At 35.1% G+C, this 72089-nt stretch overlaps 1 long non-coding RNA gene and 1 pseudogene across 1 annotated transcript; both read right to left on the bottom strand.

Annotated features, from left to right (window-relative positions):
* Nucleotides 1-10444: 10444 nt before the first annotated feature.
* Nucleotides 10445-13546, bottom strand: LOC107611613 (uncharacterized; annotated as a pseudogene).
* Nucleotides 13547-56866: 43320 nt separating this feature from the next.
* On the bottom strand, nucleotides 56867-59524 carry LOC110265730 (uncharacterized). Its single transcript, XR_002351979.2, has 3 exons — nucleotides 59227-59524; nucleotides 58994-59151; nucleotides 56867-57047 (listed from the first exon to the last, which is right to left on the bottom strand). It is a non-coding gene; the product is annotated as an uncharacterized LOC110265730 (long non-coding RNA).
* Between the last annotated feature and the right edge of the window lie 12565 nt (nucleotides 59525-72089).

The raw sequence follows: 72089 nt of genomic DNA, 5'->3' as shown, positions 1-72089 counted from the left end.
ATAACCCTCCGCGCATAGGCGCACTTGGCGCGTGCGCGCCATTCTTCCAGGAAGCACCATCCACGCGTGCGCGTGGTGTGCGCGGGCGCGTCGATGCGCTGCGCCATATGCCCAGCTATTTTCCAGAGAGTTGTGCCAGAATTGTGCCAGTTTTGTGCCTGGGCGCAAGAGCACCCACGCATACGCGTGGCTGACGCTTGCGCGCCGTTTGGATATTTTTCAACCCGCGCGTTCGCGCGTATGACGCTTGCGCGTTGATAAGTTTTTGGCCATCCGCGCGTGCGTGTGGAGTGCGCGTACGCGTGGCCCTGTTTTCATCCCAAAGTTGATTTTTGAGTTTTAAAAGCCAAATTTCATACTTCTAAGTCTCCGATCTCACCACTTATATCTTAAATCATTATGATATGCCTAGCATGAAGAAAAGGGCTAGTGAATGTGGTAACTTGCGAGTGAAGCAAGGGAAAAATGAATGATCAGTGAGGATCAAAGATGATTATGTGAGATGCGGAGAATGGCGGTGGAAGTGCTTGTTGCGCCATGGGCCGAAGGGCCGTAATTGTTAATGAATTGGCTGGTTATGGATTTAACCGTAAGCCGGATGGCTAGATTATTGCCGTGTTACGGCGGAGCCATGATTATGGCTAAGTATAAATGCATATATGCTGTTGAATGAATTGTGAATGTTTGCACTTCCACCATCGGAGATGAGGGTTTCCCTGGGAGGAAGCAGTGGCTAGCCACCACGTGCTCCAGGTTGAGACTCGAAGCTCTTTTGACCCTATGTCGTAAGTGTGGCCGGGTACTGTGAAAGGCCCGGATGAGCTCGCCCCCGTAAATATTCACCAGTGAGGGTGATGGATATGGATCATGATTATGATCAAGTTTATGATGAGTATAACTCGAGTTGGGGATGCGCGATAGAGGAACAGTCCAATGGTTAGCTACCAGGACTTGTCGAGTTGGCTCTATAATCGACAGATGATATCATCAGCCACTAGGGACAGGCATGCATCATAAGCATACTACATGAATTATTTGAGATTGCCTATTTGACTGCATATTACTTGCTAATTGTCTAAATACCTTATCTGTTCCTATTTGTAAATTTCTTGTCTGATATAACTGTGTTTGCTATATTATACTCCTGCTGGTGGTTGGGAGGTCTGAAAGAATTGGAAAGGGAAGTATTAGTTAGACTGAAGAATCTTTAGTCAGTTGCCACTTACGGTTTAGTTTGTTTATAAGCTTTGATATTATCTGGAGGAAGTTCTAGGATTGCCTTCGGCTTTCCTCTATTATTATGTATTATATATGTGGAAGTTGTTACCGTGCTAGGGACCTCTGGTTCTCATCCATGCGGATTTTGTGGTTTTCAGATGCAGGACGCGAGGCTTCTCGTTGAGGCATGCTGGAGACTTCTAGATTAGCGAAGATCTTTGTTCTCGGGACTCTGTTTTGGGTTATATATCTTGTTTAGATACTTTTATCTCCATTACATAATACAAACTGTGATGACTCCTCTTATAGGAGGTTTTGGAGAATGGGTTTCTGTATTTGTGTCCCTTTGGGTTTTCCTTGGGGTTTTCCTTATTTTATTATATGTATATATTGCTAAGCTTGGACCGGTTATCTTCGCAGCCGGATTTTGAGTCTTGATATTCCTGTTTTTGACACTCTTTATATATATGATCTCGCGTTAGCTTATCCCTGTTCGTTACGTTATCGATCGGAGTGTTGCGCTTTCGAGTTACGGTTTTTGTTTATCCCTTTTTCTATAAAGGCTCCTAGTTATAATCAATTATTCATACTACTAAACGTACTAAATTTTGGTTTTAGAGGTCGTAATACCTTGCCATCTCTGAATTATGACTTAAGCATAAGACTCTGTATGGTAGGGTGTTACATTATGGTATCAGAGCAGTTCGTTCCTGTAGAGCCTGAGGAATGGACTGACTATGCTTCTGTGCATTCTCTGTATATGTGTCATGTGCTGTTAGTATATCTGCTTGATATAATTGGCATAAACGTACATGAGCATGCATTTGGGACTTTGAAGCACTAGACTTTCGATATTGAGACTGATCAACTTAATATCGATTGTTTGGTGTGTATAGGAACCAGATGGCGCCTCGTGGACGCGGTAGAGGCTGTGGAAGAGGTCATACAAATGCTCGTGCGCCAGGGATTAACCCTAATGACCCAGTGAATTTTATGACTGCGTTGGAGAACATGGTTGCTGCTATGCAAGCCACTGCTGAGGCTCTTGGTCAACAGATGAACAACCATGGTAATGACGGAGGTGGAGTTCAGGGCCCGATGACACTGGCGAACTTTTTGAAGGTTAATCCCCCGAAGTTCAAGGGAACTACTAGTCCGACTGAGGTCGATACATGGTTTCAGGCTATGGAACGAGCACTGCAAGCGCAGGTGGTACCTGAAGGGCAGCGTGTAGAGTTCGCTACCTATTTGCTCACTGGTGAAGCGTCGCATTGGTGGCAGGGTATCCGACGCCTCCTGCAGCAGGGTGATGATTATATCACCTGGGATGTCTTCCAAGAGGAGTTCTATAAGAAGTACTTTCTGACTTCTTCCAGGACAACCAAGGAGCTTGAATTGTTGCAGCTGAAGCAGGGTACTATGTCCGTATCTGAGTATACTGACAAGTTTGAGGAGCTGTTCAGATTCTCTCATATGTGTCAAGGGACTCCGGTGGAATATGAGGAATGAAAATGTGTTAAGTACGAGGGAGGACTCCGGAGCGATATTTTTAGTTCAGTGGGGCCAATGAAGATTAGGACTTTCTCCGAGTTGGTGAACAAGTGTAGGGTTGCTGAAGAGTGTGCGAAGAGGGCAGCCACTGAGAAAGGAAGTCACAAAGGATCATTTCCATAGAACCGAGGGAAGAGCTTTGCACCTAGAGGTCTGCCCTTCAAGAGGGGAGGTTCTTTTAGGAGGCCCAACAACAACTACTCCCAAGGGAAAAGGTTTGGAAAACAGCCTCAGAATGATCAAGCTTGTACTAGGTGTGGAAGTCACCATCCGGGAGCACCATGCAAGGCCGGATGGGGTTTGTGCTACAATTGTGGAAAGGCGGGGCATAAAGCCACAAGTTGTCTGGAGAAGCAAAAGCAAGGTGCTGGGAAAGCACAACAGACTGGTCGGGTGTTCACCACCTCAGCTGTGGGTGCAGAGGGATCCGAGACACTCATTTGAGGTAACTGTGAAATGGCTGGTCAAATTTTAAATGCTTTATTTGATTCGGGAGCATCGCATTCATTCATTGCATTTGAGAAAGCCCATGAGTTAGGATTGAAGATCGTAACCTTAGGTTATGACTTAAAAGTGTATAATGCTACCCATGAAGCCATGGTAACTAGGCTAGGATGCCCGAAAGTTTCGTTTAGGTTCAAGCAGCGTGATTTTGTCCATAATTTAATCTGCTTATCGATGATCGGTCTTGACCTTATCCTGGGATTGGAGTGGTTATCCGAGAACCATGTCCTGCTTGATTGTTCTACAAAGTCGGTGTACTTTATGCCGGAAGATACAGAAGGGCCGGTCGTGGTGAATAATTATTACTTGAATTCGATGATGGTGAACTGTTCTGGATTCAAATGTCAGGGTATCCTGTTGTTAACTGCTGGTGTTTCGGGTGATGATCAAAGGTTGGATCAGATTCCGGTAGTGTGTGAGTTTCCGGAAGTGTTTCCCGATGATATTGAGGAATTTCCACCTAACCGAGAGGTCGAGTTTGCTATTGAATTGGTGCCTGGGACGGGACCAATCTCAAGTGCTCCTTATAGGATGTCACCGTTAGAGATGGCCGAGCTAAAGTCTCAGTTAGAGGAATTGTTGGGTAAGAACTTTATCCGACCAAGTATTTCCCTATGGGGTGCTCCAGTGTTACTAGTAAAGAAGAAAGATGGAAGTATGCGACTCTGTGTGGATTACAGGCAGCTGAACAAGGTCACCATAAAGAATAAGTACCCGTTGCCGAGGATTGATGATCTCATGGATCAGTTACAAGGAGCTGGGGTTTTCTCTAAGATCGATTTGCGATCCGGTTATCACCAGATAAGGGTGAGGGGTGAGGATATCCCTAAGACCTCTTTCAGGACTCGTTATGGTCATTACGAGTATACTGTAATGTCTTTTGGGTTGACGAACGCTCCTGCAGTGTTTATGGATTACATGAATAGAGTGTTCCGTCCGTTTCTGGATAAATTCGTTGTTGTCTTCATTGATGACATACTAATTTACTCCAAGACTGAAGAAGAGCATGCGGAACACTTGAGAACCGTGTTGCAAATTCTAAAGGAGAAGAAACTCTATGCGAAACTGTCTAAGTGTGAGTTTTGGAAGAGTGAGGTGAAGTTTTTGGGTCACGTGGTGAGTAAGAAGGGAATAGCCGTAGATCCAACCAAGGTAGAAGCTGTGATGAATTGGAAGCAACCAACCACAGTAACTGAGATAAGGAGTTTTCTGGGTCTAGCTGGCTATTACCGAAGGTTCATCAAGGGCTTTTCGCAATTAGCCTTGCCGTTGACAAAGTTAACCCGCAAAGATACCCCGTTTGTTTGGACTCCTGAGTGCGAGGAGAGCTTTCAGGCATTGAAGAAAAAGTTGACCACTGCACCTGTGTTGGTGTTACCTGAGCCGAACGAACCATTTGAGGTGTACTGTAATGCCTCACTAAAGGGTCTAGGATGCGTGCTGATGCAGCATCATAATGTGGTGGCGTATGCCTCACGACAGTTGAGACCTCACGAAGTTAGTTACCCTACGCACGATTTGGAACTCGCTGCGGTTGTGTTTGCCTTGAAGGTATGGAGGCATTATCTCTATGGGGTTAAGTTCCAAGTCTTCTCCGATCACAAGAGCTTGAAATATCTCTTTGATCAGAAAGAGCTTAATATGAGGCAAAGGAGATGGATGGAATTATTGAAAGACTACGACTTTGAGTTGAATTACCATCCGGGAAAGGCAAATGTAGTGGCTGATGCGTTAAGTCGGAAGTCGTTATATGCGGCTTGGATGATGCTTCAAGAGGAGAAGTTGCTCAAGGGATTCGAGAGTCTAAAAATTGGTGTTCGAGAAGTATCCGGAACCTTGTGTTTGAGCCGATTAGAAATCTCGAGTGACTTTAAGTCCGAACTCCTAAAGGCTCATGAAAATGATGAAGCGTTATGGAAGGTGTTACCGGCTATCGAACAAGGAAAACAGTGGAGAGTGTCGGAAGAAAAAGATGGGTTATGGAGATTCAAGGGTAGGATCATTGTGCTGGATGTTGGTACTTTGAGGCAAGATATCTTAAAGGAGGCACACAAAAGCGGATTCTCCATTCACCCGGGAAGTACTAAGATGTACCATGATTTAAAGGCGATGTTTTGGTGGCCGGGTATGAAGAATGATGTGGCGGAATATGTTTCAAAGTGCTTAACTTGTCAAAAGGTAAAGATTGAACATCAAAGACCTTCCGGGATGTTGCAACCTTTAGAGGTTCCGCAATGGAAATGGGAAAGTATTGCAATGGACTTTGTGTCGGGATTGCCAAGGACTAAGACTGGTTTTGATGCTATCTGGGTGATTATGGACCGACTGACGAAGTCAGCTCACTTTTTTCCCATTCGGATGACTTACACCCTTGAGGAGCTAGCACGGTTATACATAAAGGAGATTGTGAGACTCCATGGTGTACCTGCTACTATAATCTCTGATAGAGATCCTCGTTTCACTTCGAGGTTCTGGGGTGCATTTCAGAAAGCTTTTGGAACCCGATTAAGCTTGAGTACAGCGTACCATCCTCAAACAGATGGTCAATTCGAGAGGACGATCCAAACCCTAGAGGATATGTTGAGAGCTTGTGTTTTGGACCAACCGGCGAGTTGGGATCAGTATATGCCGTTAGTGGAGTTTGCATACAATAATAGTTACCATGCGAGCATCGGAATGGCTCCGTATGAGGCATTGTATGGGAGGAAATGTCAATCTCTGCTATGTTGGTATGAAGCTGGAGATAAGGACTTGTTGGGGCCGGAAATGATAGCTGAGACCACTGAACAAGTTAAGAAAATCCGAGATAGGATGCTTACGGCGCAGAGTCGCCAGAAAAGTTACGCTGATCAAAGGCAGAAGCCCTTGGAATTTGAGGAAGGAGATCATGTTTTCCTGAAGGTTACTCCAACCACAGGAGTAGGTAGGGCGATTAAAGCAAAGAAGTTGAATCCTCGATACATTGGTCCATTTCAGATCCTGGAGAGGATTGGGCCGGTGGCGTATCGGGTGGCTCTACCACCTCATCTTTCGAACCTGCACGATGTGTTTCACATGTTGCAGCTTCGGAAGTACACTCCTGATGCTAGCCATGTGTTAGAACCTGAATCGGTTCAGTTAAGGGAAGATTTGACGCTTCCAGTGGCTCCAGTCAGAATTGATGATACTAGTATCAAACGGTTGCGTGGAAAAGAAGTTTCATTGGTCAAAGTGGCTTGGAGTCGAGGTGGTGTTGAGGATCACACTTGGGAACTTGAGTCGGAGATGCGAACGGATTATCCGCACTTATTCTCAGGTAATTGAATTTGAATTTGAATTTTGTGGGCAAAATTCCCAATTAGGTGGGTAGAATGTAAGACCCGGTTAATTAACGACTAATTAACCCATAAATGAGAATTTATTCTAGAAAGCCAAAAATGTTATTTTTATGGCTTAATATGATAGAGGAGATTGAGACGAGAATTTCGGTACCAATTTTATAGAAAACGGACCAAGATTGGACCGAATGGGCCAAACCGGGCCAACCGGACCCAAAGTGGGCCCTTGGCCCAACTAAACTAAACCAAAACCCTAGTTTTCAGCACTCTCTCTCCTCATTTGAGACACTAAACACGCTGAAATGGAGGCCATGGAGGGAAGAACACTCTCTCAAGTTCTATCTCTCACTTGATCTTCAAACCACCATAACTTTTGATCTAGAGCTCCGATTGCCGCACCGTTTGCGGCCATGCGTTCACCGCGGAGAGCTCTACAAAACCCATACAATCAATCTTGAGGTAAGCCACGTTTTGCTCTTCGAATTTCCAGCCTTGATTTCGAGTTTCATGAGCAAAAATGTTGAGATTTTGGGCTCTTTGATGTTATAGGACCCAACTCTCTTGAAGGAGAAGGTTAATCTTATCTCCTTGGACCTTGGGTGTGGTAAGATTCTCAACCCTAGTGTAAATTGTTGTTCTATGATGTTTGGGTATTGAGATGTTGTGTATGGATATGATGATTGTGGCTTAGGTTGTGTATATGTGAATATTGGAGCTTGATTTGTGATTTTTGGAAAGCTTGGAAGAGGGTTTTGTGTGATAAAATCTGTTCTTGGAGGTGTTGATACCTTGAGTGCTTGTGGACAAGTGGTTTGGAAGTGTTCCGGTTGAGCGTGGAAAATCGGCTAAGGTATGGTTTCGATTTCCCGTATCTAATATGTAATGTGGTAGGAAATACTTAGGCTAGAGGCCCTAAGTTAGGCATTGAATTGATGATGTTGTTGATTGGTTGAGATATATGATGTGATCATATATGTGATTATGAATATTGATGCCTTGATTGTGTGATATATGAGAAATGCATGTTGTGATATACGCTTGATGGATGATTGAGGTTGAATTGATGGGTGGTACCATGTTGATGGTGAGTATGATGATGATTATGTATAATGATGGTTGATTAGAAATGGAATTATTGGAAATTGGGATGAGGAAGGATGTATGACATGATATTGTGTTTGTCCTTTAGCCATTTGATTGAGAAGTGTTAAAACGGTTGGATGTGGTTTTGGAAATTTTGGTAAAGTGTCAATGTGTGAGTTGAGGATAGCTTGTTGTTGATTTTGGTACATTTTGAATGATTTAAAAGAAAATGGTTGAAATTGGCATGTTTTGATTGATTTTGAAAAGAGTTGAAAGTGGCTTGTTTTGAAAATGGCACTTTGTGGTTTTGTATGAAAATGTGGTTTTTGGGCATACTTTGACGGGACATAACCTGGACTACGGATCTCTGATTTGTGCCAAATCTATTTAGAAATGAAATTGGATCCGGGATGTCCATGCCGTTCGAAGAACGGGTGAAAAATGATTTAAAATGAGAGAGTTATGACCGTCGGAAGATTGGGGTTGAATCTGTGAATTCTGCAGCTTTTAACTTAGAAAATTTTTAGCAGAATAACCCTCCGCGCGTAGGCGCACTTGGCGCGTGTGCGCCATTCTTCCAGGAAGCACCATCCACGCGTGCGCGTGGTGTGCGCGGGCGCGTCGATACGCTGCGCCATATGCCCAGCTATTTTCCAGAGAGTTGTGCCAGTATTGTGCCAGTTTTGTGCCTGGGCGCAAGAGCACCCACGCGTACGCGTGGCTGACGCTTGCGCGCCGTTTGGATATTTTTCGACCCGCGCGTTCGCGCGTATAACGCTTGTGCGTCGATGAGTTTTTGGCCATCCGCGCGTGCGCGTGGAGTGCGCGTACGCGTGGCCCTGTTTTCATCCCAAAGTTGATTTTTGAGTTTTAAAAGCCAAATTTCATACTTCTAAGTCTCCGATCTCACCACTTATATCTTAACTCATTATGATATGCCTAGCATGAAGAAAAGGGCTAGTGAATGTGGTAACTTGCGAGTGAAGCAAGGGAAAAATGAATGATCAATGAGGATCAAAGATGATTATGTGAGATGCGGAGAATGGCGGTGGAAGTGCTTGTTGCGCCATGGGCCGAAGGGCCATAATTGTTCATGAATTGGCTGGTTATGGATTTAATCGTAAGCCGGATGGCTAGATTATTGCCGTGTTACGGCAGAGCCATGATTATGGCTAAGTATAAATGCATATATGCTGTTGAATGAATTGTGAATGTTTGCACTTCCACCATCGGAGATGAGGGTTCCCTGGGAGGAAGCAGTGGCTAGCCACCACGTGCTCCAGGTTGAGACTCGAAGCTCTTTTGACCCTATGTCGTAAGTGTGGCCGGGCACTATGAAAGGTCCGGATGAGCTCGCCCCCGTAAATATTCACCAGTGAGGGTGATAGATATGGATCATGATTATGATCAAGTTTATGATGAGTATAACTCGAGTTGGGGATGCGCGACAGAGGGACAGTCCAATGGTTAGCTACCAGGACTTGTCGGGTTGGCTCTATAACCGACAGATGATATCATCAGCCACTAGGGACAGGCATGCATCATAAGTATACTACATGAATTGTTTAAGATTGCCTATTTGACTGCATATTACTTGCTAATTGTCTAAATGCCTTATCTGTTCCTATTTGTAAATTTCTTGTCTGATATAACTGAGTTTGCTATATTATACTCCTGGTGGTGGTTGGGAGGTCTGAAAGAATTAGAAAGGGAAGTATTAGTTAGACTGAAGAATCTTTAGTCAGTTGCCACTTACGATTTAGTTTGTTTATAAGCTTTGATATTATCTGGAGGAAGTTCTAGGATTGCCTTCGGCTTTCCTCTATTATTATGTATTATATATGTGGAAGCTGTTACCGTGCTGGGGACCTCTGGTTCTCACCCATGCGGATTTTGTGGTTTTCAGATGCAGGACGCGAGGCTTCTCGTTGAGGCATGCTGGAGACTTCTGGATTAGCGAAGATCTTTGTTCTCGGGACTCTGTTTTGGGTTATATATCTTGTTTAGATACTTTTATCTCCATTAAATAATACAAACTTTGATGACTCCTCTTATAGGAGGTTTTGGAGAATGGGTTTCTGTATTTGTGTCCCTTTGGGTTTTCCTTGGGGTTTTCCTTATTTTATTATATGTATATATTGCTAAGCTCGGACCGGTTATCTTCGCAGCCAGATTTTGAGTCTTGATATTCCTGTTTTTGACACTCTTTATATATATGATCTCGCGTTAGCTTATCCCTGTTCGTTACATTATCGATCGGAGTGTTGCGCTTTCGAGTTACGGTTTTTGTTTATCCCTTTTTCTATAAAGGCTCCTAGTTATAATCAATTATTCATACTACTAAATGTACTAAATTTTGGTTTTAGAGGTCGTAATACCTTGCCATCTCTGAATTATGACTTAAGCATAAGACTCTGTATGGTAGGGTGTTACCGATCTTTTATTATATACTTGGATAATTAGATATTTAGATATGTTATATATGAATGAATATCATTCTAAATTCCTACCGCAAAAATCTCCATAAATATAAGAGTGAAGTACGATTTAGTTTTTATTATTTTGATTAAAAATTAAAATCATCTTTAAAATTTTTTCGTATTTAAAATAATTTCTAATGTCGAATTTTATTTTAAGATCATTCTTCCTTATTTTTTGGATAAAAATGTCCATTTTCTTCTTCTCATTCACTATTACAACAACGACAAACAAATAACAACAAAGTCTTGTCCTATTAGGTGGAAGCGGTTAGCTACATGGATCAAACAACGCTATTGAGCTCTATCATGTATCATGTCTATAAAGAGATCGTTTATATGTAGATCTTGTTTGACCACTTCATGGATGGTCTTCCTAGGTCTTCCTCTGGCTTTCGCCCCTTGTCCATCTTCTATCTCATCTACCCTCCTGATTGGGTACTCTGTCGGTCTTCTTTTTACATGTCCAAACCATTTGAGAGACGATTCTACCATCCTTTTCACAATAGGTGCTATTCCAACTCTCTCTCTTATATCTTCGTTCCTTATTATATCCAATCGCATATGACCACTCATCCATCTCAACATCTTCATCTCTGTCACACTTAATTTATGTTCGTGCTCCTCTTTGGCCACCCAACACTCTATACTATAAAGCATAGCCAGTCTGATAGCAGTGCGATAGAATTTACCTTTAAGTTTTAAATGCACTTTTTTGTCACTTATAAAACTAGACGCACTCTGCCATTTTGACCAACCTGCTTGGATCCTATGATTTACATTCTGTTCAATCTCTCCATTATCCTGTATGATGCACCTAAGATACTTAAAACTTTTAACTTTTCTTAAAATATTTTCTCTAATCTTCACCTTTGCATTAGGATTTTTCCTTCGACAACTGAACTTACATTCCATATATTCCGTATTGCTATGGCTTATACGCAGACCATACACTTCTAGAGTTTCTCTCTATAAATCCAACTTCTTATTTAGGTCTTGTCTTTACTCTCCCATAAGGATGATATCATTGGCAAAAAGTATGTACCATGGCACAGGCTCTTGGACATGCTCTGTAAGTACTTCTAAGACTAATGTGAAAATGTATAGACTTAAGGATGATCCCTGGTGTAATCCTATACCAATAGGAAATTTCTCTATCACACCACCTTGAGTTTTCACACTAGTTGTAGTCCCATCATACATGTCTTTAATTGCACAAATATATGCGATCCTTACTCTCTTTCTTTCCAAAACCTTCCATAAGACCTTCCTTGGCACCTTATTGTACGATTTTTCCAAATCAATAAATACCATATGTAGATCCTTTTTATTATTACGATACATCTCCATCATCCTTCTTAACATGTATATAGCTTCAATATGGATCTGTCTGGCATAAAACCAAATTGGTTCTCTGTTACTTGTGTCTCTTGTCTCAGCCTATGTTCTATTATCCTTTTCCATAACTTCATGGTATGGCTCATGAGCTTGATCCCTCTATAGTTTTCGTAACTCTGTATATATCCCCCTTTTCCTTGTAGATAGGTACTAAAGTGCTCTTTCTTCACTCATCTGGCATCTTCTTTGACGTTAAAATCTTATTAAAAAGCCTAGTTAACTAACTAACGCCTTTCTCTACAAGGCCCTTCCAAACATCAATCGGAATATTATTGGGTCCTATTGCCATGCCATTTTTCATCCGCTTTAGAGCCTCTTTTACCTCGAAATCTCGAATCCTTCGATAGTAGTCGAAATTTTGATCTTCTTCCGTCCTTCATTAAATAAATCGTAGAAGTAGCTTTTCCACTTTTCATTGATCTTCTCATCTTGAGCCAAAACCTCTCCGTCTTTATCTTTTATGCACTTAACCTGATCCAAGTCTCTCGTTTTTCCTTCATGGCTCTTTGTGATTCTATATATACATTTTTCTCCTTCTTTCGTGCCTAAAGACTGGTAGAGACTCTCATATGCTCTTGTTCTTACTTCACTTACAGCCACTTTTGTCTCTTTCTTAGCCGCCTTATATTTTTCTTAATTATTTGCATTAGGGCACAAAGACCACTCTTTAAAGCACTCTCTTTTTGCCTTTATCTTTTCTTGTACACTTGCATTCCACCACCAAGACTCCTTGTCTCTTAGTCCTATCCCTCTAGATTCACCAAAACTTTCTTTTTCTATTCTTTTAATAACTTCTACATCTTCCTTCACATCTCCCCCGCGCTTCCATCTCTTTTCCACTTTGCCTATTTTCCTACCTGTCTTAGAAAGCTTCTTTGTTTTTCACCTTTCATCTACCACAACCTCGTCCTTGCGTTCTTTGTATGTTGTCTTTTCCTCAACTTTTGCTCAACGCAAAAATCCATGACGAGCATCCTATGTTGTGTTGTTAAACTCTCTTCCAGAATAATTTTACCACTAATGCAAAATTTTCGGTCGACTTTCCTAACAAGAAGTCGATTTGAGTGCTTGTCATGCCACTTTTATAGGTTATAAGATGTTCATCTCTCTTTCTAAAATATGTATTTGCAATAAGAAGGTCAAAGGTTGAAGAAAAGTCCAAAATAGTTTTACTTTCAGTATTGACCACTCCAAAATCGTGGCCTCCGTGAATACTTCCATACTCAGTCACTTCTCTTTCAACATGGCCATTTAAATCTCCTCCAAAGAAAATCTTATCTCCCGAAGGTATATCTTGGACTAAACTTTCTACATCCTCCCAAAACCTTATTTTGTATTACTCGTTTGAACCCACTTGTGGTGCATAGGCACTGATCACATGAAAAATACCTCCTTCCACCGCAAGTTTGATAGAGATGATCCGATCATTCACCCTCTTGACATCCACTACGTCCTTCTTCCATTGCTTATCCACGATAATACCTACTCCATTCCTATTCTTCACATTTTCTGTATACCAAAGTTTCAACTCCCTAGCCTTCGTGCCGATCCATTTTGTTTCTTGTAGGCACATGATGTTAATCTTCCTCCTTGTCATGGTATCCACCACCTCCATGAATTTTCTGTTAGAGTGCCTATGTTCAATGTCCTAAATCTCAACCTTCTGTCGCTCCGACCTTTAGCTTTACCTTTTTCTTTGTGAACTAGCTTATTTATCCTCATCTGTTCACGATAATGTGGAAACTCTTGCTCATTTAACACTACACCAGGACACTAATGTGATGGTTCTTGGTCATTTGACACTATACGCGAGCTAAACAGCACGTTGCTTCCGGAAAATGACCTAGCTTTAGCACAATAACGTCTTTGATCTATGTCATGAATATTCGACCAAGTTTTTATGTTGGTTGTCGAAAGCCTAACACAACTTTTCTCCTTTATCTGGGCTTGGGATCGGCTATGTACCGCAAGTGTAGCATAGGCAGAGTTTCTTCCCATTCACTATTATCCTAAGAAAAAAGCTCCATCATTATCCCTTATGTCTTCTCTCTCTTTTCCAGCATTTTTGTCCTCATCGTCATCTCCTATTTATTCTTCTTTAACAATAATGCTTACAGTTGAAGATCTGGAGTCACGAACGCTGCCCAGAAGTCAGAAGTAAATGAACCATGTAACACCTTACCACACAGAGCTTTACGCTTAAGTTGTAAAACAAAGGTGGTGTGGTATGATGATCTCTAATATAAAACATATATACGTATAATAGTCGAAAGAAGGTGGTATACTAGGAGCCTTAAAGAATAGGGAAAACAAAATCATAAAATTAAAAGCGCAACACTCAATATTAAGGATTACTTGTGTACGAAGAAAGCTAAAGTTCACAAACATGTATATATAGAAAGTAAGAACAGAGGGCCAAGAATACAAAATAACAAGCTCCTAACTCAGCCTGTGAAGCTAAGGCTGGTCGGAGAATATTTACATACATATATACATAACCCAAGGTCCAAAATACATATATAAAATCCTAGTTCTCCATAAACCTTTAAGAGGTACAAAATAAAATAAGTTGTTCGGAGAGTTATATACATATGACCATATATAAAATATACATCAAAATAAAGTCCCAAAATAACCACTTCACTGCAGAACTACAGACGCCTAGCAAGGTGCCTCTCGACCTACATCTGAAAACACAAAATATTCATATGGAATGAAAACCGGGGGGTTCTCAGCATGATAAAGGTGCCACGTACATAAGATATAAGGTCTTAGGAATGGCAGAGGCAATCCTAGAATGCCGACACTCAAATTATAAAGCTTAAAGGGCTAAAACAAAAACCATAAATGGGTGGTCTTCTAAGGATTCCTGAACCTAACTAAAACTTAACTAGAACACTAAATCTCTCCACCTTTCTTCCGTTCTTCCATCTCCGATGAATTTGCACAAACAGACAAGTAGACAGTGGCAAACACAAGTAGAAAACAAGTAATACAGATAGCAGGTATAACAATTAGCATATTATAATCAATTAGACATTCCCAATTAATGCACAAGAAAGCAATTCAAACAATATGCACATGATGCATGCCTGTCCTATGGCTGATGAGTCTCATATGTCGGTTATCAAGCCAACCTGACAAGTCCGGCTGCTAAACCCTGGACTGTCCCTCGTCATGCATCCCCAAGAGTCTATGCATAGCTTGTTCTCATATAAAATTTTTCTCTTTGAGGTATCCTTCCCGGGAATTTATACGTGCCCGGTCACCCTTACCACCTAGGGTCAACAGAGTATCAAGTCTCAACCTGGAACATGTGGTGGCAAGCCACGATACTTTACCCAAGAAAACTCGTATCTCAGATAAATTGAATGCATAAGTCATATAAATGTTCATTTTATTGTACAATCATTCATCATAGTCATGGCAGCATATATACTTCGCTTCTTTACACTTTTCATACATAATTCATCACCTTTTAACCTTACTTCCCCTAAGTTGCCATCATTTTTCTAACTTCATCTCATTACTAGGCATACTATGAAGATCTAGGGCTAAATGAATGTAAATAGAGGTTTAGAGGTTTAGAATTAATCTTTAAAACACAAAATCCGTATTTGCTGAAATAGGAGCCACGCATATGCGTGGGCCATGCGTACGCGTGGGCGTGCAGTTTAGCCCATTTCACGTACGCATAGCCTTGTCCGTGTACACATGTACGCTGGACAAAAATGACTCTCCGCAAATGACGGGTATGCGTACGCATACACTACAGTTTTACCAGAAATGGCTAAGTCTACAGAATTTCAGTTTTACACATCGAACTTCCGACGTGCATAACTTTCTCAATTTAAAACATCTTTCATCCGTTCTTCGAACGGAATAAACTTCACGGACCCAATTTTCATATGAAATAAGTTTGAAACAATTTGAGGGTCCAGAAGCCAAGTTATGGCTCGCCGAAATTCGGCTAAAAATCAATTTTGCACAAAACCTCAAACCTTAAATTTCATTAAAAACTAGACTCAAACCCAACCTTCTATACATATATTCATCACCCCAACACCAATTACAACACCACATCTATCATATGTTACCATGTACAACCATATGCATAAATTTCCCAATAATATCAACAAAATTATCAATATACTACCATTTATTCCTATCTATTCATATCACCATCATCAACTCCTCACCTAACAACCTAACACCATCATAAACAATAATCATCCAGCAAAAACTCAATCAATAACAACAATATCATCAAAAGCACTAAGCACTCAACATGCTCATGTGTTCCAACTTATCCTATGGTCATCTAGCCTAAGTTTTCACAAGACATTATATATTAGATACGAGAAACCTAAACCATACATTGGCCGATTTCCACGTATAACCCGAGACACCACCAAGGCACCAAACACAGCCCCAAAGGTCCAAAATCTCCAAAGCAATGACACCCAAACTCCACCAAGCCTCCAATGTAGACACTCAAGCTCCAATTTACATATACACAAACCTAATTCACATATATCACACATACATACCCAAAATTCAATACCTAACATACTCAATTAAGGAATTGGCTAGGATTCTAGAATTCTCACCTTACCCAAGCACCATATAAGCAAGACTGAATATTTTCCTCAAGCTAATCGGATCCTATAATATCAAAGAACCAAAATCTCAACACCACTCTATATAATTCTCAAAAATTTGGGGAAAAGAGAGGATGAGAATGAAAATAGAAGTTCCATACCAATCTACGTACTGGGCTATGTAGAGCTTGATGCCTCGGATGCGTAGCCGCAAACGGTGTGGCGATCGGAGCTCGGAGCGAGAAACTATGTGAATTTGAATGAAAATCAAGGGTTTATGAATTTGTTATGTTCGTCCCCCCTCTTGTGTTGAGCTTCAGCATGACTTGCTGAATGGAGGAAGAAGAGTTAATTCTTCATTAAGTATATGGGCTGATTGGGTTGGGCCTTGGGCCTATTTTGGGCCCGGTTCGACCGGTTCAGCCCATTTGGCCCAATCTTGGGCTAAATTCTTTGAAATTAATGTCAAAATTCTTATTTTAATTAGCTCTATCTTAATTTACTATAAAATTTATACTTCTAATTTTCTTTATTAAATTTTAATTTATTGGTTAATTATTCGCTAATTTCACGGGGTTTACAAACTATCTTCTAATTGAAAGAACAAGTTGTATGAGTCGCAGAGCTGCCTTTGCCCTCCACCGTCGTACTCGCACCTACTCTTTCTTCCACACTGGCGATGAAGAGCCCTCCATACAAGATGGCCTTCGTATGTTACCCTTAATGCTACTACCTCCGATGGCACCTATCCCAAGACTGCGTACAGATTTGAGAAGAGATTCAATAGAGGAGCGCTCTTGGTGTGGACTTCACGAGAGTGATGACGAGGCTAGAAGGGGACATGGACCTCTGCCTCTTCTCCACCAACCTCAGTCCCACAATCCCAATCTATCACCACCTCCTCCTCCTCCTCTCTCTTTATCTTTCTCTCTCTCCCCTCCATCTATGCCTATGCTTTAGTTTTATTTTTTTTCTTCTCCTTTTTTTCAAAAAATTTGAATGTTGTTTTTGTTGTTGACTATGAAAGAGACTGTTGTTGGTGGTGGTGAAAGAAATTAGTGTCAAAATTATTATTTTAATTAGCTCTATCTTAATTTACTATAAAATTTATACTTTTAATTTCCTTTATTAAAATTTAATTTATTGGTTAATTATTCGCTAATTTCACGGGATTTACATCCTACCCACCTAATTAAGAATTTTGCCCTCAAAATTCAGATTTAGTTACCTGAAAAGAGGTGTGGGTAGACTTTCCGCATATCCGATTAGAGCTCCTAAGTATGGTCTTCAATACCAGCCCAACTCCAAGCTACTTTCACCAATGATACTTCTTTCCCATGCAAACGTTTAATGCTGGTGTCATCAATCCTAACCGGGATTACTAGAAGTGTCAAATCTTTTCGTACTTGAACCGATTCCGGCTCCAGGACGTGACTTGCATCAGGAGTATATTTATGAAGCTGTGACACGTGAAACACATCGTGCAGGTTCGAAAGGTGAGGCGGTAAAGCGATCCTATAAGCCACCGGCCCAATCCTCTTCAAAATTTCAAATGGTCCGATGTAACGGGGATTTAACTTCTTGGTCTTGATTGCTCTTCTCACTCCGGTTGTTAGAGTAGCCTTCAGAAACACATGCTCTCCTTCTTCAAATTCTGATGGCTTCCACCTTTGATCGACATAGCTCTTCTAACGGCTCTGAGTGACAAGCATTCAGCTTTGTATTTTCTTTATCTGTTTAGTGGTCTCAACTATCATCTCAGACCCTAACAAGATTTTCTCTCCAGCTTCATACCAGCATAGCTGAGATTGGCACTTCCTTCCATACAGAGCCTCATACGGAGCCATCCCGATGCTCGCATGGTAGCTATTGTTATATGCAAACTCCATAGTGGCATATATTGATCCCAGCTCGTCAGCTAGTCCAAAACACAAGCTCTCAGCATATCCTCCAAGGTTTGGATTGTTCTCTTTGACTGACCATCTGTTTGAGGGTGATATGCAGTGCTTAAAATCAACTGTGTCCCAAATGCTCACTGAAAGGCTCCCTAGAACCTTGAGGTGAAATGAGGATCTCTGTCAGATATAATGGTGGAAGGCACGCCATGCAACCTCACAATTTCCTTAATGTATAAACGTGCTAGCTCCTCCAATATACAATTCATTCGAATGGGGAGAAAGTGAGCCGACTTTGTCAGTCGATCCACAATCACCCAAATGATGTCAAAACCAGCTCGAGTCCTTGATAAACCCAACACGAAGTCCATTGCAATGCTCTCTCAGTTCCATTGCGAAATCTCTAAGGGTTGAAGGGTTCCTGATGGTTTCTAATGCTCAATCTTGACTTTCTGATAAGTTAAGCACTTGAAAACGTGCAACGCCATATCATTCTTCATCCCTGACTACCAGAACATCGTTTTCAAATTTTGATACATCTTAGTGCTTCCCGGATGGATAGAGAACCCACTTTTGTGTGCCTCCTTCAAGATATCCTGCCGTAAGTTTCCAACGTCTGGCACAATAATTCGGCTCTTAAACCTCCATAATCCATCCTTGTCCTCTAACGCTCTCCACTGCTTTTCTTGCTCAATTGCCGGCAATACTTTCTGTAATTCTTTATAGTCTTGATGAGCCTTTAAAAGTGCAGCTTTAAAATCACTTGAAATTTACAACTGACTCAAACACAGAGTCCCAAACTCCTCTATAACTCCCAATTTCAGACCTTCGAATGCTTTTAGCAACTCTTCCTCTCGCAACATCATCCAATCAGCACATAGGGACTTCCGGCTCAAAGCGTTTGCCACAACATTCGATTTTCCAGGGTTGTAATTCAACTCGAAGTCATAGTCTTTCAGAAGCTCCATTCACCTCCTCTGAAGCATATTCAATTCCTTTTGCTCAAAGGGGTACTTCAAGCTTTTGTGATCTGAGAAAACTTGAAACTTGACACTATAGAGGTAATGTCTCCAAATCTTCATAGAAAACACAACGGCAACAAGTTCTAAGTCATGAGTCGGATAATTCATCTCATGCGGCCTTAACTATCGTGAGGCGTATGCTAAGACATTACGGTGCTGCATCAGTACACACCCCAGACCCTATAGTGATGCGTCACAGTACACCTCAAACGGTTCATTCAGTTCGGGCAGCACTAACACAGGTGCAGTGGTCAACCTCTGCTTCAACACTTGAAAGCTTTCCTCGCATTCAGGAGTCCAAACAAATGGTGTATCTTTTCTAGTCAGCTTAGTTAAAGGTAAAGCGAGTTGTGAAAATCCTTTAATAAACCTCCGATAATAACCCGCCAAACCTAAAAAACTCCTAATCTCTGTCACAGAAGCTGGTCGCCCCCAATTCATTACCGCCTCAACTTTAGCAGGATCCACAGAAATCCCCTGTTGACTTACCACATGACTAAGAAACTTCACCTTACTCTTGCAAAACGCGCATTTAGATAACTTGGCGTACAATTTTCTCTCCTTCAAGATTCGTAACACAATTCGCAAGTGATCTGCATGTTCTGCTTCGGTTTTGGAATAAATGAGGATGTCATCAATAAAGATGACAATGAATTTATCTAAGAACGGACGGAAGATTCGGTTCATATATTCCATAAACACTACCAGAGAATTAGTTAATCCGAAAGACATCACCGTATATTCATAGTGACCGTATCGCGTTCTGAAAGCAGTCTTCAGAATGTCCTCGTCTCTAACCCTTATCTGATGATACCCAAATTGCAAGTCAATCTTGGAAAACACTCTGGCTCCTTGTAGTTGGTCCATTAGATCGTCGATCCTCGGTAACGGATATTTATTCTTCACGGTAACTTTATTCAAATGCCGATAATCAACACACAGACGCATACTCCCTTCCTTTTTCTTTACCAGTAGCACTGGTGCTCCCCACGGAGAAACACTCAGCCGAATGAAATGTTTACCCATTAAGTTTTCCAGCTGAGCCTTAAGATCGGCCATCTCCAAAGGTGACATCCTATATGGAGCACTCGAGATTAGACCTGCTCCAGGCACCAACTCAACTGCAAACTCGATGATGAGCAGATATTTTATACGCTTTTTGGCATCATTTTTATATAGTTTTTAGTAGTTTTTATTTAGTTTTTATTAAGTTTTTATAGTTTTTAGTGTTAAATTCACATTTTTGGATTCTAATATGAGTTTTTATGTTTTTGGGACAATTTCAGGTATTTTCTGGCTAAACTTGAGGAGCTGGAGCAGAAGTCTGATTCAGAGACAGAGAAAGCACTGCAGATGCTGTCCTGATATGACCTGCCTACATTCGGAAGAGCTTTTCTGGAGCTACAGCAGTTCAAATGGAGCGCTCTCAATGGCTATGGAAATCTGACTTCCAGAGCTTTCCAGCAATATATAATAGTCCATACTTTGCTTTGGATTATAAGGCCCAAAACTGGCATCCAACGCCAGCTTCCTGCCCCCTTCCAGGCGTCCAGCGTCCAAAGAGCAGATACTAATGTGCAAACGCCCAAAGAGGACCCCCTAGCTGGTGTTCCATGCCCAAGAGACCTCATAGCACGTGGATCTCATCAAAACTCAGCCCAAACACTCACCAAGTGGGCCCCAGAAGTGGATTTTATCACTAAATAGACAGTTTTACCCTTACTAGTCATCTGTTTAGTATTTAAACGATTAAATTTATGTAATTTGTAACACCCTAATATTCAAATCCTTATGCTCAAGTCATAAGTCAATGATATTACGGTGGTACGACTCTCTGGTGGATTTTCTTTAATACATAATTACAAATAAAATTGAAAGGAGTATTAATCGAGAAGCCTGGAAAGAATAAAAATAAAATCGCGAAGTCGTATCACTCACGCATCGACAACTAAAAGATAAAGTGTGAAGTCGAAAGAGATTTACAGATAAAGCCATAAAGGAGAATAAGAGAAGGACAATATATAGATATATAACATAAGTAAATAGCCACTAATCGCGACCCGCGAAGTTTAGGCCGGCTAGGGTACAGTATGAGAGTAGTTGACAACAGTATCTCCTAATCTCTCCCAAAAGAAACATAAGAGCCTCTATAGGCAAGTTTAAAAGAGTTCAATACATAACATAGGCTTTTCAAAAATAAAGGTGGAGAGATTCTAAGCAAAATATAAAGTAGAGAATATAAAGATCTTCGCCGTCTCTCAGATGAACCACAGTTCACTTCTGAGCACCTGGACCTGTATCTGAAAAATTCAGTGCACATTTTTATTCAGAAAACTATGTTTTCCGACTCAAAAAAATTCACTGAGTCCAAATATCATATTTAAATTATCAAATTCCGATTGCTAAATTTTCTAACCATATTCGCTCCTATTTAATTTATTATTTAATTAATTACGGTTTGACTGGGTTTTACATTCTACCCCCCTAACAGAAATTTTCGCCCTCGAAAATTCCATCCGCCACCACGAGTACGTGAGCATAGTCTGCCTTTATATCCAATGCATAGTAGTCCCAAGGTCTTTTTACTCTGTGCGCTTCCGATACCGCGCTCCGATTCCTTTATCTCCGAGGATCTCGATCATTCGTCCAATGCCGACCAACAGCCTCGTTCATTACTTTCATCATCTCATCAACTCACATCTTATTAAATATCAAATCATGTCATCAATAATATCACCATCATCATTAATCATAGTCATCAATCTCAATAGAAAATCGTTTACATCACTGGCATTTATCCATTTGTATTAATCTGTTCAACTTATCAGGTATTCAAAGCCCAAAGCATTTTTGTTTAAAGCAAACCCCTACTTGAACCATCCGGTTTGGTTTTAAGTCTAATACTATGCTCGACATTCCCAGTTTTATTGTCAAGGTGGTATTATAAAATCATGCACTGTCCTTTAAGCCTGATTATTGCAATTACCTCAATCTTACTGTCGCAATTGGCCTGCATCCTGACTCCCTCCTTGTTGGCAATTTCTTGATATATGTCGTGGTAACCCGCACTTATAACATACACCTAACCCTAATCGGCATGGCCTATTTGGGTGATGGCTTCTACATCTCTGACAGCTCGAAACATCTGAAGCAGCCACTATTTGTTTTCCCTTACCGTTTCCTTGGGACTCCTCATTTGTTGCAAAGTTATTTCGTCCTTGGGGAAAGTGTTGTGTGTATCCTCTCTCCTTAAACTCTCGACCCCTTGGTGCGAATCCTTGGTTGTGCTCCCAATGACTTCCTTTCTCTGCAGCCACCTTTTCCACACACTCTTCAGCAACTCTGCTCTTAAAACTCAATCACAACCTCTTAATAATCCTTGATCCTCATACTCACATTACCTAATCATTCAAACTTATAACATCAGTTTTCTAACAATAGTCATTATCCCATTCCTACACATTTGCTCGAATCCAAAATATATCAATGCTATTTACAAGTCTTCTTTCTTCTCAATCACCAAGATCCAATCGATTCAAGTCTAATTAAACCAATCATTTTCAACCATTCGCCTCTAAGTATTCACTCAATAATCCAAAACCAACATATATCACTCATACCACTGTCAAAATTCCTATCTCGGCATGCTCTCACCGGTTTGTTCTTGGGAATTCCTCCCCAATTACTTCATTCATGTCCATGAGACACCATTCGGGTCTTGTCCATACTAGCCAAGCGATATCGAGGTGATCATACTCAATATCTCAAGTTAAGTGCTTCAAATTACCAAAGGTACACTTATGAACTCCATGCTAGATGTATCGGTTGATTACCCTAACTAGCATAGGCACAAACTCAGAGTATGCATTGAAGCATAAGTAGTTCCATCCCTCAGGCTCACGAGGACGAACTGCTCTGATACCATAATGTAATACCCTAATATTCAAATCCTTACGCTCGAGTCATAAGTCAATGATATTACGGTAGTACGACTCTCAGGTGAATTTTTTTTAGTACATAATTTCAAATAAAATTGAAAGGAGTATTAATCGAGAAGCCTGAAAAGAATAAAAATAAAATCGCGAAGTCGTATCACTCACGCATCGACAACTAAAAGATAAAGCGTGAAGTCGAAAGCGATATACAGATAAAGGCATAAAGGAGAATAAGAGAAGGACAGTATATAGATATATAACATAAGTAAATAGCCACTAGTCGCGACCCGCAAAGTTTAGGCCGGCTAGGTACAGTATGAGAGTAGTCGACAACAGTATCTCCTAATCTCTCCCAAAAGAAACATAAGAGCCTCTATAGGCAAGTTCAAAAGAGTTCAATACATAACATGAGATTTTCAAAAATAAAGGTGGAGAGATTCTAAGCAAAATATAAAGTAGAGAATATAAAGATCTTCGCCGTCTCTCAGATGAAACACAGCTCACTTCTGAGCACCTGGACCTATATCTGAAAAACAAGAGATATATACAGAATGAGAACCCTCGACCCATGGGTTCCTAGTACGGTAAAAGTGCCAAATAAATACAATGCATTGTAATAAAAACTCACTAAGCATCCTAAGCTTTCCTTCACCCAATATTCATCCTATATTCTTGCTAATCCATAAATAGGCAACTGTCATAAGGGAATGCTAAATCTAATTCCTCTTTCTCATGCTTCCCAACTTTCTAACTCTCCAAGAAATCAGAACCAGAATCATAAGCCAAACCATCACCAGTTATTTTGTTTCAACAATTCTATATCAATACTTCATGAAATCACTTCATTGCGTCTACCCAAGGAGCTCATATGATCTCATTATCAACCTGGAGCAAGTGAAATCACTTCACTGCGTCTACTCAGGGAACTCAAATTATCTCATCCAATAATCATCATTTTAAATTAATCATATCATTACTCCATCTCAACAAGAACAACCCTCAACGTCAAATGACACCAGCATGAGGAACCTCTCAGTTGTACAAACACAAGCAATATAGGCAAGTAATACATAATAAGGTACAAGTAGAACAAGTAGCACATAATCAAGTGACATAGCATATATGATATAGCAATCTAAAACAAATAGGCAAATCCAAACAATTCAAACATATGCAAATGATGTATCCCTGCCCTATGGCTGATGATATCATCTATCGGTTATATAGCCAATCCGACACGTCCTAGTAGCTAACCACGGACAGAAACACCCATCGCAGAGCAAGTAGGTTTGAGCTACAACCCCCTTGCTACTATTTGCTCAACCCAGAGCCAGTGAAACAACCACTACTGTGGCTACTACCCAGGCGGGTGTTTAAAAGCTCAACCTGGAGCGAGTGGAATCACCACTACTGCCGCTACTACTCAGGCATCACAATCTCGGACTTGGAGCAAGTGGGACGAACCACAATCCTTGCTACTACCCAGGTATCACAATCTCTGACCTGGAGCAAGTGAAATGAACCACAACCTTTGCTACTGCCTAGGTATCACAGTCTCTGACCTGGACCAAGTGGGACGAACCATAACCCTTGCTACTGCCTAGGATCTCAAAACATACACTGACCTGGAGCAAGTGGGACGAACCACGACCCTTACTACTGCCCAGGATCTCAAAACATACATTCATTCAGTTTAGAATCAATCATCATTGTTATCAAATCTCAAACATTAACCTGGAGCAAGTGGGACAAACCACCATCCTTGCTACTACCCAGGTATCACAAATACACATTTATCCATAATCACCCTTCATTGTTATCAATTCTCAGACAATGACCCGGAGCAAGCGGGACGAACCACGACCCTTGCTACTACCTAGGTATCAAAAATATATTCATTCAAAACTCCATAATTAAACTCATTTATCATAATCCTCCTTCCCCATCTCATACCCGGAGCAAGTGGACAACGCCACTACCTACTACCCGGGGACACACGTCACATTTAACATTTTTCTTCATTATTCATCTACCACATTCATTAATTAATCATATATGCATCTCTGGCATACTCGCCACATGTTAAAGCCTCCTCAATCAACCATAATCATTTAATCATTAATCATATACATATACATACTCAGCCATAATTCAATGCTTATCACAGCCATCTGGCTCATAACATACACAGTGCCTTCACCATCATCCTCAGCAACTCATACAATCATCATTACTCATCATTCATCATTGATTCTTTCTTTACTCCATCCACAAGTTACCACATGTCCTAGCTTCTTCTCATTACTAGGCATGCTATAAAAAAATTTAGGACTTAAAGGATAAAAATGGAGGTTTAGAAGTCTGAAATTCAGCTTTAAAAACTCAAAAATCAACTTTTGCTTAAAACGAGGTCACGCGTGCGCGTCGCCCACGCGCACGCATGGAAAGCGGAAAAAGGAAGTGACACGTGAGCGTCGTCCATGCGCACGCATGGGAAGCAGAAAGGTAGCGCGACGTGTGCGCGTCAGTCACGCATACGCGTGGGTGCGTTTTATGCTCCTCACACAAAACCAGCACATTACCAGCGCAACTCTCTGGATTTCTATTGGGCACTTACATCAATACAGCGATGCGTACGCGTCGGCCAGGCGCACGCGTGAGAGAGTAAAAATCGTGAGTGACGCGTGCGCGTCGGCCATGCGTGCGCGGAGTACGTTTTACCAAAAATTTTACTAAGTCTGAAAAAGCTATAGAATTTCATTTTTAAACCTCAAACTTCCGCCACACATAACTTCTTCTACAAATTCCTTTCTCAACCATTTTAAAACCGTTGGAAAGATCGTTGAATGAAATTCCATAAAAATCCAGTTTTGAAGAATTCTTAACTCCGAGGACGGAGTTATGGACCGCCAAAGTTGGTCAAAAATTAGTTTTTACCCAAAAACAGAAATCACCAATTATTCCAATGTTCACAAGCCAAATTCATTTCCACTCATCCAAATGACCACAACCCAACTACATTCACATAATTACACTCAACCAAAACCAAACCTAGCTCATCTACACAATTTCATCCAAAACAATCAAATTCCACACCTCAATTTCTCAAACCTTATTATTCAATAATCAAACCAATTATTCACACATTCAATATCTAAAATTCATCCAATCTCTTATATGATCACACAATACACACATCAACTTACTTTTCTTACCTCTTTCCGGCCTCCGGCCCAAGATTTACGGCATCCGGCCCAAATTCACAATTTAAATACATATTCCACAAACCAACATTCATTATGCAATTCATCAAATTCTCAACACACCAAACATACAAATTCACACAATTCTCAACCCAATAATTAATTCACATTACATATCAACTATCCATATTAGTACCAATCATTTACACAATCCAAACTTATCCTAGGGGCATCTAGCCTATGAATTCTCATCACACCATACGGTACTTAAATGAAACTTAAACCATACCTCTTGTAGCCAAAATAATTGAGTTTTTTTCTTGGAAGTCTCCACCAACCCTTAACTCCAAGCCTCACCAAGGCCCCACAAGCAATATCAATCTTCCAATTGTGCACCAAAATCACCCAATACTCTAACATAATCAATTTTCACACTTATAATCAATTTAGGGTTCATGAAATTGATAAATCACAAGGATTAGAGGGTTCTTTACCTTAACCCACAAAATTGGTTGATGGAAGTCACCAATGGCTCATACTAGAGCACTCCTAAACAACCAAAATCATAAAATCACTCAACACCCATAGCCAATCACGTTTTCAGAGAGAAAAATAAAAACTTGGCAGAGAAGAACAAAATACTTACCATAAAACTTAGATAGAATTGTAGAGGATAAGAAGAGCGACGCGTGGCTGTAAACGGCTCGTCAATCGGGGTTTCGGAGAGAAAGTTATGGTGATTTGAAGTTTGGAAAGCTAGATTTTCTTTCTCTCTTCTCTCTATCCGCCCTACACCCTTTCTTTAGGGTAAATGAGCTGAAATGGTCATAAATAATGTTTATATATGTTGGGTCTTGGGCCCATTTGGGCCCGGTTCACTTGGTTTAGTCTATTGGCCCAATTTTGGGCCAAAACCTTTAAGATTAGAGTTTTAAATCGTATTTTAAATATTTCTATCCTCCTAAATTATAAATTCTTATTTCTTAAAATTATTCACTTCTAATTAATTTTCTCAGCCACAGTACCGGACAGATCGCAGCCGGTACTGCCGGTTAAATTTTCAGTGCGCATTTTTATTTAGAAAGTTATGTTTTCCGACTCCGAAAAATTCACTGAGTCCAAATATCTTATTTAAATTATCAAATTCTAATTGCTAAATTTTCTAACCATATTCGCTCCTATTGAATTTATTATTTAATTAATTATGGTTTGACCGGGTTTTACATAATTCAAACCTTTTGTTCAGCTTTTGGATCATATTTTCGATTTCATCATTGTTTTCACTTCAGCATGAGTTTCTAAACCTCCTAGGTTAAGGGGAGGAGCCCTGCTGAGTCCTATGAATTAATAAATGTATTACTATTTCTTCTCTGATCCGTGTTTGATCTGTTTCTAAGATGTATATATAATCTTCATCGTGGTGAATAGTATGATCTGACAAATTAGCTCTGTTCATCACATTAAGACGAACGTGCCTGACAAACACCCGCGTCTACTTGGGTTCATGTGAATACGTGACTAGAAAGTACGAGCCAACAGTTATGTTTATACATCTCTCAGACGGTTAATCCACGACTTCGTTGGGGACTTCTCGAGACACCAGTTCAATCGATTTCCAGGGAGATTAGGGTCTCCGTGGTATAGGCTAGAATCCTAAGAGGCAGCATCCTCTGATGCGGAAGATTCGACCTTGTCTGTGGCATTTTGAGTAGGGTCGCCAAGAGAATGGACTGCTATGTGCTTCACCTTTCGTCAGATTGGATGACCACGGCCAATGGCATTCAATCTGTAGCAGAGGAGATCAATGACCACGGCCCATGGCGTTGATCACATACAGCCTACCATAGAAGAAGATCATTCACAAGCAGAGAAGATAGTAGTACCAGAGTTAATTCAGAAAGACAAAGCAACTCCAATCCTTCAACATATCCCTATTGCTGAATCCAAAAGTCCTAATACAATTCCATATCCAACAACCTTCTGATCTGTCTGACTAAGACCTGCAAGATAACCATAGCTTGCTTCAAACCATAATCCTCATTGGATCAACCCTGACTCGCTTAGGTATTACTTGGACGACCCAGTGCACTTGCTGGTATAACAGTACGAAAGTGTGGGGATTCGTGCTACCACTCAACCTCTCGATTAGGTGAAAATTCATCAATGTCGTCCGGAAAAACACCTCAGGAAATTCACAAACAACCGGAATTCTCTCTAAGCTTTGGTCATTACCCAAAACACCTGCAATTAACAGCATAATACCCTAACATTCATATCCAAAACAGTTTACTATCATAGAGTTCAAATAGTAGCTATTCGCCACAATCGGCCCTTCTGATTCCTCTGACATAAAGTACACTAATTTCTCATAACAGTCGAGCAAAATATAATTCTTAGATAACCAATCCAGGCCCAAAATGAGATCTTGACCAGTCATCGGTAAACAAATCAAATCATGAACAAAATCACGCTGTTGAACCCGAAATGAGACTTGTGGACATCCTAACCTAGTCACAATGGCTTCATGGGTGGCATTATGCACTTTCAAATCATAACATAAGACCACAATCTTCAACCCTAACTCACTAGCCTTTTCGAATGCTATGAATGAGTGTGTTGCCCCAGAATCAAATAAAGTACTTAAAATTTTACCAGTTATTTCACAGTTACCTCTGTTCAGTGTCTCTGATCCCTCAGCACCTGCTGCAAAAGTAGTGAATACTCTCCCTGGTTGCTGTACTCTATCAGGCTCAACCGTCTTTTTCTCCAGACAATTCCAGGCCAGGTGCCCGGGTTGTCCACAAAAGTAGCATACCCCTGATCCTAATCTGCATGGGACTCTCGGATGGTGCTTTCTGCACCTCTGACAGCTTAGATCACTTTGTGGCTACTTTCCATACTTTCTTCCTTGATTGGCATTGTTATTCGGTCTCCTAAAACTGCCTTGACCCTGATTATGTTGCTGAACAAAAGCTCCACGCTTAAAGTTCCTTACTCTTAGTGTAAAATTCCTTCCTGGAGTCCTCGGAAAAGGCATCCTTAAAATCCCCTTCTCCAATGCCACCTTCCTCACACATTTTTCCGCCACTCACCTTTTGTTTACAAGCTCGGAGAACACTCTGATCTCCCTTGGTGCAAGGGAGCTCAAAATATCACTCCAAAGGCCCCCTCATACTTAATGCACTTTCATTTAGCAAAATTCTTTGGAGCGCCTTGACAAATGCGAGAAATTTGGTACAGTTCTTCGAACTTGTAAGTATATTCAGTAACAATCATCTGGCCTTATTTTAATTGCAACAATTCAAGTTCCTTGGCGTTTCTGATCAAACTGGAAAAATACTTGTTGTAGAATTCTATTCGGAACACTTCCCACGGTACCACAGCTCCATCTGGCTACAAGATACGTCGTGTCCCCTGCCACCAGTATTGGGCCTCACCTTGCAGCTAATAAGTCCCGAATTCGAACAACTGATCCTCGGGAACCTGCTGAGCCTGCAATGTCCGCTCCATAGCCTGAATCCAGTTATTTGCTTCAGTGGGGTTTGAGACCCCCCTGAAGGTCGGAGGGTGAACCTTCAAAAAAGAGGCAAGCGTCATAGGGCCTTCTTCACCATTATTCCCATTGTTCCCATTGTTTATCTGATTATCCAGCGCCTCAGTTGTCACCTGCGTAGCCGCAGCCATGTTTCCTAGGGAAGCCATGAAGTCTACCGGGTTGTTCCCTGTCGGTTCAAGAATGGCATTGCCTATTCTACCTCTGTCTCGCCTGCGACCGTGTCCACAAATCCACATCTAATTCCTATACACACCAAACAAGTGATATCAAGTTGATTAGTCTCAATATCGCAAGTCTAGTGCTTTAAGTCCCAAATGCATGCTCATGAACGTTTATGCCACATATATCAGTTAGATATCCTAATAGCACATAAACACACACACAGAGAATGCATAGAAGTATAGTCAGTCCGTCCCTCAGGCTCTACAGGAACGAACTGCTCTGATACCATAATGTAACACCCTACCACAGAGAGCTTTACGCTTAAGTCATAAAACAGAGGTAGTGTGGTATGATGACCTCTAATATAAAACATATATACGTATAATAGTCGAAAGAAGGTGGTATACTAAGAGCCTTGAAGAATAGAGAAAACAAAATCGTAAAATTAAAAGCGCAACACTCAAGATTAAGGATTACTTGCGTATGAAGAAAGCTAGAGTTCATAAACATGTATATATAGAAAGTAAGAACAGAGGGCTAAGAGTACAAAATAACAACCTCCTAACTCGGCCTGCGAAGCTAAGGCTGGCCAGAGAATATTTACATACATATATACATAACCCAAGGTCCAAAATACATATATAAAACCCTAGTTCTCCATAAACCTTTAAGAGGTACAAAATAAAACAAGTTGTTCGGAGAGTTATATACATATAACCATATATAAAATATACATCAAAATAAAGTCCCAAAACAACCACTTCGCTGCAGAACTCCAGATGCCTAGCGAGATGCCTCTCGACCTGCATCTAAAAACACAAAATATTGTATGGAATGAGAACCTGGGGTTCTCAGCATGCTAAAGGTGCCACGTACATAAGATATAAGGTCTTGAGAATGCTAGAGGCAATCCTATAACGCCGACACTCAAATTATAAAGCTTAAAGGGCTAAAACAAAAACCATAAATGGGTGGTCTTCTAAGGATTCCTGAACCTAACTAAAACTTAACTAGAATACTAAATCTCTCCCCCTTTCCTCTGTTCCTCCATCTCCGATGAATTTGCATAGATAGACAAGCAGACAGTGGCAAACACAAGTAGAAAACAAGTAATACAGATAGCAGGTATAATAATTTGCATATTATAATCAATTAGACATTCCCAATTAATGCACAAGCAAGCAATTCAAACAATATGCACATGATGCATGCCTGTCCTATGGCTGATGGGTCTTATCTGTCGGTTATCAAGCCAACCTGACAAGTCTGGCTGCTAAACCCTGGACTGTCCCCCGTCATGCATCCCCAAGAGTCTATGCATAGCTTTTTCTCATATAAAATTTTGCTCTTTGGGGTATCCTTCCTAGGAATTTATACGTGCCCGGTCACCCTTACGACCTAGGGTCAACAGAGTATCAAGTCTCAACCTGGAACACGTGGTGGCAAGCCACGATACTTTACTTAAGAAAACTCGCATCTCAGATAAATTGAATGCATAAGTCATATAAATGTTCATTTTCATTGTACAATCATTCATCATAGTCATGGCAGCACATATACTTCGCTTCTTTACACTTTTCATACATAATTCATCACCTTTTAACTTTACTTCACCCCTAAGTTACCATCATTTTCCTAACTTCATCTCATTATTAGGCATAATATGAAGATTTAGGCCTAAAGAAATGAAAATAGAGGCCACGCGTACGCGTGGGTGTGCAGTTTAGCCCATTTCGCGTACACATAGCCTTGTCTGCGTACGCATGTATACTGGACAGAAATGACCCTCCGCAAATGAGGGGTATGCATACGCATACACTACAATTTGACCAGAAATGGCTAAGTCTCCAGAATGTTAGCTTTACACACCGAACTTCCGACGCGCATAACTTTCTCATTTTAAAACATTTTTCATCCGTTCTTCAAACGGCATAAACTTCACGGACTCAATTTTTATATGAAATAAGTTTAAAACAATTTGGGGGTCCGGAAGTCAAGTTATGGCTCACCAAAATTTGGCTAAAAATCAATTTTACACAAAATCTCAAACCTCAAATTTCATTAAAAACCAAACTCAAACCCAACCTTCTATATATATATTCAGTACCCCAACACCAATTACAACACCACATCTATCATATGTTACCATATACAACCATATGCATAAATTTCCTAATAATGTCAACAAAATTATCAATATACCACTATTTATTCTTATCTATTCATATCACCATCATCAACTCCTCACCTAACAACCTAGCATCATCATAAAATATAATCATCCAGCAAAAACTCAATCAATAACAATAATATTATCAAAAGTATTAAGCACTCAACATACTCATGCATTCTAACTTATCCTATGGTCATCTAGCCTAAGTTTTCACAAGACATTATATATTAAATACGAGAAACCTAAACCATACATTGGCCGATTTCCACGTATAACCCAAGACACCACCAAGGCACCAAACACAGCCCTAAAGGTCTAAAATCTCCAAAGCAATGACACCGAAACTCCACCAAGCCTCTAATGTATACACTCAAGCTCCAATTTACATATACACAAACCTAATTTACATATATCACACAGACATACCAAAAATTCAATACCTAACATACTCATTTAAGGAATTAGCTAGGGTTCTAGAATTCTCACCTTACTCAAGCACTATATAAGTAAGAGTGAATGTTTTCCTCAAGCTAATCGGATCCTATAACATCAAATAACCAAAATCTCAACACCACTATATATAATTTTCGAAAATTTGGGGAAAAGAGAGGCTGAGAATGAAAATAGAAGTTCCATACCAATCTACGTACTGGCTATGTAGAGCTCGATGCCGCAGATGCGTAGCTACAAACGGTGCAGCGATCGGAGCTCGGAGCGAGAAACTATGTGAATTTGAATGAAAATAAAGGGTTTGTGAATTTGTTATATTCTTCCCCCCTCTTGTGTTGAGCTTCAGCGTGACTTGCTGAATGGAGGAAGAAGAGCTAATTCTTCTTTAAGTTTATGGGCTGATTGGGTTGGGCCTTGGGCCCATTTTGGGTCCGGTTCGACTGGTTCAACCCATTTGGCCCAATCTTAGTTAGCTCTATCTTAATTTACTATAAATTTGTACTTCTAATTTTTTTATTAAAATTTAATTTATTGGTTAATTATTCACTAATTTCACGGGGTTTACAAACCATCTTCCAATTAAAAGAACAAGTTGTATGAGTCGTAGAGCTGCTTTGCCCTCCACCGTCGTACTCGCACATACTCCTTCTTCCACACCGATCATGAAGATCCCTCCATACAAGATGGCCTTCGTATGTTACCCTTAATGCTACTACCTCCAACGGCACCTATCCCAAGACTGCGTACAGATCTGAGAAGAGATTCAAGAGAGGAGCGCTCTTGGTGTGGACTTCACGAGAGTTATTACAAGGTTGGAAGGGGACATGGACCTCTGCCTCTTCTCCACCAACCTCAGTTCCACAATCAGAATCTATCGCCACCTCCTCCTCCTCCCTGCCTCTCTCTCTCTCTCCCCTCCATCTATGCCTATGCTTTAGTTTTGTTTTTTTCTTCTTCTTTTTTTCAAAAAATTTGAATATTGTTTTGTTGTTGACTATGAAAGAGACTGTTGTTGGTGGTGGTGAAAGAAATTGTTGTGGAGATCATCCATGGAGGGCGAAGTGGCTGCAGTGGACGACACTATTGACGGGTGGGGTTTGTACAATACTGAGGGTGGAAATTATAAAAGAAGGGATTTTTTTAAAGAAATTGTATTTGTTATTTTTCTTAGGGATAAAATTGCGTAAAAGTTAACATTTTTTATTGTGTAAGGATGATTTTAAAATCAAAATTAATCTTAGGAACGATATCAAACACAAAAACTCTTGGGGATGATTTTATTTTTGGGTTAAACCTCAGAAACTAAAATCGTACTTATCACAAAACAAATTATTAAATTAGTCATTATGTATTTATGTATATTTATACATCTTTTACATATTTTTCTAATATAATAATCAACCATTAAAATAAACAAACCTTTTAAAATTACTATGCGCACACAGAAAATCACACTCTAAATCAATTACTATATATTTGTATATAAATATATGTTGTGTTTAATTTATTTTCAATATGTGCTCTATGTTTAACATGTATTGTATATGAGTTACTATTATCTTACTAGAGCGCGAGGAGTTAGGTAGGATAGGAAGTAGTTAGCTAGAGTGTAATTGTTATAGAAACTGATTAGAAAGTTTGTTATGACCAGTTACTTACAAAATAGGTAAATTAATTTGTGAATATAGGAGATATATATAAGAGATTGCTAGCTGTAATTAACTCCATTTTTCAGTTATGTGAATAAGAAATAACACATACTCTTTCTTTTATTTCCATTTTAAGAACCTGCATCTCTTCTACTCTACCCATCTTCTCTTCTTGATCTTCTTCATTTTTTCTCATCTAGTTTCTTCTTCTTCACACCTAAACTCATTTCACAGAGCTGATGAGAGTGACTTTTTCTCAACTATTATTTTTTCATAAGTTACTGATTTGATGGATGATTTTTAATACACACGCTACTTGATTGCAAATCTTTTATGGGAAAAATCAAATCTTTTCTACCAGAATAATCAATTTTTTTTATGAATAACGAACTCTAACTACCTCTATATTTTAGTATTTTTATGATAAATATAAAACTAGGTTAATTGTTAGATAATTTTTGGTATCCATATAATGTATAACATGAATAATAATTAGATAGTTGTTAAGAATATTAAAGAAAATTTCATAAAATGAGTTTCGAACTCAACAGAATTGAAATTGATTTGATTTTAAAATCAAATTTCTTATTTGATAAGGATAAACAATAGGAATTAAATTGAATTGTAATTATAATTAAACTCAAATTTCTTCATTTTAGATATAATTTGGTTGATATTAAAATAATTTGGTGTGTAAAAGTATAAATAATTTTACCCTTTTGGAGAAGGGAAGATGTGGTATAAATTTAGTGGCGATTAGTGATGGTTCGATGAGGTTAGCAGCAGCCCGATGGAAGTTCGATGGTGGTCAGTGATAATTTGACGGTGGTCGATGGCGATTGGTAATGATCTGACGATTGTTATTAGTGGTGATAAAAAAAATTTATGGTAAATAAATGATAAGAATATAAAATAAAAATAGTATATCAAATTTTAAATGAAATCAAGTTTTATTTTACGTAATTAATTTCAAACCCAATAGTATATTTCCAATTCAATTTATTTCAGGTAAAATCAATTCAATTACAAAAATATTTTAATCCAAACGCATTGAAATAATAAGTTTGAAGGGTAAATTATTAAAATTGTACTCGATTTTTTAAAACGCTAACAAAAATAATTCACACTTTTGATAATGATAAAAATATTCTCAAAATATTATAAAATTTGGCAAAAATAACAAAAAATAATATTATTTATTTAAAAATGAGAAATATAACACCCTACCACACAGAGTCTTATACTATAATCATAAGACTAAGATAGCGAGGTATTACGACCTCTAAAAATAAAATTATATATATAATATAGGTGAATGAATATATATTCGAGGAGTCTTAGAAAGCTTAAACAATAAGTCGCAAAAATAAAAGCGCATCGCTCACGTGAATGTAAACCGAATAAAATAGCAAAAGAATAATACATAAGTATAAAGAGTAGAATGTCAATAGTTACAAAATACCGAATCTCCGACTCAACCTGCGAAGCTAAGGCTGGCCGTAGTATAAATACAAGATATACATACCCCAAAATAGATAAAAACAACAACCTGTTTCTCCACAAAAGGTGAGTTGTAGAATTAGAGTTTTATGAGACAGCAAGTGGATTGTAAATTGAGAGATTAAGTTAGGATTGGCTTTAAGGACCTTAGATATCTATCCTTGTTTATGGTTTCTGTCTTAAGTTTTTAAGTTTTATAATCTGAGTGTCGGAGATCTAGGTTTGCCTCTGGCATTTCTGGGACCTTTTATCTTATTTATGTGGGCACCGTTACCATGCTGAGAACCTCCGGTTCGCATACCATATATATGTTGTTGTTTTCAGATGCAGGTCGAGAGACACCTCGGTAAGCGTCTGAAGTTCTGTCTGCAAGCGAAGTGTTATATATGGGGATCTAAATTTTGGGCTTATGCTTTATATTATGTAGTAGATTCTCCTCTGTATGTATAACTTTGTTTTATTCCTCTTAGAGGTCGATGTGGAGAAACAGGTTGTTATTTTATCTATTTTGGGATATGTATATCTATGTTTTTATACTACGGCCAGCCTTAGCTTCGCAGGCTGAGTCGGAGATTCGATATTTTTTAACTGTTGACATTTTACTCTTTATACTTATGTATTATCCTTTCCTATTTTACTCGGTTTTCATTCACGTGAGCGATGCGCTTTTATTTTTGCGACTTATTGTTTAAGCTTTCTTTCAAGACTCCTCGAATATATATTCATTTCACCTATATTATATATATGATTTTATTTTTAGAGGTCGTAATACCTCGCTACCTCAGTCTTATGACTATAGCATAAGACTCTGTGTGGTAGGGTGTTACAAAAAACAACTATTGAATTTAGTAAACCATTTATGCATTTGATCTAAAATTTTTAGATAACTATTTATAAAGTATGTACAAAAAACAGATAAAAATTTGATCTTAAGAAATTTTTTCTAAAGTATTGATGCACCACTATTTCGTGGTACATTTTAGGCTGAATTGAGTGGATTTTAACCATTATTCTCACACTTATTCATAGAATTCGCATGTTTTACATTTTCCTTCCTAATTTTGTGCTATGATTGAAAACATGTGTTTCTTTGGCCTTAAATTTGCTTATTTTAATTCTCTCATATTACCATTCGATGCCGTGATATGTGTGTTCAGTGTTTTCAGGTTTTATAGGGTAGGAATAGCTTAGAGGATGGAAAAGAAGCATGCAAAAGTGGAAGGAGCACAAGAAAGTGATATTTTGAGAAGCTGGTAGCGATGCGTACGCATGGACGACGCGTACGCGTGACTGGTGCAGCAGACATACGACGCGCACGTGTGGATGACGCGTACGTGTGGCCAGTGCCGAGTTCAAGCAACGTGTACGCGTCACCGCGTGACAGAGCGTCACGTGCTGTATTAGACAGAAAATGCTGGGGCAATTTCTGGGCTGCTTTGGACCCAGTTTCAGGCCCGAAAATACTGATTAGAGTCTGCAGAGTGGAGCTGGAAGGGGGAATGAATCACTCACTTCTCATTCATTTTACAATTTTTAGGTTTAGATGTAAGTTTCTAGTGAGAGAGGCTCTCTCCTCTCACTAGGTTTTAGGGTTTTTAGTTTTAGTTCTTCTCAAATTCAGATTTCCACCTTACTTTAATTTAGTTTTCTTCTATTTTTATTTGTTCTAGTACTTTGGTTTATCTACTTCTATCATTGATTCCTTTATATTTCCAATTTAGTTTATGAAATTTTCATGTTAGATTCAATTTTCTATTTAATGCAATTTGAGGTATTTCATGTTTATTGCTTCTTTCTTCATTTGTTATTATTGATTCCTTGCAATTGTTGGTCTTAGATTTTACATTCTCATATTACTTTTCTATGCTTTTATTTTGTGCCTTCCAAGTGTTTGATAAAATGCTTGGTTGGATTTTAAATTAGCGTTTTGTATTCTTAGCTTGGATTGAGTATTTAGAGACTCTTGAGTTATCAAAAGTCTTTTGTTGAATGGTAGTTGGAGATTGCCGGTTAGTTTGAACTTCATCAAAGCTAGTCTCTTGCTATGAGTTGACTAGGACTTGTGAATTCAAGTTGATTGTATGCACTTGACCTTCCTCTATTGGTTAGAGGTTAACTAAGTGAAGGCAATTCACATTTACCATCACAATTAACGATGATAATGAGGATAGGACTTCTAATTCGCTTTCCTTGCTAAGAGATTTCTTAGTTATTAGTTTATTTTCTCGCCATTTTACTTTCTTGTTCCTTATTTCAAAACCCCCAAAAATATACTTATCCATAACCAATAATAAACTACACTTCCCTTCAATTCTTTGAGAGACCACCCGAGGTTTAAATACTTCAGTTAATTTTATTGGGTTTGCTTAAGTGACAAACAATTTAAACATTGATTGAGGTTTAATTGTCGGTTTAGAACTATACTTGCAACGCGATATTTTTGTAAAAATCTTTACCGACATTTTTCCTCCGTCAAGTTTTTTACGCTGTTGCCGGGGAATTACAAACGTGTGCCTTATTATTGGTTATTTTATATATTTATCTTTTACTTGTTTGTTAGTTTTTGTTAGTTTTAGGACTTTGTTGCTTATTTTTATTAGTTTTTATTTTTATTTGCTATTATGAATTCTCACCCCTCTGGCTATGAGTTTGGTTACAATTATGTTGTAGGAAGTAGAGATTACAATGAAGGCTTGCATCAAGGATGGGACAATCAAAGATGGGAGGAGCCACAAGGATTTGATCAACCCTCTTGGCAACAACCTCCTCCAATGTACTATGAGCAACAACCATTCCATGACGCATACCAAGACAACGGTTATGGTGGACCTCATATCCCCCACAACATAGCCTTCAACCATACTCACAAGTCCCGTTTTACCAAACACCTTCATATGATCATAATCCTTATACACCATACCAACCACCTTATGAGCCAAATGAACCATACATAGAGCCACCCACATTCTAACACAATTACTCCCAAGCACCACCACCTCAATATACACCACCTCCAATGTATGCGAGCTTTCAACCACAATATGATCCTAATTATGTTAGTCAAGCAGAACAAGAGCCACTGGATCATTTTAAGGAAGCAATGGATCGACTTCAGGCAACCATCCATCAAATAGAGTGAGAGGAAAGCCGAAAAGTACACGAAGCTCTCAAGGCTAACAAATCTCAACTTGAGAACCAGGGACTGAAGTGTGATGTGCAACAAGTGGAAAAGATGGAGAGTGTTGAATCGCCACATCCTTATCATGTTGAACCACCTTCCTATCACGAGCCTTTCCTCCCAAGAAATGAACCCTCATATCCACTCCAATCTCCAATGGATGACACTCTAGGCCGGTGTTCTTCTTCAAGAGCAAAGAGAGATGCAACAGATGACACTAGAGTTCATAGCTACCTTGACCGAGGTAGTAGATAATTTAGCCTCACTGCAATTTGACACTCAAGGAACTCCCATAGTTACATGTGGAGAATCTAATGAAGAGTGTAGCATGAAGGAGAGACTAAAAACTCCGGTGGACAATGAGAAACGTGACTTTGTATTGGAACAAGTGGAGGAAGCCGTAATTGTTAAAGAGGAAGAAGTGGTTGAAGACTTAGGAGATGCTGAACCTCCATAGGAATCTAGAGTTGTAGAGTATTCCCCCAAGCAGCTTGAAATTAATGTTGAGGAGGGTAGTGCACAACCTCCAAGGTATATTCCCTATGAAGAATTAGATGGGATAGATCAAGAAGCAAGTTTCCTTGGTGATGATGATCATAAATCAAGTCTTCCTAGTGATGAATCTACATTCGCAAATGAACTCCTTGAATATGAACACCCTTCTCTGATTGAGTTTGAGAACGATGTGGAAGTGTAAGTCCTTCGGCAAGGTTGGACGGGAGTTGAATATGCTTTGTCAAGATCGTTGGAGACTTCTTTACCTAGGTTGCCATCTACTCCTTCATTTGAGTGGGTAAAACTTATCTCTATTTGCTTTACTGTCCCACTTGAGTATGGTATTCTTGAAACGGATGGCCAACTTAGGAGGCTTTATGGAATTAAGCCTAAGAGAAGGATGTTCAGTGGTTGGAGTTGCAAATCAAGGCTCATCAAGGTTGAGATTTCAAGAGCTAGATGCAAGGTTTGGACTAGTGATCAATTGCTTGGATTTAAGAGAAGATTTTGGTACTTCATTGAGAATTCGAATTACTTGCCACCCGGTTAGAACAATGATGATCCACTTAAAGACGGGTATAGAAACAAGATTTGGGATCCCGGCATACAACAGGATCAACTTTGGGAGCTCAAAGCTTGTGAAGAACTTCATCAAGGCTTGGTGAATTCACTTGGAAATATTGGAGCTTATTAGAAGTCCAAGCGTTGGTGGAAGTTTCAATATGAGTTCAAGCACAAGCCACCATGACAAGGAGCTCACCAAATGTCCAACTTAAGGACTTTAACTAAAAGTGCTAAGTGGGAGACAACCCACCATGGTAAATTCTTTCTAATTTCCTTTTGTTTATATTAGTAATAAGTTAAATTTTCATTTTTAGTTATGTTTATTTAGTTTAATTTATGGTTTAGTTGTTTAATAATTTCTGGCGTTGCTAAATAAATAAATAAATAAAACCACGCGTGTGCCTGGCAGACGCGCACGCGTGGACCCCATAAAATGCACCATGCGAAAACGGTGCTGGGACAAATCAACCGCGCGGCCTGGACAGAGAGTTGTGCCAGGACCACGCTGGTAGGGTGCTAGGCGCATAGCCAACCCCACGCGTGCGCGTCACTAACGCGTACGCGTCACTTGCGTTTTTTACCATCAACGCGTAGGCATCGACGAGGCGAGTGCGTCGACTCAAAATTTTGATTGTCCAGTACTACAAACAGAAAGTTGGGCTGCCACTGTGTAAGTGTTGTGTGCAGAGCACAATTCACATCCACGTGTACGCGTGACTGACGCGTACACGTCACTTCCTTATTCTGCAACCCACGCGTACGCATGGCCAACGCTTACACGTCGCGTCATCTTTTACCTTCTTCTCTCCTTTCTTCTTCTTTCTTCTCTCGTTTTTCTTTCTTTCTACCTTTTTTCTTCTTCATTTCTTTAACCTCTCATCCTTATCCTCCTTCATTCTCTTTTACTTATTACATTTGCATCCTTACATTTATTGCATTTTAACTTTATTGCTTGTTCTTATTTTCTTTTCTAAGTTTGATATTATACTATTGGTGTTGACTGTTCTTACTCAACTGTTGCATATTTCTTGCATTGTTTTGGGTGCTTCTTGACTTGTCTGCTATTTACTTGAAATGCCATTCGCTTCTATTGTTTTCTCACTCACATGTTGTAGCTACCATGTAGTTGAGAACCTCATTATTACTTGGCATTAGCCCACCCGTATTTTATTTGTTTGCATATCTTTGTTTATGGGTTATTCTTCTTCCTTTTTCTCTTCTTTCAAGATGGCCAACAAGAAGGGGAACGGAACACTTCTAACTGGGGGGACAAACAAGTTCCTGTGCACAATCTTTGGAGAACAAACATCAGTTGTAGCAACCTGTCCACTTGCACATCTTTGTATGCACCGAGGACGGTGCAATCTTTAAGTGTGGGGAGGTCGATACCAACTTTCGTGGGTTAGTTATTTTCTTCTTAACACCAATGTTTAATTTTCTTTGTTAGTTCATTGTTGCATCTGCATGATTGATTGCATGTTTGTTAGATTTTGTGTATATTCTACCACTACTTGGTTAAAGTGATGAATTCATTTTCAAGAAACTATTTTATAGCATTTCACTAATTTGAATTAAAATTTTTGTTGAACTTGCTTGAAGAAATTTATTTTGGAACATGGTTTAGATCTCGAACACACAAAATCAGTGAGATTTCGAACCTATTTGATTGGTTGCATTTTATCAACCAATACTTTGTTTTGGTGTGTGTTGTTCTCTCTAAAATTGTGATCTTTGTCTTGCTTAATTCTATATTTCCATTGTTTGATGTATGCATGAATTTATGTGATTGAGGCCTTTGTTTCACTATAGCTCACATACCCATATGGCCTTACCCCTTTATTATCCTTTGCAAACTAATGTTGAGCCTTTTTTACCTCATTTGTTCTTTACTTTAGCTCATCACTAACTCTAAGCGAAAAAAATAATGTCCTTAATTTGATTCCTTGGTTAGCTTAGACTAGTGAGAGTGCTCATAATTTAAGTGTGGGGAAGTTGGGTTTGGAAATATTTGGTTTGGGAATTGAGTATGTTAGACTTTTCTGTGAAAATGTGAAAAGAATGTGGAGGACTGATGAGAGAACTTTTGCGTGGTCTAGAAAATTGCGGATAAATCCTCGTTGCAAGTATAGTTTCTAAACCTTCAAAAGTCCTTTCATACAAACGTTTTGGTTGTCACAAGTAACAAACCCCTTTAAATTGATAACCGAGTATTCAAACCTCGGGTCGTCTTCTCAAGGAATTGCAGGGAAGTATGTTCTTATTATTGGTTATGAAGATTGTAAATTGGGGGTTTTGGAAGTTGGGCAATGCGCACAGGTATATTTTCGAGCAATAAAAATAAATAAATAACTGTAAAATAAACTCTTGGCAAGGTATGAGAACCAGAAATCCTGTCCTTGTTATCCTTATCAGATGTGATGAGAATTGGATTTTAATCCCACTTAGTTAAGTCAAGTGGACTAATTAGCTTGATCCTCAAGTCCTAGTCAACTCCTGTAGAGAGACTAGTGTTAGAGCAATCCTAGCTAAAGCAAAATCAGCCAATTTCAACCACTCCTGAGTTTGACAACTCAAGTGTTACCAATTACCTAACCAAAGCCAAAAGGGAGAAAATATCTAATTTAAATTAAAAGCAATCTTAAATAGAGCATCAATATAAATAAAGCAAAGCAATCTTAAATCTGAAATACCTCGAATTGTATTAACAAAAGAAATTAAATCTGGCACAGATGTTCATAAATTAAATTGGAAAAATAAATAAAAATAAAGAACCTGGGATTGAGAGCTACTCCTAAAACTAAGAGAAATCCTAAATCCTAATCCTAAGAGAGAGGAGAGAACCTCTCTCTCTAAAAACTACATCTACTCCTAAAATTATGAATTATGGAAGCCTCCCTATGAATGGATGCAGTCCCCCACTTTATAGCCTCTAATCTGTGTTTTCTGGGCCGCAAACTGGGTCAGAAACAGTCCAGAATTCGCTGGTTTCGAATTTTGCCACGCTGGATTTTTGTCACTGCAACGCGTCCGCATGGATCACGCGGTCGCATCGCCTAGAGTCAGGGGAACTATAACATATTATATATCAAATCGAAGCCCCGGACGTTAGCTTTCCAACGCAACTAGAACCGCGTCGTTTGGACCTCTGTAGCTAAAGTTATAGTCGTTTGAGTGCAAAGAGGTCAGGCTGGACAGCTTAGCAATTTCTCCAACTTCTTGTATTCCTTCCACTTTTGCATGCTTTCTTCTCATCCTCCAAGCCATTCATGCTTTATAATATCTGAAAACACTTAACACACATATCAAGGCATCTAATGGTAATAAGAGAGGATTAATAATAAGCAAATATAAGATCAAAGAAGCATGTTTTCAATCAAAACACATAATTAGGAAGGAAGTATAAAACCATGCAAATAGTATGAATAAGTGGGTAAAGGGTAGATAAAAACCACTCAATTGAGTACAAGATAAATCATAAAATAGTGGTTTATCAAGGACATGTTCATGCATTCAATACATTAATCATATGCATTGAGAAAAACAAAAGAAAAGAAAAATAAAAAGAAAAAAAGAAAAAGAAAAAGAAAAGAAAAAAAGAGCAAATAATAAAAGGGGACAAAATGCCCCAAAGTAAATGGTGATAGCAATGCATATGTACTGTACTCAAATTGGGATGCATGAATATATGAAAAACATGGTTAATGGATATTTAGGTTTTGTATTTTGATTACATGGATTGTCTTAGGTTAGGTGGGAAGTTTGGGTTAATCAAGGATTCAGATTTTAGTCCACTTGACCAAATACAATCCTACCTTGACCCTAACCCCATTACAACCCTTAAAAGACCTCTTGATATGTGTATTTGTACATTAAATATTGTTGATTGGTAGAAGAAGAGTAAGCCTTGGAAAGCAAGGTTAGTAGAGAATTGAGAGAATCGAACCTTAAACACTTGAGTGATTAGAGTGTATACACTTCCAGTGAGGGTTCTATGCGATTTTTTGTTCCCGGCTTTCACGAGTTTTCTTCTTGCAAGTCTATTTGTACTTCATTTTATGATTTGAATTAGTGAGATCTAGTTCATATTTTTTCTTGAAATATTTATTTACTTTTAACCAAGTAGGTAGAAGCATTTCTGCATGTAGTTGCATTCATATAGATAGTTTACATTTAATAATCCCTATCACCCCTCTTCACTCTTTTGGTTCTCTTGAGCTTAGCATGAGGATATGCTAATGTTTAAGTGTGGGGATATTTGATGCACCACTATTTCGTGGTACATTTTAGGCTGAATTGAGTGGATTTTATCCATTATTCTCACACTTATTCATAGAATTTGCATGTTTTACATTTTTCTTCCTAATTTTGTGCTATGATTGAAAACATGTTTCTTTGACCTTAAATTTGCTAATTTTAATTCTCTCTTATTACCATTCGATGCTGTGATATGTGTGTTCAGTATTTTCAGGTTTTATTGGGCAGGAATGGCTTAGAGGATGGAAAAGAAGCATGCAAAAGTGGAAGGAACACAAGAAATTGATGTTTTGAGAAGCTGGCAGCAACGCGTACGCATGGACGACGCATACGCGTGACTGGTGTAGCAGACATATGACGCACACGTGTGGATGACGCGCACGCGTGAATGACACGTACGCATGGCCAGTGACGAGTTCAAGCGACGCGTATGCGTGGGTGACGCGTACGCGTGACAGAGCGTCACATGCTGCATTAGACAGAAAATACTGGGGGTGATTTCTGGGCTGCTTTGGACCCAGTTTCAGGCCCGAAAATACTTATTAGAGGCTACAAAGTAGAGCTAGAAGGGGGAATGAATCACTCACTTCTCATTCATTTTACAATTTTTAGGTTTAGATGTAGGTTTCTAGTGAGAGAGGCTCTCTCCTCTCTCTAGGTTTTAGGGTTTTTAGTTTTAGTTCTTCTCAAATTCAGATTTCTACCTTACTTTAATTTAGTTTTCTTCTACTTTTATTTGTTCTAGTACTTTGATTTATCTACTTCTATCATTGATTCCTTTATATTTCGAATTTAGTTTATGAACTTTTCATGTTAGATTCAATTTTCTATTTAATGCAATTTGAGGTATTTCATGTTTATTGCTTCTTTCTTCTTTTGTTATTATTGATTCCTTGCAATTGTTGGTCTTAGATTTTACATTCTCATATTACTTTTCTATGCTTTTATTTTGTGCCTTCCAAGAGTTTGATAAAATTCTTGGTTGGATTTTAAATTAGCTTTTTGTATTCTTAGCTTGGATTGAGTATTTAGAGACTCTTGAGTTATCAAAAGTCTTTTGTTGAATGGTAATTGGAGATTGCCGGTTAGCTTGAACTTCACCAAAGCTAGTCTCTCGTTATGAGTTGACTAGGACTTGTGAATTCAAGTTGATTGTATTCACTTGACCTTCCTCCATTGGTTAGAGGTTAACTAAGTGAAGGCAATTCACATTTACCATCATAATTAACGATGATAATGAAGATAGGACTTCTAATTCGCTTTCCTTGCTAAGAGTTTTCTTAGTTATTAGTTTATTTTCTCGCCATTTTACTTTGTTGTTCCTTATTTTAAAATCCCTAAAAATATACTTTTCCATAACCAATAATAAACTACACTTCCCTTCAATTTCTTGAGAGACGACCGAAGTTTAAATACTTCGGTTAATTTTATTGGGTTTGCTTAAGTGACAAATAATTTAAACGTTGATTAAGGTTTAATTGTCGGTTTAGAACTATACTTGCAACGTAATATTTTATGAAAATCTTTACCTACATTTTTCCTCCGTCAAGTATTCTTGCTATTGATTAAAAAATCTACTTAACATTAAATCACCAAATTTTAAGTATGATTTTTTTTTCTAATGATGCTTGCAAAAATTTAATAAAAATCAATTTTTAAAGACTTTTTGAGAATATATATTTAACCTTGGATATTTTTATACGTTTTAAAATATTATAAAGATATTTTTGTCGTTAATAAAAATGAAGTCTTTTTGTCAACGTTTTGATAATTAGAAAGTGAAATTAGTGATTTACTCAAAGTTGTTGGAATTCATTAAATTCCATTAAAAATTTATATTTTTTTGTATTATTGACAAGTATCCTAATTAATTGTAGTCAACACTTAACAAACATACTTAAAAAAAATCTGAATTCTAGTTTTAAGTTCAATTTCATTTCGGTACCACAAAATAATTTATCAGTATTAATAAAATCATATGTCATAAATAGTAATTTAAAATTAAAAATAAAATTTATTACTCTAATATTTGATCTCAAATCAATTTTAAATTTAATATTATTTTTATTTATTTTATTAAGATAATTATATAGGTGATAAAATTTTATTAATTTTTTATTAAAATTTAATTTTGATGTACTGTGTAAAACTTGGTTAATTAATGACTAATTAGCCTATAAATGAGAATTTATTTTAGAAAGTCAAAAATGTGAATTTTTATGGCTTAATATGATAGAGGAGATTGAAACGAGAATTTCGATACCAATTTTGTAAAAATCAGCCCAAGATTGGACCGAACGGGCCAAACCAGGCCAACCGGACCCATATTAACCAAACTAAACCTAAAATCCTCATTTCAGCACTCTCTCTCCTCTCTACATACTCAAACACGCTGAACTTGTAAGAAATGGGGGAAGAACATTCTTCCAAAGTTCCAACACTCACTTGATTTTCAAACCACCATAACTTTTGATCCGGAGCTCTGATTGCCGCGCCGTTTGCAGCCACGCGTTCACCGCGACGAGCTCTACAAAATTCACTATTTTATTCTTGAGGTAAGCCACGAATCTAGTCCAGTTTTCTCAGCCTCAAATTCGAATTTTTGGGTAAAAAGTGTTGAGATTTTGGGCTCTTTGATGTTATAGGACCCAACTAGCTTGAAGGAGAAGAGAAATCTTGTCTTCTTTATCCTTGGGTGTGGTAAGATTCTCAACCCTAGTGGAATTTGTTGATTTATGATGTTGGGTTTTGAGTCGTTGTGTTTGGATGTGATAATTGTGGCTTAGGTAGTGTGTATGTGAATATTGAAGCTTGATTAAGATTTTGGAAAAGCTTAGAAGAGGGCTTTGGTGTGATAAAAATCTGTTCTTGGAGTTGTGGAAGCTTGGTGAGCTTGGAAAAGAGTGATTTAGAAGTGCTCCAGATTGAGCGGGGAAATCGGTTAAGGTATGGTCTCGGTTTTCTGTATCTAAAATGTAATGTGGTGTGAAAACCTAGGCTAGAGGCCCTAAGATAGGTTTTGAATGGTTGATGTTGTTGAATGGTTGAACTCAATTGTATGATCATATATGTGATTATGAATATTGATAAATTGGTGGTGTGATGCATGAGAGATATGCATGTTTTGATATATGATTGATACCTGGTTGAGGTTGAAATGTGGGTGAAACCATGTTGAGAATCAGGGTGGTGATGATTGTATGTATTGATGATTGATTAGAAATGGTGTTGTTGGAAATTGGAATGAGGAAAATATATGTAACATGGTATTGTGTTTTAAATTGGACTATTTGATGAGATTGGTCAATATAGTGGGTTGATGGTTATGGTTTTGATCAAAATATTAATGTATGAGTTAAGGAGGCTTGAGGTTGATTTTTGGTATGTTTTGGTTGATTTTACAAAGGGTTGGAATTGGTTGTTTTTAAAAATGGCACTTTGTGGTTTTGTATGAAAATGTGGTTTTTGGGCATACTTTTACGGAGTATAACTTGGACTCCGGATCCCCGTTTTGTGCCAAACTTATTTAGAAATGAAATTGGATCCGGTATGTCTATGCTGTTCGAAGAACGGATGAAAAATGATTTGAAACAAGGAAGTTATTCCCGTCGGAAGATTGGAGTTTGAAACTGTGAATTCTGCAGCTTTTAACTTAGAAGAAAATTTTTGGCAGAAAGCACTCCCACGCGTAGGCGTGGCCAACGCGCACGCGTCGTTTTCAAAGTTTCACTACACACTCGTGCGCATGGCCCGCGCGTACGCGTTGATGAGCGAATTCAATTGGCCCAGCCAAATTCCAGAGAGTTGTGCCTGAGTTGTGCCAGTTTTGTGCCTGGGGCACAAAACGCACCCACACGTACACGTGGCTGACACGTAGGCGTCACTTGGTTTTTCTCCCATCCATGCATGCGCGTGGAGTGACGCGTACGCGTCACTGTATTTGATGCATTCCACGCGTGCGCGTGGGCGACGCGCACGCATGACCCTTTTTCATCCCAAAGTTGATTTTTGAGTTTTCAAAGCCAAATTTCATACTTCTAAGCCTCCGATCTCACCCCTTATGTCTTAAAACTTGATGATATGCCTAGCAATGAGAAGGGCTAGCAAATGTGGTAACTTGTAGACGAAAAAAGGGGAGAATTAATGATGAATGATGATCAGGGATCATTGTATGAGATACGGGGGATGAATGTGGAAGTGCCTGATATGCCATGAGCCAAAGGGCTGTGATTGTTAATGAATTGGCTGGTTGTGGATTGTATTTTGAGCCGAATGGCTGAGATATTGGCGAGTTATGGCTGAGCTATTATTGAATTATGGCTGAGTATGATTGCATATATGCGTATTGAATGAAATGTGAATGTTGCACTTCCACTATCTGAGATACGAGTTTCCCTGGGAGAAAGCAGTGGCTAGCCACCATGTGCTCCAGGTGGAGATTCGATACTCTCCTGACCCTATGTCGTAAGTGTGGCCGGACACTGTGAAAGCTCCAGATGAGCTCGCCCCCGTGAATATACACCAGTGAGGGTGTTGGATATGAATTATGATTTATGATTGAGTATAACTCGAGTTGGGGATGCACGACAGAGGGACAGTCCAATGGTTAGCTATCAGGACTTGTCGTCATCAGCCATTAGGACAGGCATTCATCATATGCATACTATGTGAATTGTTTGGTTTTGCCTAATTGACTGCATATTACCTGCTAATTGTCTAAATGTCATATCTACTTCCTATCTGTATATCTTCTTGTCTGATATAATTGTGTTTGCCATATTATATTACTGTTGGTGGTTGGGAGATCTGCAGGATTTGGAAAGGGGAATGTTAGTTAGACTGAAGATCTTTAGTCAGTTGTCATTTATAGTTTAGCTTGTTTATAAGCTTTGATTTTATTTGGTGGAAGTTCTAGGATTGCCTTCGGCTTTTCCAGGACATTACATGTTAGATATGTGGGTACTGTTACCATACTGAGAACCTCCGGTTCTCACCCATGCGGATTTTGTGGTTTTCAGATGCAGGACGTGATGCTTCTCGCTGAGACATGCTGGAGACTTCTGGATTAGCGAAGATCCTTGGTTCTCGGGACTTGATTTTTAGTCTTATGTTTTTACTTAGATACTTTTATCTCCACTAAATAATGTATAGATATACTGTTTGACTCCTCTTAGAGGTTGCTTTGGAGAATAGGTTTTGTATTTCACCCTTTGGGTTTCCTTTGGGTTCCTTGCTATATATATATACTTGTATACACTTCTATGCTCGGACCGGCTTCCTTCACAACCAGATCCTGAGGTTTGGATATTTGTGTTTTTGGCACTCTTTATATATATTCTCGAGTTGGTTTATCCCTTATCTGTTTTGTTACGTTATCGATCGGAGTGTTACGATTTTCTATTTAACGGTTTTGTTTTCTCCCTTTTTTCTTCAAAAGGCTCCTAGTTATAAACATTCTTCACAATACTATACGTACTAAATTTCATTTTTAGAGGTCGTAATACCTTGCCACCTCTGTCTTATGACTTAAGCATAAGGCTCTGTGTGGTAGGCTGTTACATACTGTCAGTGTAAAGTAATTTTTAACGTAGGGATGAACGCGGATCGGATCGGATCGGATATGGCCAAAATTTTTATCCGATCCGCACTAAAATCATCGGATCGGATCATATATCCGCAGTTTTTAAGCTTCGATCCAATCCGATCCGCACATTTGCGGATCGGATCGGATATCGGATATATTCGTAAATATAAAAATATTTTTAAAAGCTTATTTTTAATAAAAAATATCAATAAAATTCATTTTTTTTATTCTTTTAAATATATTTACTCTTAAAATAATATAAAACATATTTTTTAAATAATAAATTAAAATAATACAACATATATGATAATTATTAGTTAAAATAAAATATAAAAAGAATATTTACTTATTTATTTCTTTATTTTTGCGGATAAGCGGATATGCGGATCGGATATACGGATACCTACACAAAATCCGCAATCCGATCCTATTAGTATCTGAATCGGATCGGATCTGATTTGATAGCCTTGCAGATTGGATTCGGATAAACCCCGTGGAAATACGGATTGGATCTGATCCATGAACATCCCTAGTTACACGTGTATTCAATTACATAATACTTATATAAGTGATAATTATATAAGTAATTATACATGTTGTGTTTAATTCATCTTCAGTATGTGCTTTATATTTTAGCATGTATTGTATATGAGTTACTATTATCTGACAAAAGCGCGTGGAGTTAGTTAGGATAGGAAGTAGTTAGCTAGAGTGTAATTGTTGTAAAAACTTATTAGGAAGTTTGTTATGACCAGTTACTTATAAAATAGGTAAATTAATTTGTGAATATAGGAGATATATATAAGAGTTTGCTAGTTGTAATTAACTCCGTTTTTCAGTTATGTGAATAAGAAATAACACATTCTCTCTTTTATTTCTATTTTAAGAACCTGCATCTCTTCTACTCTACTCATTTTTTATTAATAACGAACTCTAACTACCTCTATATTTTAGTATTTTTATGATAAATATAAAACTAGGTTGATTGTTAGCTAATTTTTGGTATCCATGTAAAGTATAACATGAATAATAATTAGATAGTTGTTATGAATATTAAAGAAATTTTCTTGAAATGAGTTTCGAACACAACAGAATTAAAATTGAATTGATTTTAAAATCAAATTCCTTATTTGAAAAGGATAAACAATAGAAATTAAATTGATTTGTAAATATAATTAAACTCAAATTCCTTCATTTTAGATATAATTTGGTTGACATTAAAATGATTTGGTATGTAAAAATATAAATAATTTTACCCTTTTGAAAAAGGGAAGATGTGGTATAAGTTTGGTGGCGGTTAGTGATGGTAAATAAATAATAAGAATGTAAAAAAAATTATTATAACAAATTTTAAATGAAATCAAGTTTTATTTTACATAATTAATTTCAAACTCAATAGTATATTTTCAATTCAATTTATTTCAGGTAAAATCAATTCAATTGCAAAAATATGTTAATCCAAATGCATTGAAATAATAAGTTTGAAGGGTAAATTATTAAAATTGTACTCGATTTTTTAAAATGCTAACAAAAATAATTCACACTTTTCATAATGATAAAAATATTCTCAAAATATTATAAAATTTGGCAAAATTAACAAAAAAATAATATTATTTACTTAAAAAGTGAGAAACAACTTTTGTATTTAGTATACTATTTATGCATTTGAACTAAAATTTTGTAAAAATATTTAGATGATTATTTATAAAGTATATACAAAAAACCAAATAAAAATTCGATCTTTAAAAATATTTTTTAAAGTATTCTTACTATTGATAAAAAAATCTACTTAACATTAAATCACCAAATTTTAAGTATGATTTTTTTATTTTTCTAATTATGCTTGCAAAAATTTTATAAAATTCAATTTTTAAAGATTTTTTGAGAATATATATTTAACATTGGATATTTTTATACGTTTTAAAATATTATAAATATATTTTTGTCGTTAATAAAAATGAAGTCTTTTTGTCAACGTTTTGATAATTATAAAGTGAAATTAGTGATTTACTCTAAGTTGGAATGCATTTAATTCCATTAAAAATTTATGTTTTTTTTTTTTGTATTATTGACAAGTATCCTAATTAATTGTAGCCAATACTTAACAAACATACTTAAGAAAATCTGAATACTAGTTTTAAGTTCAATTTCATTTCGGTGCCATAAAATATTTTATCAGTATTAATAAAATCATATGTCATAAACAGTAATTTAATATTAGAAATAATATTTATTACTCTAATATTTGATCTCAAATCGATTTTAAATTTAATATTATTTTTATTTATTTTATTAAGATAATTATATAAGTGATAAAATTGTATTAATTTTTTATTAAAATTTTATTTTGATGTAATGTCAGTGTAAAATAATTTTATACGTAAGGATGAACGCGGATCAGATCGGATATGGCCAAAATTTCGATCCGATCCGAACTAAAATCATCGGATCGAATCCCATATCCGCAGGTTTTAAGCTTAGATCCGATCCGATCTGCACATTTGCGAATCAGATCGGATCGGATATCGGATATATCCGCAAAATATAAAAATGTTTTTAAAAGTTTATTTTTATTAAAAAATCAATAAAATTCATTTTTCTATTCTTTTAAATATGTTTACTCTTAAAATAATATAAAACATACTTTTTTTAAAATAATAAATTAAAATAATACAACATATATGATCATTATTATTTAAAATAAAACATAAAAAGAACATTTATTTATTTATTTATTTATTTTTGCGGATACGCGGATATGCGATACCTACACAAAATCCGCAATATGATCCGATTAGTGTGCGGATGAGATTGGATCGGATCTGATAGCCTTGCGTATCGGATTTATATCCGCAATTTTTGGATCGAATTCGGATAAACACCGCGGATATGCGGATTAGATCCGATCCATGAACATCTCTATTTACACGTGTATTCAATTACATAATACTTATATAATTGATAATTATACATGTTGTGTTTAATTCATTTTCAGTATGTGCTTTATATTTTAACATGTATTGTATATGAGTTACTATTATCTTACTAAAGCGCGTGGAGTTAGTTAGGATAGGATGTAGTTAGCTAGAGTGTAATTGTCGTAGAAACTGATTAGGAAGTTTGTTATGACCAATTACTTACAAAATAGGTAAATTAATTTGTGAATATAGGAGATATATATAAGAGTTTCTTATATATAGGAGATATATATAAGAGTTTCTCATCTAGTTTCTTTCTCTTCACACCTATACTCATTTCACAGAGCTGATGAGAGTGGCATTGTCTCAACTACTATTTTTTCATCAATTACTGATTTGATAGATGATTTTTAACACACACGCTACTTGATTGGAAATCTTTTATGAAAAAAAAATCAAATCTTTTTTCTACTAGAATAATCAAATTTTTTTTATGAATAACGAACTCTAACTACCTCTATATTTTAGTATTTTTATGATAAATATAAAACTAGGTATATTGTTAGCTAATTTTTGGTATCCATATAATGTATAACATGAATAATAATTAGATAGTTGTAGAGAATATTAAAAAAATTTCTTAAAATGAGTTTCGAACACAACACAATTGAAATTGATTTGATTTTAAAATCAAATTCCTTATTTGATAAGGATAAACAATAAGAATTAAACTCATTTGTAATTATAATTAAACTCAAATTTCTTCATTTTAGATATAATTTGGTTGATATTTAAATGATTTACTGTGTAAAAATATAAATAATTTTACTCTTTTGGAGAAAGGAAGATGTGGTATAAGTTTTGGTGGCGGTTAGTGATGGTTCGATGAAGTTTAGCAGCAACCTGATGGAAGTTCAATGGAGGTCAGTGGTAATTTGACGGTGGTCGGTGACGATTAGTAATGATTTAACGATTGTTATTAGTGGTGATAAATAATTTTATGATAAACAAATGACAAGAATGTAAAATAAAATTATTATATCAAATTTTAAATGATATCAAGTTTTATTTTACATTATTAATTTCAAACCCAATAGTATATTTCCAGTTCAATTTGTTTCAGGTAAAATCGATTCAATTGCAAAAATATTTTAAACCAAATGCATTGAAATAATAAGTTTAAAGGGTAAATTATCAAAATTGTACTCGATTTTTTCAAAACACTAACAAAAATAATCCAAACTTTTGATAACGATAAAAATATTCTCAAAATATTATAAAATTTAGCAAAAATAGCAAAAAATAATATTTTTTATTTAAAAAGTGAGAAAAAACTTTTGTATTTAGTAAACTATTTATGCATTTGATCTAAAATTTTGTAAAAATATTTGGATAATTTTTTATAAAGTATATACAAAAAGCCATATAAAAATTCGATCTTTAGAAAAAAATTTTAAAGTACTCTTGCTAATGATTAAAAAATCTACTTAACATTAAATCAGCAAATTTTTAAGTATGTTTTTTTTCTAATGATGCTTGCGAAAATTCAATAAAATTCAATTTTCAAAAATTTTTTTAGAATATATATTTAATATTGGATATTTTTATACATTTTAAAATATTATAAAGATATTTTTGTCGTTAATAAAATTAAAATCCTTTTTGTCAACGTTTTGATTATTAGAGTGTGAAATTAGTGATTTACTCTAAGTTGGAATGCATCAATCCCATTAAAAATTTATGTTTTTTTTGTATTATTGACAAATATCCTAATTAATTGTAGTCAATTCTTAACAAACATACTTAAGAAAATCTGAATACTAGTTTTAAGTTCAATTTCATTTCAGTTCCACAAAATAATTTATCAGTATTAATAAAATCATATGTCATAAACAGAAATTTAAAATTAAAAATAAAATTTATTTCTCTAATATTTTATCTCAAATCATTTTTAAATTTTATACTATTTTTATTTTTTTATTAAGATAATTATATAACTGATAAAATTTTATTAATTTTTTATTAAAATTTAATTTTGATGTACTGTCAGTGTAAAGTAATTTTATACGTAGGGATGAACGCAGATCGGATCAGATCGGATATGGCCAAAATTTTGATCCGATCTGCACTAAAATCATCGGATTGGATCCCATATCCATAGTTTTTAAGTTTCGATCCGATCCGATCCGCACATTTGCGGATCGGATCGGATATCATATATATTCGTAAATATAAAAATATTTTTAAAAGCTTATTTTTATTAAAAAAATATCAATAAAATTTATTTTTCCTATTCCTTTAAATATGTTTACTCTTAAAATAATATAAAATATACTTTTTTAAATAATAAATTAAAATAATACAACATATATGATAATTATTAGTTAAAATAAAATATAAAAAGAATATTTACTTATTTATTTCTTTATTTTTGCGGATACGCGGATATGCGGATCGGATATGTGGATACCTACACAAAATCCGGAATCCGGTCCGATTAGTATGCGAATCGGATCGGATCGGATCCGATAGCCTTGCGGATCAGATTCATATTCGAAATTTTCAGATTGGATTCGGATAAAAAGCACGAATATACGGATTAGATCCAATCCATGAACATTCCTAGTTATACGTGTATTCAATTACGTAATACTTATATAAGTGATAATTATATAAGTAATTATACTTGTTGTGTTTAATTCATCTTCAGTATGTGCTTTATATTTTAACATGTATTGTATATGAGTTACTATTATCTGACTAAAGCGCGTGGAGTTAGTTAGGATAGGAAGTAGTTAGCTAGAGTGTAATTGTTGTAGAAACTAATTAGGAAGTTTGTTATGACCAATTACTTATAAAATAGGTAAATTAATTTGTGAATATAGGAGAGATATATAAGAGTTTGCTAGGTGTAATTAACTCCGTTTTTCATTTATGTGAATAAGAAATAGCACATTCTCTCTTTTATTTCTATTTTGAGAACCTGCATCTCTTCTACTCTACTCATCTTCTCTTCTTGATCTTCTTGATCTTTTCTCATCTAGTTTCTTTCTCTTCACACCTAAACTCATTTCACAGTGCTGACGAGAGTGACTTTGCCTCAACTATTATTTTTTCATCAGTTACTACTGATTTGATGGATGATGTTTAATACACATGCTACTTGATTGCAAACTTTTTATGGAAAAAAATCAAATCTTTTTCTACTAGAATAATCAATTTTTTTATGAATAAAGAACTCTAACTACCTCTATATTTTAGTATTTTTATGATAAATATCAAACTAGGTTGATTGTTAGCTAATTTTTGGTATTCATATAAAGTATAACATGAATAATAATTAGATAGTTATTATGAATATTAAAGAAAATTTCTTGAAATGAGTTCGAACACAACAGAATTAAAATTGATTTTATTTTAAAATCAAATTTCTTATTTGAAAAGGATAAACAATAGAAATTAAACTGATTTGTAAATATAATTAAACTCAAATTCCTTCATTTTAGATATAATTTGGTTGACATTAAAATGGTTTGATATGTAAAAATATAAATAATTTTACCCTTTTAGAGAAGGAAAGACGTGGTATAAGTTTGGTGGCGGTAAGTAATGGTAAATAAATGATAAGAATGTAAAATAAAATTGTTATATCAAATTTTAAATGAAATCAAGTTTTATTTTACGTAATTGATTTCAAACCCAATAGCATATTTTCAATTCAATTTATTTCAGGTAAAATCAATTCAATTGCAAAAATATGTTAATCCAAATGCATTGAAATAATAAGTTTGAAGGGTAAATTATTAAAATTGTACTCGATTTTTTAAAATGTAACACCCTATTACACAGAATTTTATGCTTAAGTTGTAGAATAGAGGTAGTGTGATATTACGGACCTCTAAACAGCAAAATAAATACATAATAGAGAAGAGGATAATATACTAGGAGCCTTGAAACAAAATGGGAAAGCAAGAATCGCAAAATGAAAAGCGCAACGCTCAAAAGAAGAGATTACTTGCGTGCTAAAAAACCTAATCGAGAAAAGATAAAGATAAGCAAAAGAGTAAAGGAAAGCCAAGGAAACAGCATAACTAGCCCCTGACTCAGCCTGCGAAGCTAAGGCTGGCCAGAAGATATATATATATATATATATAAACATACATAAATATCCCCAAAATATACTAAAATAAACTCCTATCTCTCCCTCAACCTCTAAGAGGAGCAGCATATACAAGTTACTTGGAGAGTAAGCTAATTCAATACATATATACATATATACAAATAGAAAATCAAAATACTCCCAAGGACTACTTTGCTTCCAAGGATCCAGACGCCTAGCGAGGAGCCTCTCGACCTGCATCTGAAAAATAACAACACAATATGGGATGAGAATCGGAGGTTCTCAGCATGGTAAAAGTGCCACGCGTATAATAAATAAGGTCCTGAGAATGCCATAGGCAATCCTAGAACTCGGTTATTTAGTTATCCAACTTAATTACTAAACAGAAGCCATAAACAGGGGTAGGTGTTCTAAATCTGCTTAACCTAATACCTAACTTACTCAATTCCAAACCTATCCTAACACCAAACTATTTCCCCTTTTTCCTCCATCCCTCCATCATCCGCAATGCAGCAGAAACAAGTAAGTAAGTAACCAAACAAGTTCACGGACAAGTAATGAGCAAATAGTGCAAGTAGCAAATATAACAGGTAGCAGGTGGTACATATCAATTAGGAAAACCCAGGAAATACATGGCAATCAAAACAAACAACAAGTGCATATGATGCATGCCTGTCCTATGCCTGATGGGGCCCATCTGTCGGTTATCCAGCCAACCCGACAAGTCCGAAAATCTTAGACTGTCCCCCGTTGCGCATCCCCAAGAGTATATGCATAGAGTTCACATTCATTTACCATAAAATCACTCAATGAGGGCTATTCATACCCGGGAATTTATACGTGCCCGGTCACCCTTACGACGTAGGGTCAATATAGTATCGAGGTTCAACCTGGAACACGTGGTGGCGAGCCACGGTTTTTACCCAGGAAAACTCGTATCTCAGATATCATTATTCATAAGCCATTGAAATTATTATCAGTACATCATCAAATATCAAGCCTTAGCATTAAATTTCGTTAACATTCTTATTTTCTCCATAAAAGCCACCATTTACAACTTTTTTCACCCTCAAGTTATCTTATTTTCCTAGCTTCTTTTATCTACTAGACCTAGAACCATACTTTAAGCCTTAAAGGGAAGAAAATAGAGGTTTAGAAGTGGAAAATTTGGTTTAAAATAGTCAAAACCGGTTTTTGCAGTAGGCAGCTTCCACGCGTACGCGTAGGCCATGCGTACACGTGGAGCGTACATCAAGTCACGTGTACGCGTGAGTCATGCGTACGCATGAATATGCACACACGCGTACCCATGCTTCTCGCGCATGCGTCGCCAAAATTCCACGCCACGCGTACGCGTGGATGAGCGTTTTTCCAAAAAAATTTGGCAGAATGCCTTGAAAGCTTGCAGCAACCAGATTTTAACCCCTACTTCACAGTTTCATGTATCAAATTTCCATTATCCATAACTTTCTCCTCAAAATTTCATTTTTCACAAAATTGATATCGTTTAAAAATTTACAAAACCATCTTTCATTTGCAACAAACCACAACTCAATCCAAAATTTGAGGAGTAAATTATGGACTTCCAAAATTCATCAAAAACTAGTTTTTAACCAATTCCCAACCAAACCTCATTTTCATCGACTTATAAGTTTCTTACCATTAAAATTTGCATTATGATACCATGTCAACCCAATTCATCAACAACCATTGCCAATATAACCTTTAACCAACTCAACAAATCTTGATCATTATTAAATAACAACATTTACCTCATACATCAATAACCCCTTTTTTATTTATAACAACTCTTCACCTATACCACCCTTCATCATATATTTATCAACCCTCTATCAACATATAACAATTAAATTCCATTAACATAATTCAACCCCTCATACACATTATTCCATCAACTCACATAACAACTATTTGTTAACAAATACCAATCTTAATCCATCAATATATATCAACATCAACGCAACCCATCATAAGCAAGTTCAAGAGCATAAAATTAATAACCTCAATACCTCATAATTTCAATATATATTCATCAACAATTTATTCCAACAACATTGCAAAATTACTCATTAAATGCAATTAACAAATTCAACTTATCTTATGGTTCCTCTAACCTAAGTTTTCACAACAACATAAATATTAAACGTACGAAACTTAAACCATACCTTGGCCGATCACTTAGATTTACCCAAGGCAGCCTCACAACACAAATTACAGCCCTCTAAGCTCAATTAAAACAGCCCCAAAAGAAGCCTTGATCACCAATAAGCCTCCAAGTGCTCCCAATTCAATTCTGAAGCATATATATCCGCTTAATCTACACCTAATACATATACAAGTTCCAATTTTAGTTTTTCCATTATAAATACAAGATTGAGCTAGAGTTTCCTCACCTTACCCATCGATGATTGGAGTATAATCCAATAATTATCCAATATTAGATTGCACCTAAACCACCAAAATCATCAAAATCTCTCAAAGCTCAAGCCAATTTCGTACATAAAGGGGAAACAGAATTCTGGGCACGAATTAGAGAGAGAAATATCTTTTTGTTTGGATAGAATTGAAGAGAACTCTGAGACGAACGCGTGGCCGCAAACGGCTCGTCAATCGGAGCTCCGGATTGAAAGTTACGGAGGATTGAAGTTATGCCAAGGGTTTAGAACCCTCTTCCCCCTTTCTTTTTTTGCATGCTGCACGATTCTTCTTTGAAGAAGAAGAACAAGAAGAATGAGCTGAGCTCATTTCATTTAAATGGAACGGTTGGGCCCACGGGCCCGGTTCGGTCCGGTTCGACCGATTCGGTCTGTTCGGTCCAATTTTTGGCCGAATTCTTTGAAATTAGTGTCGAAATTCTCGTTTTGACGAGCTCTATCCTATTTTGATATTAGTTTTGTATTTTTAATTTTCCTAATTAAAATTCAAATTATTGACTAATTATTTACCGATTTTAGCGGGTTTACATAAAACGCTAACAAAAATAATTCACATTTTTTATAATGATAAAAATATTCTCAAAATATTATAAAATTTGGAAAAAATAACAAAAAATAATATTATTTATTTAAAAAGTGAGAAACAACTTTTGTATTTTGTAAACTATTTATGCATTTGAACTAAAGTTTTGTAAAAATATTTAGATAATTATTTATAAAGTATATACAAAAAACCAGATAAAAATTCAATCTTTAAAAACTTTTTTTAAAAAATTCTTGCTATTGATAAAACAATCTACTTAACATTAAATCATCAAATTTTAAGTATGAATTTTTTTATTTTTCTAATGATACTTGTATAAATTTAATAAAATTCAATTTTTAAAGATTTTTTGAGAATATATATTTAATATTGGATATTTTTATACGTTTTAAAATATTATAAAGATAATTTTGTCGTTAATAAAAATAAAGTCTTTTTTTGTCAACGTTTTGATAATTAGAAAGTGAAATTAGCGATTTACTCTAAGTTGGAATGCATTTAATTCCATTAAAAATTTATGTTTTTTTGTATTATTGACAAGTATCCTAATTAATTGTAGTCAATACTTAACAAACATACTTAAGAAAATCTGAATACTAGTTTTAAGTTCAATTTCATTTCGGTGCCACAAAATAATTTATGAGTATTAATAAAATCATATGTCATAAATAGTAATCTAAAATTAAAAATAAAATTTAGAGAAAAGGACAAATAGGTCCCTCACCTTTTGCCGCGCGGACATTTTCGTCTCTGACCATTGAAAAATACTTTTAAGTCCCTGACCTTCACACGGATCAGTCCCTCCGTCCAAATGCCTCCGTCAAGGACTGATCTGTCCAAATGCCTCCGTCAGGGACTGATCCGTCCAAGTTTTGTGAAGGTCAAGGACTTAAAAGTATTTTTCAATGGTCAGGAACGAAAATGTCTGCGGGACAAAAGGTCAGGGACCTATTTGTCATTTTCTCTAAAATTTATTACTCTAATATTTGATCTCAAATCAATTTTAAATTTAATATTATTTTTATTTATTCTATTAAGATAATTTTATAAGTGATAAAATTTTATTAATTTTTTATTAAAATTTAATTTTGATGTACTGTCAGTGTAAAGTAATTTTATACGTAGGAATAAACGCGGATCGGATCGGAATAATCAAATCTTTTTATGAATAACAAACTCTAACTACCTCTATATTTTAGTATTTTTATGATAAATATAAAACTAGGTTGATTGTTAGCTAATTTTTTGTATCAATATAATGTATAACATGAATAATAATTAGATAGTTGTTAAGAATATTAAAGAAATTTCTTAAAATGAGTTTTGAACACAACACAATTGAAATTGATTTGATTTTAAAATCAAATTCCTTATTTGAAAAGGATAAACAATAGGAATTAAATTAATTTGTAATTATAATTAAACTCGAATTCCTTCATTTTAGATATAATTTGGTTGATATTTAAATGATTTGGTGTGTAAAAATATAAATAATTTTACTCTTTTAGAGAAGGAAAGATGTGGTATAAGGTTGGTGGCGGTTAGTGATGGTTCGATGAAGTTTAGCAGCAGCCCGATGGAAGTTAGATAGAGGTCAATGGTAATTTGACGGTGGTCGGGTTTCGATTAGTAATGATCGGGTTTCGATTAGTAATGATCTGACGATTGTTATTAGTGGTGATAAATAATTTTATGGTAAATAAATGATAAGAATGTAAAATAAAATTATTACATCAAATTTTAAATGAAATCAAGTTTTATTTTACATAATTAATTTCAAACCCAATAGTATATTTCCAATTCAATTTATTTTAGGTAAAATCGATTCAATTGCAAAAATATTTCAAACTAAATGCATTGAAATAATAAGTTTGAAGGGTAAATTGTCAAAATTGTACTCGATTTTTTTAAAATGCTAACAAAAATAATCCAAACTTTTGATAACAATAAAAATATTCTCAAAATATTATAAAATTTGGCAAAAATAGCAAAAAATAATATTTTTTATTTAAAAAGTGAGAAGAAAATTATGTATTTAGTAAATTATTTATGCATTTGATCTAAAATTTTGTAAAAATATTTAGTAAATTTTTTATGAAGTATATACAAAAAGCCATAAAAATTCAATCTTTAGAAAAAAATTTTAAAGTACTCTTGCTATTTATAAAAAAATCTACATAACATTAAATCACCAAATTTTAAGTATATTTTTTTTCTAATGATGCTTGCAAAAATTTAATAAAATTCAGTTTTCAAAGATTTTTTTAGAAAATATATTTAATATTGGATATTTTTATATATTTTAAAATATTATAAAGATATTTTTGTCGTTAATAAAAATGAAATTTTTTTGTCAATGTTTTGCTAATTAGAGTGTGAAATTAGTGATTTACTCTAAATTGAAATGCATTCGATCCCATTAAAAATTTATGTTTTTTTTGTATTATTGACAAGTATGCTAATTAATTGTAGTCAATTCTTAAAGAACATACTTAAGCAAATCTGAGTACTAGTTTTAAGTTCAATTTCATTTCAGTCCACAAAATAATTTATCAGTATTAATAAAATTATATGTCATAAATAGTAATTTAAAATTAGAAATAAAATTTATTTCTCTAATATTTGATCTCAAATCAATTTTAAATTTAATATTATTTTTATTTATTTTAATAAGATAATTATATAAGTGATAAAATTTTATTAACTTTTTATTAAAATTTAATTTTGATGTAGTGTCAGTGTAAAATAATTTTATACGTAGGGATGAACGCGGATTGGATCAGATCAAATATGGTCAAAATTTTTATCTGATTCGCACTAAAATATCGGATCGGATCCCATATCCGCAGTTTTTAAACTTCGATCCGATCCGATCCGCACATTTGCGGATCGGATTGGATATCAGATATAGGATATATCCGTAAATATAAAAATATTTTTAAAAGCTTATTTTTATTAAAAAATATCAATAAAATTTATTTTTTCTATTCTTTTAAATATGTTTACTCTTAAAATAAATAAAACATACTTTTTTCAATAATAAATTAAAATAATACAACATATATGATAATTATTAGTTAAAATAAAATATAAAGAATATTTACCTATTTATTTCTTTATTTTTCAGGATACGCAGATATGCTGATCGGATATGTGGATATCTACACAAAATCTGCAATCCGATCCGATTAGTATGCAAATCGGATCGGATCGGATCCGATAGCCTTGCAGATCGGATTCATATCCGAAATTTTCATATCGGATTCGGATATATACCGCGGATATGCAGATTGGATCCAATCCATGAACATCCCTAGTTACACGTGTATTCAATTACGTAATACTTATATAAGTGATAATTATATAAGTAATTATACTTGTTGTGTTTAATTCATCTTCAGTATGTGCTTTATATTTTAACATGTATTGTATATGAGTTACTATTATCTGACTAAAGCGCGTGGAGTTAGTTAGGATAGGAAGTAGTTAGCTAGAGTGTAATTGTTGTAGAAACTGATTAGGAAGTTTGTTATGACCGGTTACTTATAAAATAGGTAAATTAATTTGTGAATATAGGAGATATATATAAGAGTTTGCTAGCTGTAATTAACTCCATTTTTCAGTTATGCGAATAAGAAATGACACATTTTTTCTTTTATTTCCATTTTAAGAACCTGCATTTCTTGTACTCTACTCATCTTCTCTATCTTGATTTTCTTGATCTTTTCTTATCTAGTTTCTTTCTCTTCACACCTAAACTCATTTCACAATGCTGACGAGAGTGGCTTTGCCTCAACTATTATTTTCTCATCAGTTACTAATTTGATGGATGGTTTTTAATACACATGCTACTTGATTGCAAACTTTTTATGGAAAAAAATCAAATCTTTTTCTACCAGTAAAATCAATTTTTTTTATGAATAACGAACTCTAACTACCTCTATATTTTAGTATTTTTATGAAAAATATAAAACTTGGTTGATTGTTAGCTAATTTTTGGTATCCATATAAAGTATAACATGAATAATAATTAGATAATTGTTATGAATATTAAAGAAAATTTCTTGAAATGAGTTTTGAACACAACAGAATTAAAATTGATTTGATTTTAAAATCAAATTCCTTATATTAAAAGGATAAACAATAGAAATTAAATTGATTTCTAAATATAATTAAACTCAAATTCCTTCATTTTAGATATAATTTGGTTAACATTAAAATGATTTGGTATGTAAAAATATAAATAATTTTACCCTTTTGGAGAAGCGAAGATGTTGTATAAGTTTGGTGGCAGTTAGTAATGATAAATAAATGATAAGAATGTAAAATAAAATTATTATATCAAATTTTAAATGAAATCAAGTTTTATTTTACATAATTAATTTCAAACCCAATAGTATATTTTAAATTCAATTTATTTCAGGTAAAATCAATTTAATTGCAAAAATATGTTAATCCAAATCCATTGAAATAATAAGTTTGAAGGGTAAATTATTAAAATTGTACTCTATTTTTTTAAACGCTAACAAAAATAATTCACACTTTTGATAATGATTAAAATATTCTCAAAATATTATAAATTTGGCAAAAATAACAAAAAATAATATTATTTATTTAAAAAGTGAGAAATAACTTTTGTATTTTGTAAACTATTTATGCATTTGAACTAAAGTTTTGTAAAAATATTTAGATAATTATTTATAAAGTATATACAAAAAACCAGATAAAAATTCGATCTTTAAAAACTTTTTTTAAAAAATTCTTGCTATTGATAAAAAAATCTACTTAACATTAAATCATCAAATTTTAAGTATAAATTTTTTTATTTTTCTAATGATACTTGTATAAATTTAAGAAAATTCAATTTTTAAAGATTTTTTGAGAATATATATTTAATATTGGATATTTTTATACGTTTTAAAATATTATAAAGATAATTTTGTCGTTAATAAAAATAAAGTCTTTTTTGTCAACGTTTTGATAATTAGAAAGTGAAATTAGCAATTTACTCTAAGTTGGAATGCATTTAATTCCATTAAAAATTTATGTTTTTTTGTATTATTGACAAGTATCCTAATTAATTGTAGTCAATACTTAACAAACATACTTAAGAAAATCTGAATACTAGTTTTAAGTTCAATTTCATTTGGGTGCCACAAAATAATTTATGAGTATTAATAAAATCATATGTCATAAATAGTAATCTAAAATTAAAATTAAAATTTATTACTCTAATATTTGATCTCAAATCAATTTTAAATTTAATATTATTTTTATTTATTCTATTAAGAGAATTATATAACTGATAAAATTTTATTAATTTTTTATTAAAATTTAATTTTGATGTACTGTCAGTGTAAAGTAATTTTATACGTATGGATGAACGCAGATCGGATCGGATATGGCCAAAATTTCGATCCGATCAGCACTAAAATCATCGGATCGAATCCCATATCCGCAGGTTTTAAGCTTGGATCCGATCCGATCCGCACATTTGCGAATCAGATCGGATCGGATATCGGATATATCCGCAAAATATAAAAATATTTTTAAAAGCTTATTTTTATTAAAAGAATATCAGTAAAATTCATTTTTTCAATTCTTTTAAATATGTTTACTCTTAAAATAATATAAAATTTACTTTTTTTAAAATAATAAATTAAAATAATACAACATATAAGATAATTATTAGTTAAAATAAAACATAAAAAGAACATTTACTTATTTATTTCTTTATTCTTCCGGATACGCGGATATGCGTATACCTACACAAAATCCGCCATCGGATCCGATTAGTGTGCAGATGAGATTGGATCGGATCCGATAGTCTTGCGTATCAGATTCATATCCGCAATTTTTGGATCGGATTCGGATAAACACTGTCACTACAAGGTTTTTATTTATTTGTGGAGGTTTTTTTCTTATTTGTGGAGGTTTATAACCCCCACCAAATGGTTTTTGGGGGTTTCTAAAATCTCCAAAATTTGATGTGCCACGAGGTCTTTTATGGGGTTTTTAAAAACCTCCATGATCTATTCAGTGGAGGTTTTGTGTGTGTTTAGTGGGAGTTTTATACTGGTGTTTGTGCCAATTTTAAATCACTTTTGTGACAGTTTGAAATCCCCACAAATTAATTTTCTCATTTACGCACTACTCAAATTATTTTTTTTTAACATTAAAATTTAAAAACTAAATCTCTTATAGCACAATAATTCCTCAATGACATAATACTTATATAATTGATAATTATACATGTTGTGTTTTTCATTTTCAGTATGTGCTTTATATTTTAACATGTATTGTATATGAGTTACTATTATCTGACTAAAGCGCATGGAGTTAGTTATGATAGGAAGTAGTTAGCTAGAGTGTAATTGTTGTAGAAACTGATTAGGAAGTTTGTTATGACCAGTTACTTACAAAGTAGGTAAATTAATTTGTGAATATAGAAGATATATATAAGAGTTTGCTAGACGTAATTAACTCCGTTTTATTTCTATTTCAAGAACCTGCATCTCTTCTACTCTACTTATCTTCTCTTCTTGATCTTCTTCATCTTTTCTCATCTAGTTTCTTTCTCTTCACACCTAAACTCATTTCAGAGAGCATATGAGAGTGGCATTGCCTCAACTACTATTTTTTCACTAATTACTGATTTGATAGATGATTTTTAATACACACGCTGCTTGATTGCAAATCTTTTATGGAAAAAAACCAAATCTTTTTTCTATCAGAATAATCAAATTTTTTTATGAATAAGAAAAACAAACTTTAACTACCTCTATATTTTAGTAATTTTATCATAAATATAAAACTAGGTTGATTGTTAGCTAATTTTTGGTATCCATATAAAATATAACATGAATAATAATTAGATAGTTGTTAAGAATGTTAAAAAAAATTAAAATGAGCTTCGAACACAACACAATCGAAATTGATTTGATTTTAAAATAAAATTCCTTATTTGAAAAGGATAAACAATAGGAATTAAATTACTTTGTAATTATAATTAAATTCAATTCCCTCATTTTAGATATAATTTGGTTGACATTAAAATGATTTGGTGTATAAAAATATAAATAATTTTACCTTTTTAGAGAAGAGAAGATGTGTTATAAGTTTGGTGGCGGCTAGTGATGGTTCGATGAAGGTTAGCAGCAGCCCGATGAAAGTTCGATGGTGGTCAGTGGTAATTTGACGGTAGTCAGTGGCGATTGATAATGATCTGATGATTGTTATTAGTGGTGATAAAAAATTTTATGGTAAATAAATGATAAGAATGTAAAAAAAAAATTATTATATCAAATTTTAAATCTAATCAAGTTTTATTTTACATAATTAATTTCAAACCCAATCATATTTTCAATTCAACTTATTTCAGGTAAAGTCAATTCAATTGCAAAAATACGTTAATCCAAATGCATTGAAATAATAAGTTTGAAGGGTAAATTACTAAAATTGTACTCGATTTTTTAAAACGCTAACAAAAGTAATTCACACTTTTGATAATGATAAAAATATTTTTAAAATATTATAAAATTTGACAAAAATAACAAAAAATAATATTATTTATTTAAAAAATGAGAAACAACTTTTATATTTAGTAAACTATTTATGCATTTGATATAAAATTTTGTAAAAATATTTAGATAATTATTTATAAAGTATATACAAGAAATTAGATAAAAATTTGATCTTTAAAAATTTTTTTTAAAGTATTCTTGCTATTGATAAAAAAATCTACATAACATTAAATCACCAAATTTTAAGTATGATTTTTTTTTTCTAATGATGCTTGCAAAAATTTAATAAATTTCAAATCTTAAAGATTTTTTGAGAATATATATTTAACATTGGATATTTTTATATGTTTTAAAATATTATAAAGATATTTTTGTCGTTAATAAAATTGAAGTCTTTTTGTCAACGTTTTGATAATTAGAGAGTGAAATTAGTGATTTATTCTAAGTTGGAATGCATTTAATTCCATTAAAAATTCATGTTTTTTTTTTGTTTTATTGACAAGTATCCAAATTAATTGTAGTCAATACTTAACAAACATACTTAAGAAAATCTGAATACTAGTTTTAAGTTCAATTTCATTTCGGTGCCACAAAATAATTTATCCGTATTAATAAAATCATATGTCATAAATAGTAATTTAAAATTAGAAATAAAATTTATTACTCTAATATTTGATCTCAAATCAATTTTAAATTTAATATTAATTTATTTGTTTTATTAAGATAATTATATAAGTTATAAAATTTTATTAATTTTTTATTAAAATTTAATTTTGATGTACTGTCAGTGTAAAGTAATTTTATACGTAGGGATGAACGCGGATCAGATCGGATATGGCCAAAATTTCGATCCGATCCGCACTAAAATCATCGGATCGAACCCCATATCCGCAGGTTTTAAGCTTGGATCCAATTCGATCCGATCCACACATTTGCAAATCAGATCGGATCGGATATCGATATATCCGCAAAATATAAAAATATTTTTAAAAGCTTATTTTTATTAAAAAATATCAATAAAATTTATTTTTTCTATTCTTTTAAATATGTTTACTCTTAAAATAATATAAAACTTACTTTTTTTAAATAATAAATTAAAATAATACAACATATAAGATAATTATTAGTTAAAATAAAACATAAAAAGAATATTTACTTATTTATTTCTTTATTTTTGCGGATACGCAAATATGCAGATACCTACACAAAATCCACAATCGGATCCGATTAGTGTGCGGATGAGATTGGATCGGATCCGATAGCCTTACGTATCGGATTCATATTCGCAATTTTTGGATCGGATTCGGATAAACACTGCAGATATGCGAATTGGATCCGATCCATGAACATCCCTATTTACACGTGTATTCAATTACATGATACTTATATAATTGATAATTATACATGTTGTGTTTAATTCATTTTCAGTATGTGCTTTATATTTTAACATGTATTGTATATGAGTTACTATTATCTGACTAAAGCGCGTGGAGTTAGTTAGGATAGGAAGTAGTTAGCTAGAGTGTAATTGTTGTAGAAACTGATTGGGAAGTTTGTTATGACCAGTTACTTACAAAATAGGTAAATTAATTTGTGAATATAGAAGATATATATAAGAGTTTTTTAGACGTAATTAACTCTGTTTTCTTTCTATTTCAAGAACCTACATCTCTTCTACTCTACTTATCTTCTCTTCTTGATCTTCTTCATCTTTTCTCATCTAGTTTCTTTCTCTTCACATTTAAACTCATTTCACAGAGCAGATAAGAGTGGCATTGCCTCAACTATTTTTTCACCAATTACTGATTTGATGGATGATTTTTAATACACATGCTACTTGATTGCAAATCTTTTATGGAAAAAAATCAAATCTTTTTTCTACGAGAATAATCAAATTTTTTTTATGATTAACAAATTCTAACTACCTTTATATTTTAGTATTTTTATCATAAATATAAAACTAGGTTGATTGTTAGCTAATTTTTGGTATCCACATAATGTATAACATGAATAATAATTAGATAGTTGTTAAGAATATTAAAAAAAATTTAAAATGAGTTTCGAACAAAACACAATTGAAGTTGATTTGATTTTAAAATAAAATTCCTTATTTGAAAAGGATAAACAATAGGAATTAAATTGATTTGTAATTATAATTAAACTCAATTTCCTCATTTTAGATATAATTTGGTTGACTTTAAAATGATTTGGTGTGTAAAAATATAAATAATTTTACTCTTTTGGGGAAGGGAAGATGTGTTATAAGTTTGGTGGCGGTTAGTGATGGTTCGATGAAGTTTAGCAGCAGCCCGATGAAAATTCGATGGTGGTCAGTGGTAATTTGACAATGGTCAGTGGCGATTGATAATAATCTGATGATTGTTATTTGTGGTGATAAAAAATTTTATGGTAAATAAATAATAAGAATGTAAAATAAAATTATTATATCAAATTTTAAATAAAATCGAGTTTTATTTTACATAATTAATTTCAAACCCAATCGTATTTTCAATTCAACTTATTTCAGGTAAAATAAATTCAATTGCAAAAATATGTTAATCCAAATGCACTGAAATAATAACTTGAAGGGTAAATTACTAAAATTGTATTCGATTTTTTAAAACACTAACAAAAATAATTCACACTTTTGATAATGATAAAAATATTTTTAAAATATTATAAAATTTTGCAAAAACAACAAAAAATAATATTATTTATTTAAAAAATGAGAAACAACTTTTGTATTTAGTAAACTATTTATGCATTTGATATAAAATTTTGTAAAAATATTTAGATAATTATTTATAAAGTATATACAAAAAACGAGATTAAAAAACGATCTTTAGAACTTTTTTTTAAAGTATTCTTGCCATTGATAAAAAAATTTACTTAACATTAAATCACCAAATTTTAAGTATGATTTTTTTTATTTTTCTAATGATACTTACAAAAATTCATTAAAATTCAATTTTAAAAATTTTTTGAGAATATATATTTAACATTGGATATTTTTATAGGTTTTAAAATATTATAAAGATATTTTTGTCGTTAATAAAAATGAAGTCTTTTTGTCAACGTTTTGATAATTAGAGTGTGAAATTAGTTAGTTTACTCTAAGTTGGAATGCATTTAAACCAAGGTTGCGAAAATCGAACCGGTCATTAACCAGTCAAATAACTGGTTTAATGGTTCAATGGTTTAACTAGAATTGCACCGTGGTTAGACCGGTTTAATTAAATATACAATAAAATTATTAAAAATTTAATATATAATTAAAATAATTAACATAAATAATAATTAGCATAAATAATTAAATATTAAAAATTTTTAATTTCTAATTAACTCTCAGATTCTAATAAAATGATCAATATAAATACCCAAAATAATCACTCCCAATCCAAATACATACAACTAAACAAGCCAGAAAATACAAAAGCATCAGAAAATTCAGCAACTCAACCATCAGAAATTGAAATTTAGATACGCTCACAATCCAAGGACACTCACAATTCAAGTTCAGCAAATCACATCCCCAAAAACCCTAACTTAGAAAAAAAAACACAAAAGAATAGCAACTCAATCATCAGAGAATAGCAACTCAATAATCACAGTAACTCAGAATCAGTAAAACAAAATGAACAAACATAAATGGAAGCAAACATAGATTTCAGCCATGCATACTCATAATCATAAACATTATTCGGTTTCAGAATCATACAAAAATAGAAACTCAAAATAATAAAACCCAGAGATAGATACAGAGACAGACGAGGTTGGAACAAAACTCAACTGCTAGCGAAGGAGGAATGGTGAGACAGAGACAAAGACGAGGGAGGAATGGCGAGACAGTGTCAGAGACCAAGACGATTGAGGAACGGAACTCATTTGCCGGGGAGGGTAGAACGGCGAGACAGAGACGAGGATAGGATTCAAACTGACAGCTCCTCGATCTGCATGTCCACAACCACGACGACGATGTAGAGAAGAGTAGAAGAAGGCAACGAGCTTCGACATGCAAGTATAGAGGCAACGCGCATGGAGGAAAAGAGGATCGGCGGCCAAGGACTTCGATCTGACCCTCTGTCCGTCACTGCCGGTGCGACGGCACCCTTTGGCTGACGAGAAGAGTTCGACGGCGACGGAGGCGGTGGCTGCTGCTGCTGGTTGCTAAGAGATAGAGGGATAGTGGGTTAGGGTTCCGTTTTTGTGTGAGGGAAGGGAACTAAGAAGGATGCTGCTCTCAGCCTTCTTATATGCTGAGCTATAAAACCGTTAAAAAATCGTCCGGTTCCACCGGTCTGCCGGTTCTCGGTTAATTCGGTCAAATTGGTCGATCCAGTTCGATTTTCAAAACACTTATTTAAACCCATTAAAAATTTATGTTTTTTTTTGTATTATTGACAATTAAGTATCCTAATAAATTGTAGTCAATACTTAACAAACATACTTAAAAAAATCTGACATCCTGAATTTTTGAAAATTAAATAATTAATTATTTTAAAAAAAATATTTTTAAAAAAATAATTAAATAAAATTTTATGATTATTAAAGTTTAATTTAATTATGATTTATTTTATTAATTTAAATTATGTGTTAGAAAATATTTTAATAGACAAAATTTAAATTAATTTTTATAAATATTATTAAAACTATTATTACTATTGTTATTATTATTATCATTATTATTATAATTTAATTGTATAATAATAATAATAATAATAATAATAATAATATTATTATTATTATTATTATTATTATT

Source organism: Arachis ipaensis, chromosome B8 (assembly GCF_059453495.1).
Source record: "Arachis ipaensis isolate K30076 ecotype BB chromosome B8, ASM5945349v1, whole genome shotgun sequence".
Classification (NCBI taxonomy): Eukaryota; Viridiplantae; Streptophyta; class Magnoliopsida; order Fabales; family Fabaceae; genus Arachis; species Arachis ipaensis.
The sequence above is the reverse complement of the archived record's forward strand: the minus strand, read 5'-3'. Positions and strand labels throughout refer to the sequence as shown.